General features: G+C 39.5%; 1 long non-coding RNA gene and 1 pseudogene across 1 annotated transcript; one reads left to right on the top strand and one right to left on the bottom strand.

Moving 5' to 3' along the window:
- The first annotated feature begins 34,546 nt into the window (after positions 1-34,546).
- On the top strand, positions 34,547-60,919 carry LOC121014854 (uncharacterized). Its single transcript, XR_005783465.1, has 3 exons — positions 34,547-34,557; positions 42,060-42,067; positions 60,617-60,919. It is a non-coding gene; the product is annotated as an uncharacterized LOC121014854 (long non-coding RNA).
- LOC121014853 (40S ribosomal protein S11-like) lies at positions 47,668-48,173 on the bottom strand (annotated as a pseudogene).
- Positions 60,920-72,089: the final 11,170 nt, after the last annotated feature.

Below are 72,089 nucleotides of genomic sequence, written 5' to 3'. Positions count from 1 at the left end.
TGAAACCTACAGACATCACAATGACTCTAAACCCATATCTTTCTATAATAACACTGAATGTAAATGGACTAACTGCGCCAACCAAAAGACACAGGGCATCAGAATGGATAAAAAAAACAAGACCCATCTATTTGCTGTCTACAAGAGACTCATTTAAGACCTGAGGACACCTTCAGATTCAAAGTGAGGGGATGGAGAACTATTTATCATGCTACTGGAAGTCAAAAGAAACCTGGCGTAGCCATACTTATATCAGACAAACTAGACTTTAAATTAAAGGCTGTAACAAGAGATGAAGAAGGGCATTATATAATAATTACAGGGTCTATCCATCAGGAAGAGCTAACAATTATAAATGTCTATGTGCCGAATACAGGAGCCCCCAAATATATAAAACAATTACTCACAAACATAAGCAACCGTATTGATAAGAATGTGGTAATTGCAGGGGACTTTAATACTCCACTTACAACAGTGGATAGATCATCTAGACACACGGTCAATAAAGAAACAAGGACCCTGAATGATACATTGGATCAGATGGACTTGACAGATATATTTAGAACTCTGCATCCCAAAGCAACAGAATATGTGATCTCCAAGATAGATCACATACTGGGTCACAAAACAGCCCTTCATAAGTATACAAGGATTGAGATCATACCATGCATACTTTCAGACCACAATGCTATGAAGCTTGAAATCAACAATAGGAAAAAGTCTGGAAGACCTCCAAAAGCATGGAGGTTAATGAACACCCTACTAAAGAATGAATGGGTCAACCAGGCAATTAGAGAAGAAATTAAAAAATATATGGAAGCAAATGAAAATGAAAATACAATAATCCAAATGCTTTGGGATGCAGCGAAGGCAGTCCTGAGAGGAAAATACATTGCAGTCCAGGCCTATCTCAAGAAACAAGAAAAATCCCAAATACAAAATCTAACAGCACACCTAAAGGAAATAGAAGCAGAACAGAAAAGACAGCCTAAACCCAGCAGAAGAAGAGAAATAATAAAGATCAGACCAGAAATAAACAATATAGAATCTAAAAAAACTGTAGAGCAGATCAATGAAACCAAGAGTTGGTTTTTTGAAAAACTAAACAGAATTGATAAACCTCTAGCCAGGCTTCTCAAAAAGAAAAGGGAGATGACCCAAATAGATAAAATCATGAATGAAAATGGAATTATTACAACCAATCTCTCAGAGATACAAGCAGTTATCAGGGAACACATGAAAAATTATATGGCAACAAACTGGACAACCTGGAAGAAATGGGCAAATTCCTAAACACCCACACGCTTCCAAAACTCAATCGGGAGGAGATTGAAAGCTTGAACAGACCCATAACCAGTGAAGAAATTGAATCAGTTATCAAAAATTTCCCAACAAATAAGAGTCCAGGACCAGATGGCTTCCCAAGGGAGTTCTACCAGACGTTTAAAGCAGAGATAATACCTATCCTTCTCAAGCTATTCCAAAAAATAGAAAGGGAAGGAAAACTTCCAGACTCATTCTATGAAGCCAGCATTACTTTGATTCCTAAACCAGAGAGAGACCCATTAAAAAAAGAGAACTACAGGCCAATATCCCTGATGAATATGGATGCCAAAATTCTCAATAAGATACTAGCAAATCGAATTCAACAGCATATAAAAAGAATTATTCACCATGATCAAGTGGGATTCATTCCTGGGATGCAGGGCTGGTTCAACATTCACAAATCAATGAACGTGATACATCACATTAATAAAAGAAAAGATAAGAACCATATGATCCTGTCAATCGATGCAGAAAAGGCATTTGACAAAATTCAGCACCCTTTCTTAATAAAAACCCTCAAGAAAGTCGGGATAGAAGGAACATACTTAAAGATCATCAAAGCCATTTATGAAAAGCCCACAGCTAACATCATCCTCAATGGGGAAAAACTGATAGCATTTTCCCTGAGATCAGGAACACGACAGGGATGTCCACTCTCACCGCTGTTGTTTAACGTAGTGTTGGAAGTTCTAGCATCAGCAATCAGACAACAAAAGGAAATCAAAGGCATGAAAATTGGCAAAGATGAAGTTAAGCTTTCACTTTTTGCAGATGACATGATATTATACAAGGAAAATCTGATAGACTCCACCAGAAGTCTGCTAGAACTGATACATGAATTTAGCAAAGTTGCAGGATACAAAATCAATGTACAGAAGAAATCAGTTGCATTCTTATACACTAATAATGAAGCAACAGAAAGACAAATAAAGAAACTGATCCCATTCACAATTGCACCAAGAAGCATACAATACCTAGGAATAAATCTAACCAAAGATGTAAAAGATCTGTATGGGGAAAACTATAGAAAGCTTATGAAGAAAATTGAAGAAGATTTAAAGAAATGGGAAAATATTCTGTGCTCGTGGATTGGAAGAATAAATATTGTCAAAATGTCAATACTACCCAAAGCTATCTACACGTTCAATGCAATCCCAATCAAAATTGCACCAGCATTCCTCTCGAAGCTAGAACAAGCAATCCTAAAATTCATATGGAACCACAAAAGGCCCCGAATAGCCAAAGTAATTTTGAAGAAGACCAAAACAGGAGGCATCATAATCCCAGACTTTAGCCTTTACTACAAAGCTGTCATCATCAAGACAGCATGGTATTGGCACAAAAACAGACACATAGACCAATGGAATAGAATAGAAACCCCAGAACTAGACCCACAAACATATGGCCAATTAATCTTTGACAAAGCAGGAAAGAACATCCAATGGAAAAAAGACAGTTTCTTTAACAAATGGTGCTGGGAGAACTGGACAGCAGCATGCAGAAAGTTGAAACTAGACCACTTTCTCACACCATTCACAAAAATAAACTCAAAATGGATAAAGGACCTGAATGTGAGACAGGAAACCATCAAAACCCTAGAGGAGAAAGCAGGAAAAGACCTCTCTGACCTCAGTCGTAGCAATTTCTTACTTGACACATCTCCAAAGGCAAGGGAATTAAAAGCAAAAATGAATTACTGGGACCTTATGAAGGTAAAAAGCTTCTGCACAGCAAAGGAAACAACCAACAAAAGTAAAAGGCAACCAACGGAATGGGAAAAGATATTTGCAAATGACATATCGGACAAAGGGCTAGTATCCAAAATCTATATAGAGCTCCCCAAACTCCACACCGGAAAAACAAATAACCCAGTGAAGAAATGGGCAGAAAACATGAATAGACACTTCTCTAAAGAAGACATCCGGATGGCCAACAGGCACATGAAAAGGTGCTCAACATCGCTCCTCATCAGGGAAATACAAATCAAAACCACACTCAGATATCACCTCACGCCAGTCAGAGTGGCCAAAATGAACATATCAGGAGACTACAGATGCTGGAGAGGATGTGGAGAAACGGGAATCCTCTTGCACTGTTGGTGGGAATGCAAATTGGTGCAGCCGCTCTGGAAAACAGTGTGGAGGTTCCTCAGAAAATTAAAAATAGACCTACCCTATGACCCAGCAATAGCACTGCTAGGAATTCACCCAAGGGATACAGGAGTACTGATGCATAGGGGCACTTGTACCCCAATATTTATAGCAGCACTCTCAACAATAGCCAAATTGTGGAAAGATCCTAAATGTCCATCAACTGATGAATGGATAAAGAAATTGTGGTTTATATACACAATGGAGTACTACATGGCAATGAGAAAGAATGAAATATGGCCCTTTGTAGCAACGTGAATGGAACTGGAGAGTGTGATGCTAAGTGAAATAAGGCATACAGAGAAAGACAGATACCATATGTTTTCACTCTTATGTGGATCCTGAGAAACTTAACAGAAGACCAGGGGGGAGGGGAAGGAAAAAAAAAAGAGGTTAGAGTGGGAGAGAGCCAAAGCATAAGAGATTCTTAAAAACTGAGAACAAACTGAGGGTGGATGGGGGGTGGGAGGGAGGATAGAGTAGGTGATGGGCATTGAAGAGAGCATCTTTTGGGATGAGCACTGGGTGTTGTATGGAAACCAATTTGACAATAAGTTTCATATATTGAAAAAATAAATAAAAATAATTGCAAAAGAAGGCCAACACCGTAGAGAAAAAAATTCTAATATTTCTATTATGGTATTTTGCCAGTACCATACTGTTTTGATTACTGTAGCTTTGTGGTATATTTTGAAATCTTGGATTGTTATACTTCCAGATCTGTTCCTCTTTCTCAAGAGAGATTTTATATTAGGATATTTTGTTGTTTTTACAAAATTTAGAATGTTTTATTCTAGTTCTGTGAAAAATACTATTGGTATTTTGATAGAGATTGCATTGAACAAGAGTGTCTTCTGTAGTATGGACATTTTAACACTATTAATACTTTCAACCCATGAGCATGGTATATGTTTCCATTTGTTTGTACCTTCAGTTTCTTTCATCAGTGTCTTATAGTTTTGATCTTAGAGGAAAAGCTTTCAGCTTTTCACTATTGATACAATGTTAGCTGTGGTTTTGTGATTTATGGCCTTTATTATATGAGTATGTTTCTTCTATACCCACTTCATTGAGAGTATTTTTTCATAAATGGATGTTGAATTTTGTCAAATGCTTTTTTGTATTTATTGAGATGATCAAATGATTTTTATCCTTCGTTTGTTAATGTGGTATATCACATTGATCTATTTGCATATACTGGACTATTTGTGCATCCCTGGAATAAGTCCCACTTGATTGTGGTAAATGATGCTTTTGATGTATTGTTGAATATTGTTTGCTAATATTTTGTTGAGAATTTTTGCATCTATGTTCAGCAGAGATAATGACCTGTAATTTTCTTTTTTTTGTTGTAGTGTCTTTTCTGATTTTGGGGTCAGGATAATTCTGACCTTGTAGAATGAATTTGGAAGCTTTATTTTTCCTTCTGTTTTGTTTTGGGGGGGGGAATAATTTAAGAAGGATAGCTATTAACTTTTTAAAAAAATGTTTGGTAGAATTCTCCCTGAAGACATCTGGTCCTGGACTTTTGTTAGGATCTTTTGGTTACTGGTTCAGTTTTATTACTGAGTAGTTGGTCTGTTCAGATTTTCTATTTCTCGGTGATTCAGTCTTGGAAGAGTGTATGTTTCTAAGAATTTATCTATTTCTTCTAGGCAGTCCAACTTTTTGACATAATTTATTATACTAGTCTCTCTCTCTCTCTCTCTCTCTCTCTCTCTCTCTTTTTAAAGTTTATTTATTGATTTTGAGAGAGAAAGAGAGAGAGGGCACAAGTGGGGAAGGGGCAGAGATATATGGAAAGAAAGAATCCCAAACAGGCTCCAATGAGGGGCTTGAACTCATGAACCACGGGATCATGACCCGAGCCAAAGTTGGATGCTTAACCAACTGAGCCACACAGACACCCCTATTGTTGACTAGTAATTCTTTGTCTTTCTGTGTTTTCAGTTGTAACTTCTCTTTCTTTTTTTTTTTTTTTTAATTTTTTTTTCAATGTTTGTTTATTTTTGGGACAGAGAGAGACAGAGCATGAACGGGGGAGGGGCAGAGAGAGAGGGAGATACAGAATCGGAAACAGGCTCCAGGCTCTGAGCCATCAGCCCAGAGCCCGACGCGGGGCTCGAACTCACGGACCGCGAGATCGTGACCTGGCTGAAGTCGGACGCTTAACCGACTGCGCCACCCAGGCGCCCCGCAACTTCTCTTTCATTTCTGATTTTATTTATTTCAATTCTCTGCTTAACTTGATGAATCTGACTATATGCTTATAAATTTTGTTTATCTTTTTAAGGAACTAGCTCTTAGCTTTATTGAGCTTTTCTTTTTTTTTAAGTGTCTATTTCATTTATTTCCTCTCCTCTTTATTATCATTTCTTTCTACTTACTTTGGGATTTTTGGGGTTCCTTTTCTAGTTCCTTTAGGTGTGAGGTTAGAATGTTTTTGAGATTTTTCTTGTTTCTTGTGATAGACTTTTATTACTGTAAACTTCCCTTTCCCTCAGGTAAGGACTGATTTTGCTGTGTTCCAAAGAGATTTTGTTGTAGTGTTTCCATTTTTATTTATCTCTAGGTACTTTTTAATTTCTTCCTTCGTTTCCTCACTACTCATTGGTTGTTTAGTAGCATGTTGTTTTGCCTCCACATGTTTGTTGTTTCTTCCAGTTCTTTCCTTGTAATTGATTTCTAGAGTCATACCATTGTGATCAGAAAAGATGCTTGGTTTGAAAAATTTTTAAAGTAGGCTTCATTCCCAGCATAGAGCTCAGTGAGGGGCTTAATTGAACTCATGACCCTGAAATCAAGACCTGAGCTGAGATCAAGGGTCAGATGCTTAACTGACTGAGCCACCCAGGCACCCCTGATTTGATTTTAATCTTAAGTTTATTGAGTCTTGTTATATTGCCTAACATGTTATTTATCCTGGAGAATGTTCCATGTATATTTGGAAAGTATGTGTATTCTGCTGTTATTGGATGGAGTGTTCTGTATATATCTGTTAAGCTTATCTGGTCTAATGTGTCATTCATGGCCACTGTTTTCTTATAATTTTTTGTCTATATTATCTAATCATTGATGTAATTGGGGTATTAAAGTTCTCTACTGTTATTGTATTGCTGTCCATTTCTCCCTTTGCACCTCTTAATACTTGTTTTATATATTTGAGTGCTTTTATGTTGGGTGCACATATATTTCCAATTGTTGTATCCTCTTGTTGGCTTGATCCCTTTATCATTTTGTAATGCTCTTTTCTGCCATCTCTTGTTACAGTCTGTGTTTAAAGTCTCTTTTGTCTGGTATAATTATTGCTACCCCATGTTTTTTTCCCACTCCGATTTACATGGAATATCTTTTTCCATCCCTTCATTTTCAGTTTGTATATGTTTTTAGGTCTGAAGTGAGTTTGTTGTAGCATATCTGGCATATAGATTGGTCTTGTTTGTGTATTTGCTTTTTAAATCTGTTCAGGCACCCTATGTCTTTTGATTGGAGTAATACATCTATTTACATTAAAAGTTTTGTTTTTACACTTATTTATTTTTGAGAGACAGAGACAGTATGAGCAGGGGAGGGGAGAGAGAAAGGGAGACACAGAATCCGAAGCAGGCTCCAGGCCCCGAGCTGTCAGCATAGAGCCCGATGCAGGGCTTGAACCCACGAACTGTGAGATCATGATCTGAGTCGAAGTCGGACGCTCAGCTGACTGAGCCACCCATGCGCCCCATCATCTGTTTACATTGAAAGTAATTATTGGTAGGTATGGATTTCTTGCCAATTTTGTTAATTGTTTTCTGGTTGTTTTTCCAGTTCTGTTTCTTTCTTCTCTTACTGTCTTTCCTAATGGTTTGATGACTTTCTTTAGTGTTATGCCTGGAATCCTTTCTCTTTATTTTTGGTTTATGTTTACCATGAGGTTCATATATAACATCCTATGTACATAGCAGCTTAAATTAAGTTGGTGGTCACTTATGTTGGTGGTCACTAATAGCAGTACATTTTTACTCCCTTCTCCACATTTTATGTATATGTCATATTTTATACCTTTTTATTTTGGTACCCCGTAACTAATTTTTGTAGATATAACTGACTCTACTACTTATGTATTTTTAACCTTCATACTGGACTTTATAAGTGATCATTCTACTACTTTTATGTGTAGTTTGCTTTTTCTGGTGAATTTTTTTCCCTTCATAAGATACTTACTTCTAGTAATGATCTTTTCTTCATACTTACAGAATTCTTTTAACATTTCTTATAAGGCTGGTTAGTGGTGATGAACTCCTTTAACTTTTGCTTGTCTGGGAAACTCTTTATTTCCCCTTCAGTTATGAATGATAATCTTGTTGGATACAGTATTCTTGGTTTTAGGTTTCTTCCTTTTAGTACTTTAATATATCCTGTCACTCCCTTTTGGCCTGCAAAGTTTCTGCTGAAAAATCAGCTGATAGCCTTATGGGGTTCCCCTTGTATGTAACTTTCTTTTCTTCTGCTACTTTTAAGATTCTCTCTTTATCTTTAGTATTTGCCATTTTAATTATTATGTGTCTTGGTGTGGACCTCCTTGAGTTAATTTTTTGGGGGCTTTATGTGTTCCCTGGACTAGATGTCCATTTCCTTTCCCAGAATAGGGAAGTTTTCAGCTATTATACCTTAAAATAAGTTTTTTGCACCTTTTTCTCATTCTTCTCCTTCTTGGACCCCTGAATTGTGAATGTTATACTCTTGATGTTGTTCCTGAGGTCCTTTAACTTATACCCACTTTTTAAAATGTTTTTTTTAACGTTTATTTATTTTTGTGCATGTGAGAGAGACAGAGTGTGAATGGAGAAGGGACAGAAAGAGAGAGGGAGACACAGAATCTGAAGCAGGCTTCAGGCTCTGCTGTCAGGACATAGCCTGATGTGGGGCTTGAACTCATGGACTGTGAGACCATGACCTGAGCTAAAGTAGGATGCTTAACTGACTGAGCCACCCAGGCCCCCCCTTACTCTTTTTTTTTTGAGAGAGAGAATGCAAGCAAGGGAGGGGGAGAGGGAGAGAGCATCTTAAGCAGGCTTCATGTCCAGCTCAGAGCCTAATGCAGGTCTCGATCTCATGATGGTGAGATCATGACCTGAGCTGAAATCAAGAGTCAGATGCTTAACTGACTGAGCCACCCAGGTGCCCCTATCCTCACTTTTTAAAATTATTTTTATTCATTGCTCTTTAGCCTGGGTTCTTTTCCTTGCCCTTTTCTAGCTTGCTGAACCATTTTTCTTCATCCTCTATTTGTTGCTGATTCCCTATAGCATTTTTTAAAATTTCAGTTATTGTATTCTGTAGTTCTGATTTTTTTCATATTTTTCTCTCTCTTTGTTGAAGTGTTCATGGAGTTCATCCACTCTGTCTTCTAGTCTGGTGAGTATCTTTATGACCATTATTTCAAACTTTATCAGGTAGATTGCTTCTTTCTCTTTGGTTTATTTCTTTTTCTGTGATTTTGTCTTATTCTTTTGTTTGGAACATATTCCCCTGTCTTCTCTTTTTGTTCAACTCTATGTTTGTTTTTGTGTACTAGGTAGGTAAGCCATGTCTCCAGGTGTTGAAAGTAGTGGCCTTGTGTAGAAGGAATTACATGGTACCCTGTAGCACAATCCCCCTGGTCACCAGAATCAGGTGCTCCAGGGGTGTCTTCTGTGTGGGCTGTATGTGCCCTTCTGTTTTGACTGGACTGTAACTGTTGCAGATGCACTGGTGGGCAGGCCTCGTTCCTTACATGGCTGCCTGAAATGCCCTGCTGTAGCCACTCTGAACATGCTGGTGGACAGGGCTGGCCCTCAGTCTGCTGTCTGCAATGATTGGCCACACTGCTATAATGTAATGGTGGGAAGGCTCTGCTCCCAGTGCAGCTGGGTAAGAGGCCTGGTTTTGGATACTGTGAGTATACTGCTGTGTAGAGCATTTGCTCCTTTTTGGGTCAGAAGTCTCTTTGGAGGGGCCCTGGTCTCAGCTAGGGTTGCCTGAGTATTATGGTGTGGTAGTTTCTTTGGGGGAACGCTGGTCCTGACTGAGGATGCCTGCTGGGTGTGATGACATGGGAGCCATTTTGGACGGATGTCTGCTGGGGTGGTAGATTGAGTGGAGCGGCTCTGCAGGGGAATGCTAGGGCGGGGAAAACTGTGTTAGCAACGTAGAGTGTCCAACGGAGAGTGTCAGAACCAATTGTCTCGAGCCTCTAGCTATCTGGGCTGAGGAGGGCAAGAAGTATGGTGCCACCAGAACTTCTGTTTCCCCAGAAAACTCTGGTAGATCTGTGCTCTTTTGTCACATGTTCAAAAATTAGTTAATAAATCTCTTTCATGTATAACCCAGGCACTTTTCAAATTGCTACTTCTGTGCTGGGTCTCCTACTGAGCGATGTAGCATGCTGACTCTTTCAGAGCAGAGGCTGGTTTTCTGCAGCTCTCCTGGAGTTAAGCCCTACTGATGATCAAAGCCAGATATTATGTGGTCTCATCCTTCCAGTGCAGGTACCCAGAACCGGGGGTGCCTGGTGTGGGGCTCGATCCCTTTGTTCCCCCATGCTTGTAATGTACTTTTTGTGTGTGGGGAGCCACACAGCTGGTTTGGTTCCTGACCCCATCTCTGCCCCTCCTACTGTTTTTGATGTGGCCATCTCTTTATGACTTTTGCTGTGGCATATCTGTTCTGCCAGTCTCCAGGTTGTCCTCAGAGTGACTTGAAGTACATATAGTTGTTGCCTCGGTGTGTCCATGGGAGGTGGTGAACTCAGGTTCCTCCTACTCTGCTATCTTTCCTCTGTCCTGTAATTACTTTTGATTTCTCTCCTTCCCTCCGTGTCTCTCTCTCTCCCTCCCTCCCTACACACACACACACACACACACACACACACACACACACACACACGACTAAAATATGTATGGATATATCAAAGTGGTCATGTACTTATTTTTTATTATTGTAGAACTTTATTCTCTCGACTACCCTTTTCCTCCTTCTATCAGGACCCCTCATTCCCTGTGTCATCAATTTAATATGTATAGTTTCATATTTTCCCCCACACTCATATCATCCTAAATAGACCTATAAATCAATATAAGTATGTTGTAGTTTTTCTAACCCAAACTGGGAACCTAGAACTTACCAAGAAAATAAATAGAAAAATGGATAAATGATACGAACAGAAAGTGTCATATAAGATCAAACATAAATGGTCAGGAAATATATGATGTTGTGGTTTGCATGCAGTTAGGGAAATGTAAACTGTACCAGCAACAGTGAAGTATCACTTTATACATATCAGACTGGCAAAATTAAAAAGAACCATGTTGCTTGTGGGAACTCAAGGGAACATATTTGCATTCATCATGGTTGGAATTGCAGAGTGCCTTTTTGGAAAGCAAAGTGGCAATAGACATTCAGCGTGGCACTTACTCCCCTGAATATCTATTTCATGGAAATAAAAGCAAATATACAAGGCTATTTATTACTATATTGTTAGTAGCACTCACTACCTGGAAATAAACTGAATGTCCATCAATGGGGAAATGGTTGACAAAATTATGAATATTTGCTATAGAATATGATGCAGCCGGGGCACCTGGGTGGCTCAGTCAGTGCAGCATCTGACTTCGGCTCTGGTCATGATCTCGTGGTCCGTGAGTTCGAGCGCTGCATCGGGCTCTGTGCTGACAGCTCATGAGCCTGGAGCCTGTTTCAGATTCTGTGTCTCCCTCACTCTCTGACCCTCCCCCATTCATGCTCTGTCTCTCTCTGTCTCAAAAATAAATAAACGTTAAAAAAAATACAAAAAAAAAAAAAGAATATGATGCAGCTGTTAAAATGAATGAATTAGAAATTTACCAGATGACACGGAAGGTTTCCACGAAGGAACTATTGATTGAGAAATACATGCATTAAAGCATAATCATTTTGTGTTTATAAAACAAAAAGTGCCAAGCACCTTGAAGCTGCTTTCTGTATCAGTTTCATTCTCCCGTGTCCCTAGGTATCGTCTACCTTGTCCAATCTGGTGTGTAGCTCCAGCACTCCATGAAGACTGTTTCCGGCAGTCTCCCGTGATCTCAAGGTGTGCCAACTCTACTTGTCACATTTTAGTTTTTAGGTCTTTGCACCCAACCTTGGGTTCTCTTCTCTCCAACACGTTCTCTATGGGTAACATAATCCTTCCCTAAACAGTTTCCATATGCTAAGACTACCGAGTTTCAGATTTACACCCTATAGCTTTAATCTCCAAGATCATATGCTAACTGTCTCCTAACATCACCACTTTGTTGTCTCACTTTTCTCCCCAGATCTTTTTTCTTCCCTATTTAAGTAAAATCCACCCAAACCTCAGCTCATGCCAGAGACTTGAGAATTGTTCATGAGACCTTCCTTTGCTGCCTTTTCATGTAACCTGTAACCAAACTCCGTAGATTCTATACCTAAAATATAATCCAAAAATTTTTTTTCTCCACCTCTGTAATTGCCTCCCTACTTGCGGCAGCTTCCTGGCTGGTACCCTCTGTTTAGGTCTCTCCACTCCAGACTATTCTTCATATGATCCCACAGAGCAATCTTCTGTATATATAAATCTGATCACAGTACTCCCATGTTTAAAATTCCAGAAGTTTGCGATTGTGGTGAGAAATGGTAAATATTTGTAGCTAAATGCTACCTACAAGCATCTACCTGATATTCCCTACCCATGTCTCTAACTCAGGCTCCAGCCACACCACCCTTCTTCCAAAGTCTTGGATGTACCAACCTCCTTCTACTGCAGTACCTTCAAATTCATGATTTCTTCTGTTAGAAAAGCTGTTTTCCTTTTTTTTAAAAAAATCTGATAAATGCCTGCTTACCCATCAAGTCTCAGTTTGTTTGTTTGTTTATTTATATCAAGTCTCAGTTTAAATGTCACTTCCTTGGAGCAAGTTTTCCTGATTTTTTTTTTTATATCTGTTTTTTGTTTGTTTGTTTGTTTGTTTGTTATTCTTTCTCACAAATCCCTCTTTCTTCCTCTCCCTTCTTCATAAGGCACTTAACATCATCACTAACTATACATTTGTATGTTTACTTTATCAAACTCAAAGCTCATGAGAATAGAGACCTATGTCTGTGTTAAGGTCTGTCCTGAGCATAGTGACTCAGTAGAACTGTGTGTTGGTTAGATCAGTGCCAACGCAGTAGAACTTCGTTTTTTTGCTCATGTGAAGTTCAAGATAGATGTCTGTGATGAATAGATGGGTGGGTGTAGGATTCTGTTCCATGCAGTCCCCAAGGACCACTGCCGTATTCAACACGTGGCTTCTATTGTATCCCTAGCTGTAGATGTGCTGTTGGCGAATAGTAAAAAGAGAATGCACAGCATTATGGGAGGTTTTTGTGGGCCAGGTCTGGAAGTAGCTTACATTATTTTCTCCCACATTTTATTGGCTAGAACTTGGGCTCCGTGGCATTGTCTAACTGCAGGGGAGGCTGTGAAAACCTACCCGGGCTGTGTGTTCAGGATTAAGAATGAAAAGTATATTGGAGAACAGAGGGCAGTCTCTGCCATGGTACTCACTACACTTTTGTTGAGTAAATTAGTAATAAGAAATTCACACATAAACAAGGAATTTCTTTTCTTTTTCTGGTTTTTAAATGAGTTTGAGAACCTACAGTTGGAGGTCGTAGCCTTTCAGCTTCAGTGATCCTCAGTGTAGACATAACTTATGATTCCCTTGGAAATATCTTTACTCTAATGCTTGCCCTAAATCAGTAGGACAAACTGAACACTAATTCAGTGAAATGCATAGTACAACTTATAAATATTCTGTCAAAGCCAATTATAAAGTCTCTTGGTACTTGAATAATTAACTCTCAATTATCAGTAGGACTGTTTTCTGAAGTGAATCATACCCTGAAGGTTTTAAATAAGATATGAATTGTAAAAAAAAAATCTAGGCATGCTAATCTTTAGGAGGCTTTATTTAAATTCAGCAAGCTATACAACTAATTTCCGGTTGACACAGGGTGTTATAAGGTCCCTAAGGTCAGTGTTGATGATGGTAACATATTTTGGTTTCTTTAAAATTTTTGAAAAATAGAGTATACATAACACTGTAGGAAAAAGTAAATGTGCAGTTTAAAAAAAGTAACAAGGGGCGCCTGGGTGGCTCAGTCGGTTAAGCGGCCGACTTCGGCTCAGGTCACGATCTCGCGGTCCGTGAGTTCGAGCCCCGCGTCGGGCTCTGGGCTGATGGCTCAGAGCCTGGAGCCTGCTTCCGATTCTGTGTCTCCCTCTCTCTGACCCTCCCCTGTTCATGCTCTGTCTCTCTCTGTCTCAAAAATAAATAAACATTAAAAAAAAAATTAAAAAAAAAAAAAGTAACAAATACCCATATATTCACCCCAAAGGCCAATATGTATAGAGCATAACCCTATCTCAGGAGTTTTCTGTGTTGCTCCCTAATCTCAGAGTTGTCCTCCATCGGAAGTTTGCTTGAATTTCTTTACTTTATGTTTTTTAAATCAATTTTTTGCTTCTTTTTATTTTTGTTTGTGAACTTTACATATATAGACTCAAAGTGTATGTATTCACCTTTGACCTAGTTCTTGTACTCAACTTTGTGTCTTTGCAATTCAAACGTGCTAATGCATAAACTGCATTGTGAATACAGTTAACTGTCGTATTTACATGTCATTGAATGAATATACGATATATAACTGTCTCTTTTAAAGAATTTTCTTTATTACATGGAGAATTCCAACCATATACAGATACAGAATAGTATAATAAATCTCCATGTACCCATTTTGTAAGTTTCGTAATTACCAATTCTTGTTTCATCCATGTTCCCATTGAATTCATTCTTGCCATTCTTTTTTTTTTTTTTTTAATTTTTTTTTTTCAACGTTTATTTATTTTGGGGACAGAGAGAGACAGAGCATGAACGGGGGAGGGGCAGAGAGAGAGGGAGACACAGAATCGGAAACAGGCTCCAGGCTCCGAGCCATCCGCCCAGAGCCCGACGCGGGGCTCGAACTCCCGGACCGCGAGATCGTGACCTGGCTGAAGTCGGACGCTCAACCGACTGCGCCACCCAGGCGCCCCCATTCTTGCCATTCTTGAGGCAAATCGCATCTCATTTCACTGCATCTCTAAATACATAAAATACTGTATTTCTAAACTTCTCTCAAGAAGTTTTTAAAAAACATAACCACAATACTGTTATTATACCAAGGATATTAGCAATAAGTCTTAATATCACCAGTTCTTCAGTGTTTGAATTCCCAGTGACTTCCAATTTCCCTTTTACCTTAAATTTATTGAAGAAAACCTTTGTCTTATGGAAATGCCCGGTTTGGATCTTGTCGACTCCATTCCCTAGGCATACTTTGACATATTATTCTGTGTTCTTTTTCTGTTTCCTATAAATTCATACTTGGAGATAGAGGTTTGGACAGACTCAGGTTTGATTTATTTTTTTAATTTTTGGCAAGTATAACAGTGTTCTGTTCTTTGCTGAGGCAAAATGGGGTTGTCTTTCTTTTGGAGATGTTAGAAGCTGTGGATGCTTTATGCCCAGATCTATTAATTCTTTAGGTGTTACTATTCCTCCGTTCAAATGTTGATGGGCATTTGGAATGGTTCCAGGGCTTTGCTGTTACACACACTGTTGCTATACACATTTGCCTGCTGTCTTCTGGTTAATAACTTTAACAATTTCTCCATAAATGAAATGGCCGAGTTCAGGGTATATTTAGGTTTAAGTACACTAGTCAATGCCACACTGTCTTCCAAAACAATTGTCCGAAGTGACATCTCTACCAGCAGTGGGTGAGAACTCTTACAGCTTCATTTTCTTGTCCAAGTTAAGTTTTGTTCATTTGACAGATGTGTGATGGTATTTCATTGTGGTTTTCATTTTCAAAGTGATAGGGCTAAAAGGAAGCTTAGTGTAGAGGTTTTACGTGACCAAGGACGTTTTTCACCATCCAATCTGAGTTGCCTCAGAGGATTTATGGAAAAAAGAACTAAATCCAGATGTTTGCTGCTCCTTGTAACCTCATTTTACAAGACTTAATAGTGGTGTTCCTCCCCCATCCCCCACTTGGAGTATTTATATCTTTTTCATTTTACATATGCTTTCTAGAATTTCTAATTGGAATTCCATTTCAGCTATTCCTGAACGGACTTCCAAACACCACAGTTGGATAACAGTAGTATAATCTCCTTCACTTCGGTTAAAGTGAGTAAGCCTACAGTAGAGTATCTTTCACTTTGTAGCATAGAGGAGATATTATAGCAGGAATGCCAACATAATGAAAAGCTATCATTTTCATGGAAAGGGAAAAATAGCTAGGATTAAGGTAGCAAACCAAGAGGAACTATCTTTGTTCATGCATTTACTCCCAATGGCAAAATTGCAAGTCTTGTAATGTAGAAAGGTTAGTTCATTATGCCTTTGGTGAAATGTGTTAAAAGGTTGGTTAATGACATGACAAGCACAAAACATAAGAGACCTTTGTTAACTCTGGAGTGCCCTCCATCAGAAGAAGTCTGGCAGTATGCTCATTAACTGTGTAGAAAGATGTTGTGGGGACAGAGCACAAGCCAGTCCTTTAAGACTTTTTGGGCACTCACTTGTCAATAAATGTCTTCATTTATTGACTGGTTGATTTTGAGATGATTTGCAATTTGTTCTTATTAAGGGACACTTATGGGATTGTTTAAAGTGTTGCCACGTTGGCAGGATATGTGCTTTTAAAGTTATGTGAATCTTTAAGTAAATGAACAAAGCTAAGTTGTAATTTCAAGTGCCAGGGATCACAGCTGGTTTTCTGTTTGGAACCCTTCATCATCCTGGCTGAGTGAGGCTAATGAGAAAATACCTTTTCCTTCCATGGCCTCTGCCTTCTTGGGAGGAAATCTGGGGCAGAAGGTGGAGCTTTATCTCTAGGTCAACAGCTACCAAGGTTGACCCCAAACAACTTCGTAATCCAGGACTTTAAGGAGCAGTGGTGTTTGGAAATGCATAGGGGCATTTTTGGATTTTAAATTGAACCCCCCTCCCCCACCCCCCCCCGGCTCCGGGTGGTGGTAGTGGTTGGTAATCATTGGCATTTAGTCCTTGGGGAGCGGGGGGAGGGACGCAAAGTGTCTTACAGCTCCAACCAGCAAATAATAGTCCTTCCTCTAATGCCAGTATTTCTTTTGAGAAACACTGCAGACTTACTAGAGGCACTTTGATCTTTGGGTTTTATAGAAAACCCAAAGGGTTTTTAGGCAGAAAGTAATTTTTATTTTAGCCTCTAGCTTATAATGAGAGCAGAGTCTGGTGTTCAAAGCCCAACTCCATTCTCTAGCAGTGATGTAACCTTGGCCTGGTTACTTAGCCTTTCTGTTCTTTAAATTTCCCATCAGTTAAGTGAGCATAACTGCTTAGTACCTACTTCATGTATTTATAAAGATTAAATTAATGCATTTGAAGCATGTAGAAAGTTCTCTGCCATGTAATAAGTACTCAAACGTTAGCTATGATTACTTTCCTCTTGGGAAAACTTGGCTATTGCCTGGCAGTTATGGCACAAACTTCACTCTGACTTGGGGAATCCCCAAGAATCTGACATTATTTACAGTGAGACAAATTCCTATGATGCCGAGTCACTTCACAAAGACAGAAGGGATCATTAGAAGACATGGGAGCATCATGATCCGATATAAATGACTTCTCGACATTTTCCAGGGATGGGAGAATGCCCAGTCCTTAGACAAAATCCTGTTTTGTAAATAAAGTTGTATTAGTACACACATTTGTGTCCATACTGGCTGTGGCTGTTTTTGTACAGAGGTTTGAGCAGCTGCAGTGAGACTGTATGGCCTGCAAAGCCTAAAATGTTTACTGTCTAGTCCTTTACAGAAAAAGTTTGTTGACTTCTGGTTTAGCGTATAATTTACCTTATGATGTGGCTACTTATCACTGTAACCCAGTGGACATTTATTAACATAGCTCAAAAAGATAAAGGGTTTCTTTAATTTTTTAAAATGTTTTATTTATCTTTGAGAGAGAGAGTGAGAGACAGAGTGTGAGTGGGGGAAGGGCAGAGAGAGAGGGGGACACAGAATCTGAAGCAGGCTCCAGGCTCTGAGTTGTCAGCACAGCGCCTGACGTGGAGCTCTAACTCATGAGCTGTGAGATCATGACCTGAGCCGAAGTCGATGCTTAACTGACTGAGCCACCCAGGTGCCCCAAAGATAAAGGGTTTCTATATTAATTATGATACTGGTTATAATACCTAGAATGTGTTTGCCTACCATGATGAGACATGGTTCTAAGTATGTTAGAGGTATTAACCCTTTTAAATGAGCACTTATGACAGTGTCTGGTATCTTAGTATGTTCCTCAAGTTTATTCAGTTAGTAATTGGCAAAAACCAGCTTATAAACACAGGCAATAGCTGGATGTTGAGGAGAAGCTTTTAAATGTGATAAATTGATGGTAAGAAAAACGTAGGAAGCCGTATTTAGGCAAAGGGGAATTTAGTTATCTTAGAATTTGGTTTAAGATGTAAAAGAAATTCATTATACTAAAATAACTTTATAAATGGAATAAAAAATTAAGTGGGAGTTTCAAAAGTGAAATTTAAGGTGATTTTAAATTAAATTTGTGATGGTAAGTATGTAAGAATGGACAAGAAAACGTGTTTGAAATAGAACAATTGCCTTGCAAGGTATCAAAACAGTTGTTGGTAGAAGACTAAACAGCTCAATAGATAATAACGGGGAGTACTCAAAGATGTCTATGGCAAAATGATACACGACAAAGATAAAATCTTAAGTCAGTGGGGAAAGGATACATTATCCAGTCAGTAAGCAGTATTGAGTCAGTTGGTTATCCATTTGAAAAAATCAATAAAATTACAGCCCTGCCTCACACCATATATTAAATAAAATCCTAATTGATTAGATCAGAACATCCTAACCACGTCTCTGCACACTGGTAGAATGTAAGTGGATAACAAGTGGCTTGAGTTACTGATTCCTTCAACAGTTAGGGAAGCTAGGCCTAACTGATACTGTTAGGAGTCCTAGGTTTGTTGCTATCTTCTGCAGCCATTCATGAGTGCAGTTGCTCATGTACCCTAGTTTTCTGTACAAATATTTTAATTTTCTATGTGTTTTCACAACTCTAAAGCGGTTAGGCTTGCATAAAAAAATAAATACAAATGAACTATAAATATTAAAACTTCCCATCAGTGTCACCAATAAGAAAATGACTTCTCTTGCATTCCTTAGGCCCTCCATAATCAGGCTAAATATTTTTAATCCTAGGTAGATTTGGATATGAGAATATCAAAGATTCTCTCTCTCTCTCTCTCTGACACACACACACACACACACACACACACACACACACACCACATGATTAAGAAAAATGGTGGGGCGCCTGGGTGGCTCAGTCGGTTAAGCGTCCGACTTCAGCCAGGTCACGATCTCGCGGTCCGTGAGTTCGAGCCCCGCGTCAGGGCTGATGGCTCAGAGCCTGGAGCCTGTTTCCGATTCTGTGTCTCCCTCTCTCTCTGCCCCTCCCCCGTTCATGCTCTGTCTCTCTCTGTCCCCAAAATAAATAAAAGTTGAAAAAAAAAATTAAAAAAAAAAAAAAGAAAAATGTTGAACATTCCACTTTGGGCCAAGATGGAGTAGCAGGGACTGGATTTACCTACTTGCCTGAAATAACTAAAAAACAACAAAATAAATGAAATAACAGCTCTCAAGTCATTGAGCATCACATAAGAAAGGACAGTGATCTCCAAGAGACAGGAAACAAATGAGCTGAACATTAGCATGGTGTCAGCTGATTCAAGTTGTTAGAAGGGGAACCAAGGCAGACTCTGGCAATTTCCTTGAGTTGAGCTGATGGAACCAGGAGTCCAGAGAATCTAAGGCAACTAGAGTTCACAGGACAGTGCAACAGAAAGGTGGGGACAATTCAGAGAGAGAACCAAGACCTGTAGGGGGCCCCACTCCAGTGTTTGCACATGCATAGGAGGAAACTGCCCATGGCTGGTGGAGAAACTACCAGAAAGGACTAGAGAGACGAGTGCCCAGAGCTCACAAAGGGCCAGAGATTGTGCCTGTTTCCAACAGCCAGAGTATAAAACCTCTTCTTCCACAGGCAGTGGCTGTAGTACAAAGAAGGATCTTGCCTCAGTAGTGCAGAAAAACTGAACATTTTTCTGGTCTTTTCTATCAGAGCTCAAAGCAAGATCTGAAGGGAGCAAGCAGTTTTGAAGTAACTTTATGACATCACAGAAAAAAGCCCAAAAATAGTTTTAGAGGTACAAACGTATCCAGTAACCAAAAAGAAAATTTGCCATATCTGACATCCATTCAAAAGACTACCAGGCAGGTGCTGGGAAAACTGGACAGTGACATGCAGAAGAGTGAACCTGGACCACTTTCTTACACCATACACAAAAACAAACTCAAAATTGATGAAAGATCTCAATGTGAGACAGAAAGCCATCAAAATCCTTGAGGAGAAAGCAGGCAAAAACCTCTTTGATTTTGCTCATAGCAATTTCTTACTCAATACGTCTCTGGAGGCAAGGGAAACAAAAGCAGAATGAACTACTGGGACCTCATCAAAATAATAAGCTTCTGCACAGTGAAGGAAACAATCAGCAAAACTAAAAGGCATCCGACAGAATGGGAGAAGATATTTGCAAATGATATATCAGATAAAGGGTTAGTATCCAAAATCTACAAAGAACTTATCAAACTCAACACCCAAAAAACAAATAATCCAGTGAAGAAATGGGCAGAAGACACAAATAGACACTTCTCTAAAGAAGACATCCAGATGGCCAACCAACACATGAAAAAATGCTCAACATCACTCATCATCAGGGAAATACAAATCAAAACCACAATGAGATACCACCTTATACCTGTCAGAATGGCTAACATTAACAACTCAGGCAACAACAAATGTTGGTGAGGATGCAGAGAAAGAGGATCTCTTTTGCGTTGTTGGTGGGAATGCAAGCTGGTGCAGCCACAAAAAAAAATTTTTGTGGAGGTTCCACAAAAAATTAAAAATAGAACTACCCTATGGCCCAGCAATTACACTACTAGGCATTTATCCAAGGGATACAAGTGTGCTGTTTTGAAGGGACATATGCACCCCCATGTTTATAGCAGCACTATCAACAATAGCCATAGTATGGAAAGAGCCCAAATGTCCATCGATGGATGAATGGATAAAGAAGATGTGGTATATATATACAATGGAGTGTTACTCGGCAATCAAAAGGAATGAAGTCCTGCCATTTGCAACTACGTGGATGGAATTGGAGGGTATTATGCTAAGTGAAATTAGTCAGAGACAAAGACAAAAATCATATGACTTCACTCCTATGAGGACTTTAAGAGACAAAACAGATGAACATAAGGGAAGGGAAACAAAAATAATATAAAAACAGGGAGGGGGACAAAACAGAAGAGACTCATAAATATGGAGAACAAACAGGGTTGCTGGAGGTGTTGTGTGTGTAGGGATGGGCTAAATGGGTAAGGGGCATTAAGGAATCTACTGAAATCACTGTTGCACTATATGCTAACTAATTTGGATGTAAATTTTAAAAAATAAAAAAGTTAAATCAGGAAATAAAAAAATAAAAAATAAAAGAAAAAAATTGCAGTCTAAAAAAGATTTATTACAAACTGTGCCTTAAAGGTAAAAGATTTCAGATGCCATTACCAATCCCCGAAGTCATTTAGTCACCAGTATGAGCTGTAATGGATTATTGGTCTCATAGACTATAAAGGCTCTCAAAGATCTATCATAGGCTATTGGGGTAATATGGAGACTGAACATGCATACTTATTTGTCTATTGTCTGCCTTCATTCTCATGTATAATTCCTCCTTCTGGAGTTAATGGGAGTTAGTGCCTGCTTCCAAGGGGAAAGAAATACTTTTTTAGGTTTCATGCTCCAAATCCCAATGAAATAATAGCTCAGAGAATAAAGCCTCTGAATGTTTAAAAAAAAAAAAAAAAAGACTACCAGGCAGAAGATAACACAAAGAAATGGAAAGGCATTCCAAGCCCATGGACTAGATGAGACAGTATTGTTAATATGTCTATACTACTCAAAGCAGTCTACACATTCAATGCAATCCCTATCAAAATACCAACAGTATTTTTCACAGGACTAGAATAAACAATCCCCAAATTTGCATGGAACCACAAAAGACCCCAAATAGCCAAAGTAACTTTGAAAGAAAAAAGCAGAGCTAGAGGCATCACATTTCTGGACCTCAAGTTATATTACAAAGCTGTAGTGATCAAAACAGTATGATACTGGTACAAAAACAGATACATAAATAATAGAACAGAAAACACAGAAATGAACACACAATTTTTTTGTCAATTAATTTTCAACAAAGGAGAAAAGAATATCCAATGGGAAAAAGATAGTCTCTTCAACAAATGGTGTTGGGAAAACTGCACAGCAACATGAAAAGCATGAAGTTGGACCACTTTCTTACACCACACACAAAAATAAACCCCAAATGGATTAAAGATCTAAATTTGAGGACTGAAACCATAAAAATCCTAGAGGTGAATAGGCAGTAACCTCTTTGACGTCAGCCACAGCAACTTGTTTCTAGATATGTCTTCTGAAGCAAGGGAAACAAAAGCAAAAATTAACTATTGGGATTTCATCAAGGTAAAAAACTTCTGCACAGCAAAGGAAATAATCAACAAAACTAAAAGAAAACCTATGAAAGGAGAGAATATATTTGAACTGATGTACCTGATAAAGAGCATCCAAAATATATTAAGAACTTATAAAACTCAACACCCCAAAATGAATAATCCAATTAAAAAATGTGCAGTAGTCATGAATAGACTTTTTTTTTTTCCAAAAAAGACATACAGATGGCCAGCAGACACATGAAAAGATGCTCAATATCATGGATCATCAGAGAAATAAAAATCAAAACCACAATGAGATATCACCTTATACCTGTCAGAATGTCCAGAGAAATACAAATCAAAACCACAATGAGATGTCATCTCATACCTGTCAGAATATCTAAAATCAACAACACAAGAAACAAGTGTTGGCAAGGATGTGGAAAAAGGGGAACCTTCTTGCACCGTTGGTGGGAATGCAAACTGGTGTAACCACTCCAGAAAACAGTATGGCAGTATGGAGGTTCCTCAAAAAAATTAAAAATAGAACTACCTAATGATCCAGCAATTGCAGTACTAGGCATTTACCTAAAGAATACAAAAAAATATTAATATAAGGGGATACATGCACCCCTATGTTTATAACAGCATTATCTACAATTACAAATTATGGAAACAGCCTGTGTCCATCGACTGGTATATACACACAATGGAATATTACTCAGCCATAAAAAATGAAATCTTGTCATTTGTAATGACATGGATGGATGTAGAAAGTATTGTGCTAAGTAAAATAAGACTCTTAACTATGAGAATAAACTGCTGGTCACCAGAGGGGAGGTAGGTGGGGGAATGGGTGAAATGGGTGATGGGGATTAAGGAAGGTACCAGTCGATGAGCCCCAGTTGATGTATGGAAGTGTTCAGTCACTATATTATACACCTGAAACCAGTCTTACACTGTATGTTAACTAACTAGAATTCAAATAAAAACTTTATTTTATTTTATTTTTTATTTTTTAAAATTTGCATCCAAATTAGCTAGCATCTAGTGCAACAGTGATTTCAGGAGTAGATTCCTTGGTGCCCCTGACCCATGTAGCCCATCCCCCTTCCACACCCCCTCCAGTAACCCTCAGTTTGTTCTCCATATTTATGAGTCTCTTCTGTTTTGTCCCCCTCCCTGTTTTTATATTATTTTTGTTTCCCTTCCCTTATGTTCATCTATTTTGTCTCTTAAAGTCCTCATAGGAGTGAAGTCATATGATTTTTGTCTTTGTCTCTGACTGACTACTTTCACTTAGCATAATACCCTCCAGTTCCATCCACGTAGTTGCAAATGGCAGGATTTCATTCTTTTTGATTGCCGAGTAACACTCCATTGTATATATATACCACATCTTCTTTATCCCTTCATCCATCGATGGACATTTGGGCTCTTTCCATACTTTGGCTATTGTTGATAGTGCTGCTATAAACATGGGGGTGCATGTGTCTCTTTGAAACAGCACACCTGTATCCCTTGGATAAATGCCTAGTAGTGCAATTGCTGGGTCATAGGGTAGTTCTATTTTTAGTTTTTTGAGAAACCTCCATACTGTTTTCCAGAGTGGCTGCACCAGCTTGCATTCTCACAAATAAAAACTTCTTAAAAAGACTGCCAGACATGAAAGGACATTGTAAAATAAATCCCCTAATAAAGGAGGTGAAAAATCAATTAATCAGAACTTACCCAGAAATGGCACAAATAATAAAGTTAATAGTCAAGGGCATTGAATGTGTTATTATAACTGTATTTATAAGTTCAAAAAGCAGCAGAAATATTGAGCATGTTAGTATTGACCTGGACGGTATTTAAAAAAACAACCTTCTAGAGGTGAAGACTGCAGTGTCTGAGATCAACGAGGCACTGATTAGATACTGCAGAAGAAAAGATTTGTAAACCTGAAGGTGTAGAAGTAGGAAACATCCAAGATAAAACCCAGAGAGAACAGTGACTCTCATCCCCCCACGAAAACAACAGAACATTGATGAGCTGTGGGAAAAACCTCAGATGGTCAAATATATATGCAGTTGCAGTTCCCAGAGGGAGGAAGAGAAAGGAAAAATATTTAAAGAAATAATGACCCCTAATTTTCCAAATATGATAAAAACTTTAAACCAGCAGATCCAATAAAGTCAGTGAGTCCCAAACACAAGAAACATGAAGAAAACTACATCAGGCATATCATAATCTAAAAACAGTAACAAAGAGAAAATTAACTTAAACCCAAAGGGGAAAAATACACACACATACATACATGAATATGTACACACACAAAATTGGGAAATCTTGGCTCATTGACAAACTCCAGCTTAAGAACTCCCTAGTTTAGATCAGGAGGGTGAAGGCATGAAGACAAACTCATGGTTGGGGAGAGGTAACGATCATACTGAAACCCAGTGGTTAAAGTTTGGTTACCACCATCCACAAAATTCCATTTATGTTGAGAATCCAGAGAGCGTATATTTCCATGTGTGGTTCTGGGATTGGTGGGCTCAGTGTATGGATGGAGCTCCATTGTTGGCAATCTTCCCCCCCCCCCCCCAAGTTTTTATTTAAATTCCAGTTAGTTAATATATAGTGTAATGTTAGTTTCAGGAATAGATATTAGTGATTCATCACTTAAAACACCTAGTGCTCATCACAAGTGCGATCATTAATATTCATCACCCATTTACCCATCTCCCCACCCCCCTCCACTCTGGTGACCAGAAGTTTGTTCTCTATAGTTCAGAGTCTGTTTTATAGTGGGTCTCTCTCTTTCCCCCTCCCCCCCCATATTCATTTGTTTTGTTTCTTAAATTCCACATGAGTGAAATCATGGTATTTTGGCTTTCTCTGACCTATTCACTAAGCATAATATTCTCTCCATCCATGTCGTTGCAGTTGGTCAGATTTCATTCTTCTTTTAGGGCTGAGTAGTATTCCATTGTGTATATCTCTGCCACATCTTCTTTATCCATTCATCAGCCGAGGGATACCTGGGCTGTTTCCATTATTTGGCTATTGTAGATAATGCTTCAATGAACATGAAGGTGCAAGTATCCCTTTGAGTTAGTATTTTTATTTTCTTTGGGTAAATACTGAGTAGTGCAATTGCTGGATCACAGGGGAGTTCTGTTTTTAACTTTTTTTGAGGAACTGCCATACTGTTCTCCAGAGTGGGGCAGTTGGCTCTAATGGTTTTTTTGCCTTCTGAAAAAGGGTTGGGCCAGTACCTCCTCAGGGAGTCAAATATTCACAGTGACAAAGCAGTTAGGATTCTTCTTATGGTTGAGCAGGCATAATGAGTGCAAAATACAAAAGCACAGGCTTTTGTGCTGACAGGCTGACAGCAGCGAGCCCTGCGTGGGGCTCGAACTCGTTAACCGCGAGATCATGACCTGAGCCAAAGTCGGATGCTCAACTGACTGATCCACCCAGGTGTCCCCAAAAGACTATTATTTTTATTTCACTCTGAAATTCAGCCATTTTAGGACCAAACTTGGCTAGTAGGATCAACTTTCCTCTCGATAAATTCTTCATCACAAATACTAATGGTGTAATTTATTCTTGGAGGAAATACAATTTTAGGACACTAGAGGTCTCTGCCTTACCATATCACAAAGACCTCTAAGAGGAAAACCTTAAAAGCACAATTTCCATGGCAACAATGAGTGGGTGTCTTGTGGGAGAGGTTAAAGGGGAGGGGATCGAAGAGAGAGAAATCTTTGTGACCAAGAGGGACCGTTCAAAATGGGTAGTTTCTAGTTTCTCTTGGGTGGATGTCATCTGTTGGTGTTTTGAAATACTGACTGAAATTTGAGTAGGCTTCGTTGGACTTAGATTTTCCACTTGTTTTTCAGATTTCTATCTTTGGTTGGACACCCAGAGCTTCTTAAAGCCTGAAGCACTGGAAAAAAACAATAACCACATGGTCATTACAATAAGTGTTGCAGAGAAATACTCTTTCCCTTTAGATTTAAGCTGACTTCTTCTAAATAACAACATCTTTGTTGTAAAATCAATTCCATGCTGCCATTTGCATTTTAAAGTACCACCTGTGAATTCAGAGGACTTTTGCATTTGTTAAAAAGAAAGGAAAAGATCGTATCTAAAATATGTGAGGCAGACTCGGTCTTTGAGTATGAACAATTTTTTTTTAAAAAATTTTTTTCAACGTTTATTTATTTTTGGGACAGAGAGAGACAGAGCATGAACGGGGGAGGGGCAGAGAGAGAGGGAGACAGAATCGGAAACAGGCTCCAGGCTCTGAGCCATCAGCCCAGAGCCCGACGCGGGGCTCGAACTCACGGACCGCGAGATCGTGACCTGGCTGAAGTCGGACGCTTAACCGACTGCGCCACCCAGGCGCCCCTGAGTATGAACAATTTTTTGATTGGTGAGATTTCTTGGTATTTGTGTCTTGCCAGAGGACACTGATGAACTAAGAACCCACAGGAATGCTTAGAACACGGTCTGGTGTAAATCCCCACGTACTCCTTCCTGGGAGAGTCCAGTGTGGGCCCCTTCTGACTTCCCCAAAGACACAGGAAGCAAAGCGAAGCCTGGTTCCTTCTTGTTGTCATCCCTGCCCTTTCTCTCCAGCTGTGGTGGGCTGCTGCAGTACGGGGGGCAGGAAACCTGTCTGCTGTTCCCTTCAGGACTCTTCCCAGCCCTCTCCCCACTGTGGGCACTCAATTCAGGAGCTGTCAGTGCCCCTCCCAATCTAAACTCTGATGGCTGCTTACAAAATTATAGAGGTTAGAGGGGGACTTGATTGATTCCATTATAACCAGAATCTAATGCTTGAAAACCCTGTAAATGCTTCTGACAATGTGGTTATATATTCTATGTTTGATTAGTCACAGCTCCAGGGAACTTTCTCTTTCCCAGGGAGTCAGTATGTATGTCTTATCTATTTGTCTATCATCTGTCAGTATCTGTATCTATATCTAATCTATCAATCCAACCATCCATCCATCAGCTATCTATCTATCATCTATCAATCCAACTATCTATGTATCTATCATCCATCCATCCATCCGCTGTCTTCTATCACATGTTTATTGCCTTTCTGCCTGCCTGCCTGCCTGTCTGTCTATCTGTCTGTCTGTCTGTCTATCTGAATACCTACCCACCTATCTATCATCACCTGTCTCTCCCTTTACCTATGTAGATGTGTGTGTTCAAAGTAGTGAGTGCACATAATTTAAACACTCTTTAGCTGTTTCTCCTTAATATATCTCAAGTAGATTTGTGTATTGCCCTTCTGTGATTTGTAAATGTTGAGATTATCTTTTGTTGTCCTGATAATAAAGATGAGAATTTATTTCACCTACTCCTCCTATGCTTGCCCTTCACTTTTCCACTAATCTCCCATTTTGGTTATAACTCTCAGTTTGATTAACTTTGAATTTACATAGTTATTGGCATGTGACTGTTATTCACAGTGGATCTATTTAATGTATTGTCATTATAAATTATTTTATGCAGAATTAATAACTACTTCGTATTAATAAGTTTGGTTTTTCTATGTATCTATCACTCATTTACCTTTAAATCTCTGAGAGAACTGAAGTCTCTTTTTCATGCACTTACACCCACCATATTCTCTTCTCTGTGTTGAGTTGATTTCCCCTCAGGGTGAGCCTTCTTGTAACCTCTGTTGCTTGCTATAGTCTGAACTGGTTTCCCTCTAGGGCCGTACCACAGTGTAGCGACTGTGTCACATTTCATAACTGGGAATTCAGGCCCTTAGTTATAGTTGATCTCATTTTCACTTGTGCCAGTGTTCTGTCTTCTCTAAATGAAATAAGTGTAGTCTCTCCTTCACATACCCGTGGCCTTCAAGTATTTGTCCATGGGACCATAGCTTCTCTTTTCCTTCTATCTTCTCTTCTCTAAGCCCACCACCTCCAGGTCTTTCGACTGTTCTGGTGTGACATAATTCGGTTTCCCTTTGTCTTCTGGATAATCCCCCTCCATGAGCTGTGTTCTTTGAGGTCCCTTTTAGAATGTGTCACCTCAACTCTTGACATGGCCTGATAATTTCAGAACATGGCACCGTTGTTTCTGGATTCTCTACTTTTAACCCGCTACCGGGTCTGTTCTGGGGGAGTGGAGGCCTTGGCATCCAAGGTTGGAACAGAATAAATCTTCCCGACAGAAAGAACACAGTATACTGTAGTAGAGTATTCATCAAATTGGGACATTATCAGTTATCTGAAGGATCTCACTACACATTTGAAACTTGTGTGGGGCGCCTGGGTGGCGCAGTCAGTTAAGGGACTTCAGCCAGGTCACGATCTCGCGGTCTGTGAGTTTGAGCCCCGTGTCAGGCTCTGGGCTGATAGCTCAGAGCCTGGAGCCTGTTTCCGATTCTGTGTCTCCCTCTCTCTCTGCTCCTCCCCCGTTCATGCTCTGTCTCTCTCTGTCCCAAAAATAAATAAACGTTGAAAAAAAAATTAAAAAAAAAAAAAAAAGAAACTTGTGTATATACACACATGTATGTATGTTATTTTGGTTTCATATATGTATACACACATACATTTTTTATTAATGTACATTATGGACCATACAAGTGACTGCCTTATAACCAGGTTCCCTCATGAGGTTTCAGGTCTGTGCTGTCAGTATGGTAGCTACTAGACGCATATGACTGTTTAAAATTAAGTTGTTAAACTTGGAGAGCCTGGGTGGCTCAGGTGGTTAAATGTTCCACTTTGGCTCACTCAGGTCATGATCTCACAGCTCATGGGCTCAAGCCCTGCGTTGGACTCGGAGCCTGGAGTCTGCTTTGGATTGTGTGTCTCCCCCTTTCTCTGCCCCTCCCCCGTTCTCTCTCTCTCTCTCTCACATGCACACATACACACACACCCTTTCTCTCAAAAAGAAACATTAAAATGTTTTTAGATAAAATAAAATCAGATTATTGAAAATTTAAAAATTTAATTCATTGACTTGGTCTAAGCCACATTACAAGCAATAGCCACGTGTGGCTGTTGGTTACCATTTTGTGCAGCACAGACCTAGTACCTTTCTGTCATTGCAGAAAATTCTATCAGATAGTGTTGGAACCCAGAGCTGGTGGTGCATCACAACTGTGTTGGCACCAATGGAATTACTTTGTCACGTGCTGTAAGAAAAGAGCTGAGGTGCGCTTTAGCGTTTGCGACAACAGAAGATCAAATACCAAGACAAGTAGCTGATTCTTCTTTGATAGTTCAACAGAGCAAAGCAGTGGATGGACTGAGTCATCACACAGTGCATGGTCCTCTAGGCCAAAGCCAAACGAATTTATACGGTGGTAGGACACATTTATACTGAGAGCGGTGGTCTGGGTTCGGCTTCCGATGCCATCAGCACGTTAAATTAGTATTTGTTCATTTCAGTGTTGTTACTTTTGTAGTTCTATTTGTCTCAACTTCTGCAAACTGTAGCCTTATGCTGCTTATATAGCTGCGTAAGAGCAATAAGGTAGAGTTTACATATATATATATATACATATACACACACATACGCATACACATACACATACATAATTTTATTTATTTATTTATTTATTTATTTCCTATTAAAGTTTGATCCCCTCCTTTGGTGGTCAGATAGAATTGTTTTTCCTCTCAAAGGGATCTCTGAATCATTTGTTAGGATATGTCAGTGTAATAACAATGCAGACATATTAGCGGGTACTTCTACCTCAGGAGATCTTCTAAGTGCTTTGCATGCATCACTTCTCACGATGTCCCTGGATGTCCCTGTGGGGTCGGCATTGTTATTGCCCTCCTTCCAGAAAGGAAGGGACTGAGGCACATAGTGTTTAAGTGACTTGTCCACGGTTCCACATCAGGCGGTAGTAAAGCTGGGACGTGAATCAGGCAGCCTGACTACAGAACTGCTTGCTCAGCCACGATGCCGTCGTGTATCCCCTTACAGTGGTGGGAGACACAGGCATCGTAATCAAGCTTTTAAAAAATTTGTTTTTAATGGAGACTCTGAGTGAGATACCTAACCTTCCCAAATCTCAGTGTCCTTACTTATAAAATGGGGGCGGGGCGCCTGGGTGGCGCAGTCGGTTAAGCGCCCGACTTCAGCCAGGTCACGATCTCGCGGTCCGTGAGTTCGAGCCCCGCGTCGGGCTCTGGGCTGATGGCTCAGAGCCTGGAGCCTGTTTCCGATTCTGTGTCTCCCTCTCTCTCTGCCCCTCCCCCGTTCATGCTCTGTCTCTCTCTGTCCCAAAAATAAAATAAACGTTGAAAAAAAAACTTAAAAAAAAAAAAAAAAAACTTAAAAAAAAAAAATAAAATGGGGGCAATTCTGCTGTCCTCATCGGGTCATTTCGAAGAATAAGTGAAATACATAAAGCCTCTAGCACGGTGCCTGGTACTTCGCAAGAGTTCTTCCCATCTAGAAATCTTTTACTCCCCACTTGCCGTCTAGAGGCCGACCCAATACCCTCTTTATTAATGAAGGGAGTGCGTTCTAGTTAGCAGCAAAGTGATACAGAAGGCAGGTTCCTTTCCTGTCTCCCTGGTGGGATATCTCTCGATCTCCCAGAGGAAGCCCCCTGGGTGTGAGGTGCTCCCACCCTTCCAGGGGCTTCCTGACGGTGAGTCGAGAGCTACACAAAAACCACCTGCTCCATTCCCCAAATATCTTTGGACTCTTGTTTGGGCCTGCTTTCGTGTACTGTCATTTTGTGTTTTTATTTATTTGTTTGTTTGTTTATTTAAATGTTTGTTTATTTTTGAGAGAGAGAGAGAGAGGCAGAGCATGAGTGGGGGAGAGGCAGAGAGAGAGAGAGGGAGACACAGAATCTGAAGCAGGCTCCAGGCTCTGAGCCATCAGCACAGAGCCCGACGCGGGGCTTGAACTCACCGACTGTGAGATCATGACCTGAGTCGAAGTGGGACGCTTAACCGACTGAGCCACCCAGGCGCCCCTCACGTACTGTCATTTTAAAAGACAAAATGAAGGGGAGAACATCCCTGACCGGTGTCCACTGACATGGTCAGCAGAGGCCTCATGCAGGAGGTTGGAGCTTCAGCGGGGCCTTGGGTAGTAAGTTGGTTTTGGGGTTGTTTACAAGATATGGGAGGAACTTTTGGGCTGGTAGGAGGAAATGAGTCAAAGTTCTGGGACAGGAATACACATCAGGTACGTAGGGAACAATGAGTCAACCAGTTTGATACTAATAACTGTGTGGTGTATTTTGCAATCATTAATCAGAGTCACTCTCAGGACTCTTTGGGCTCCAGGCCTCTGAGGAGTCATAGAGAAACAAGGCAGTCAGGACCCCACTCGTTCCTAGCCTTCATGGAAACTGCACGGGCAGTGCTGAGAGAATGAATGCATCCAGAGACTTGGGTTTCCTCGCTTGCCTTCTGATTGGAGGGTCCTCCCGCATTTGCCAGGAGGGTTCCCTGACTGGGAGTAAACTCAGTGAGTTAGAGAGCCAGCACAGGACTGACTTGAGGGTTGCCTACAAAACTCCCCAGCGACCTGGTGGACCCCTCAGTAACTCCAGGATGTGAGAGCAACTCTAGGTGCCCCAGAATTGGTTGGTTCTTGGTCACTATTCTAGTGGTTCCCCATTACGGTGACAGACTATACTCTTTATCACCTTCGATAATTGCTTTCTACTCCTGGCTTTTGCTGTTCATCCCTTTTGATGCCTGGTAGCTTCTGTTTTGATGCCTTCTTTCTTGCTGAGCTGGTTTCTGCCTTTCCTAGAATCCCCCAAGAGAGAGAATCTAACACCAAAATTCTTACAAAGCGCTTACCGCCAGGCCTCATTAAGTAGCCCCATACATTGATAGATGATCATAGTTAGGTGCTCACCTGCAGTCTCATTTATTCATTCATTCATTCACTCATTCATTCACTCACTCATTCATTCAACGTATTGAGCATTTGCCAGGGTCATAGGATTGGTGACAAAAGGGCAGGTGACCTGTATATCCAAAATCTCTCATGAATGCTGTGGCTCCAAGAACAACATAATCTTGGATCTAGTACACGTTTGTGTGTAAGCAAACAGAACTCTTAGGGTAAAACAAAACAAAACAAAACAATTTATTATTTTTGCCTACCATCCATTCAAATCCATTCTGTGATGTTAATTATTCAGCCTTTGAAATCTTGAAGGCCCCCTGGCATTTCTGGTTATTTTCTTTTAGGTGGTTGCAAGTGTCACTCATTCACTTCTGGCCCTCCCTCAAGTCTCATCTCAGTATTTAAATGTGCAGTGCTATGGAAAAATCCACGGTTTATTTAATGTGGGTCTTCTCCCCTCCTGTAGTTCCAGTGGGCTGCATGCTGGGAGGGAGGGGGGGAAGAGACATGCAACTTCCTTAGGATTTTTCTTCCCCCCACGCATCAGTCTTGTCCTTTTCTGGCTCAACAACCCATGGTTTCTGCCCTCCTGCCCTTTCCCAGGTGGGGAGAGGGGACATAAAGAGGAAGGGGAGGAAGGAGAAGTCTTCCTTGATTTGGACTGTTGTGAATGGATTCTGGTATTTTCTGGGCCTGGTAGGTGATTAAAACCGACGGTTTCTCTCAGGGGCTTCTTGGTGAGTCTGTGCAAGACAGATGCTCTGAATACCAACATGTCCGCCTGCATGTTTTGGACACATGCAAAGGCATCTTTCCTCTGGCTGCTGGCGTCTGACTTCTTCCTTCACACTTAAGCGTTGGTGGGAAAAGCCCAGCAGAGTCGCTGCCCCAGGTGTTCTTGCTAACAGGTTCTGAGAAAAACCTGGGCAGGTGCTGTCTCTATGGCCTGCGTCTTCTATGCAGGAAGTACTCATGCCTCCTTATTTGTCAGCATGTGCAGTAAAGGTTCCATTAGAACAGCCAAACTCTCAGTCTGTACCTTCCCTAAAGAAACAATGACCTCCCTTTTTTCAATACCCTTGACTAAGGGGCTCCTGGGTGGCTTGGGATTGATTCTCTCTCCCTATCTCTCTGCCCTTCTCCTGCTCTCTCTCTCTCTCTCTCTCTCTCTCTCTCAAAATAAATCAATAAATTAAAAAAAAAATAAAGTCTTTAAAAATACCTTTGACTGGGCTCCAAGGAAAAGTTCCCATTTTTTTTTGGCAAGATTGAGTTCTAGGCAGAAGTATGATGTGGGAGAGCATTGGGGGAGGTGGTGAGGGCTAGGCTTCCATGAAACTCTCTCCTTGTGCTGATTTCCCTAGAAATGGAACAGGGAAAGCCAGGTGTGAACCTGAATCAGGTGAGTCAATTTAAGGCTCCATGTAGTAAGTTACAAGGATACAACATGATGGATAGATGCGGGAGTAAAGGAGGATCTGATGTTAAGAGATCTGGGTTCAAGTCCCCGCTCGGCAACTTTGTACATCTCTGAGTCTCAGCTTCCTCACCTATTAAATAGGTGTGTTAATAAGCAATTTCAGAGGGCTCCTGTAAGAATAGAATGAGATGTGTAAACACTTTGTATACTCTGAAATATGAAGTAAATATTGTCATTCATCCAACAAATTCATATCGGCAACATTTATTAAAAGCGAATTATGGATTAAACATTATTTTGGGGTACTGTGGAGGGGATACCAATCTGAACGTGATTATTTCTAGGAGCCAACTCTTTGTAATGTCTCCAGCTGGGGTCTGGGTGGGGGTCTCTGGGCAGGGGGTGTGTAGGGACCCAGACCAAGGGAGAGGTATACTGAGAGGGAAAGAGGGGCTGAGGCTTCCCTCAGGTCTGCAAAACACAGAATTAGTGAGTTTCTGTATGTGTGGAAAGTATTGTTCATCGACCTTTGCAGACCTCAGCCTTTTGATTCAGATTAGAACCAGGAAATGTTCAAGCTAGAGGGGATCATAGATATCATCTTCGCTGACCCCTTATTTTGAGGCCCCGGGAGATTAAATGACTTGTTCAAGGTTTCACAGTGAGTGAGAAGCAGAGCTGTTTCAGAACAAATGACCCAGACGTTTCGGAACCTCAGTCCATGGCCTTTCACTCCTCACTTCCCTTGTCCACTTTCTTCCTCCTGCGAGTAGGAACGTTTGGTAAACATCTGTGAGCATTTTCTTCTGGAGCAAAGGAAAGAGAAGTATTGATTTTCTGTATAAATAAGAGAATTGTGGTATTCTGTGATATTAATAGCACTTTTGGAACAAAGGACCCAAACACTGGGTGCTTCTGAAGATAGCTACCTGTTTTCACCTCATTAGATGGAGTTCTCAGGCTTCATTTCAGCAGAATGTCTATTTTTTTAAAATGCGATAATAGCCTCAATATAGTCATGATAATTTCACAGCTCACCTGTCAGACTATCAGCTTGCTTTTATTATCACCTCCGGTAACATGGATTCCGTAGCCCTTTGGCCTACACGATGGTTTATTTTCCTCAACAGGCTTTTTACATCTGGAACAATTCCGTTTCATGTGCATTTATAGATTTCTCTTTGCATAGGTCATCGTGGTACCAAAAATGGAAAAAAAGGCAAGCAAACAGAGCAGCTCCAAAATGGGTTTAGCTTTATTCTTGTGTTTAATTTGAAGCTTGAGATGCCAACTCCACCTGATTGTTCTTTCCCTGTAATCACCTTTAAAATTTTTTTAAATGTTTATTTATTTTTGAGAGAGAGAAAGAGAGACAGACAGACAGATGGAATTGGATGCAGGCCCCAGGCTCTGAGCTGTCAACACAGAGCCCAATGCAGGGATCAAACTCATAAGCAGTGAGATCGTGACCGGAGCTGAACTTGGACACTTTACTCACTGAGCCACCCGGCGCCCCACCTTGTAATCACCTTTTTAGGTGATTTATCCACCCCCACTCCGCCCCATCCACCCACCCCCACCAGCAAACATCTGGCAAGCACTGATATCTATATTGTTTCCATAGTTTTGCCTTTTCCAGAATGTCATATAGTTGGAGCTGTGTATCCTTTTCAGATTAGTGTCTTTCCCTTAGTAATATGCTTTTAAGGTTCCTCATGCCTTTCCATGGCTTGAGAGCTTCTTCATTTATAGTACTGGATAATTGTCTTTGTCTAGATGGACCATAGTTTATTTATCCATTCGCCTACTGAAGGACATCTTGGCCAAGTTTTGGCAATTGTGAACAGAACTACGATAAACATCTCTGTGTAGGTGTTTGTGTGGATAGGAGTTCTGTGCTCCTTTAGGTAAATATCAAGGAGTACAATTGCTGGATTGTATGGTAAGAGTATATTTAATTTTGTAAGGAAATACCTAACGTCTTCCACAGTGGCTGCACCATTTTGCATTCCCGCCAGCGACAAGTGAGAGTTCCTCTTGCTCTACATGCTCATCAGCATTTGGTGTTGTCTCTGTTATAGATTTTGGTTAGTCTAATAGGGATGTAGTGACATTGCATTATTGTTTTCATTCGAACTCTCCTGATGACATATGATGTGGAAAATCTTTTTGTATACTTATTTGCCATCCATAGATCTTCTTTGGTGAGGTCTCTATTAAGGTCTTTGGACAAGTTTTTAATTGGGTGTTTTTTTTTTTATTTTTAAATTTAATTTAAATCCAAGTTAGTTAACATATAGTGTAATCATGATTTCAGGAGTAGAATTTAGTGATTCATCACTGACACATAGCACCCAGTACTCATCCCAACAAGTGCCTTCCTTAATGTCCATTGTCCATTGAGCCCATCTCCCCACCCAACAACCCTCCAGTAACCCTCTGTTTGTTCTCTGTATTTAAGAGTCTCATATGGTTTGTCTCCCTCTCTGTTTTTATCTTATTTTTCCTTCCTTTCCCGTGTTCATCTGTTTTGTTTCTTAAATTCCACATATGAGTAATATCATATGATATTTTTCTCTGACTTACTTCAGTTAGTGTAATACACTCTAGTTCCATCCATGTTGTTCCAAATGGCAAGATTTCATTCTTTTTCGTTGCTGAGTAATATTCCATTGTCTGTATATACCACAGTTTCTTAATCCAGTCAGTGAACATCTGGGCTCTTTCCATACTTTGGCTATTGTTGATAGTGCTGCTATACACGTTGGGATGCATGTGCCCCTTCAAATCAGCATTTTTGTATCCTTTGGATAAATACCTAGTAGTACAATTTCTGGGTCATAGGGTAGTTCTATTTTTAATTTTTGAGGAACCTGCCTACAGTTTTCTGGAGTGGCTGTGCCACTTTGCACCAGGAGTGCAGGAGTTCCCCTTTCTCTGCATCCTCACCAATGTCTGTTGCTTCCTGAATTGTTAATTTTAGCCATTCTGACAGGTGTGAAGTTGTGGTTTTGATCTGTATTTCCCTGATGATGAGTTATGTTGAGTATCCTTTCATGTGTCTGTTAGCAATCTGGATGTCTTCTTTTGAAAAGTGTCTGTTCATGTCTTTTGCCCATTTCTTCACTGGATTATTTGTTGTTTGGGTGTTGAGTTTGATAAGTTATTTATAGATTGTGGATACTAACCCTTTATCTGATATGTCATTTGCAAATATCTTCTTCCATTCTGTCGGTTGCTTTTTAGTTTTGTTGATCATTTCTTTCACTGTGCAGAAGCTTTTTATCTTGATGAGGTCCCAATAGTCATTTTTGCTTTTGCCTCCTTTGCTTTGAGAGACATTTCTAGTAAAAAGTTGCTGTAGCCAAGATCAAAGAGGTTGTTGCCAGTTTTGTCCTCTAGGATTTTGATGGTTTCCTGTCTGACATTTAGGTCTTTCATCTATTTGAGTTTATTTTTGTGTATAAGAAAGTGGTCGAGGTTCATTCTTTTGCATGTCGCTGTCCAGTTTTTCCAACACCATTTCCTGAAGAGACTGTCCTTTTTTCCCATTGGCTATTCTTTCCTGCTTTGTCAAAGATTAGTTGGCCATACATTTGTGGGTCAATTTCTGGGTTGTCTATCCTATTCCATTGATCTGTGTGTCTGTTTTGTGCTCATACATACTGTCTTGATGATTATAGCTTTGTAATACAGCTTGAAGACTGGAACTGTAAGGCCCTGAGCTTTGGTTTTCTTTTTTAACATTACTTTGGCTATTTGGAATCATTTCTGTTCCATACAAATTTTAGAATTGTTTGTCCTAGCTCTGTGAAGAATGCTGGTATTATTTGATTGGGATTGCATTGACTATGTAGTTTGCTTTGGATAGTATCGACATTTTAACAATATTTGTTCTTCCAATCCATGAGCATGGAATGTTTTTCCATTTCTTTGTGTCTTCTTCAGTTCCTTTCATAAGTTTTCTATAGTTTTCAGCATATAGATTTTTTACCTCTTTGGTTAAGTTTATTCCTAGGTATTTTATGGGTTTTGGTGCAATTATAAATGAGATTGATTCCTTGATATCTTTTTCTGCTGCGTCATTATTGGTGTACAGAAATGCCACAGATTTCTCTACATTGATTTTATATCCTGCGGTTTTGCTGAATTCATGTATCAGTTCTAGCAGTTTTTTGGTGGAATCTTTTGGGTTTTCCATGTAGAATATCATATCATCTGTGAAGAGTGAAAGTTTGACTTCTCCCTTGCCAGTTTGAATGCCTTTTATTTCTTTTTGTTGTCTGATTGCTGAGGCTGGGACTCCCAACACTATGTTGAATAACAGTGGTGAGAATGGACATCCCTGTCATCTTCCTGACCTTAGAGGGAAAGCCCTAAGTTTTTCCCCATTGAGGGTGATATTAGTGGTGGGTCTTTTGAATATGGCCTTTATGATCTTGAGGTATGATCCTTCTATCCCCACTTTCTTGATGATTTTTATCAAAAAACGATGCTGTATTTTTTCAAATGCTGTTTCTGCATCTATTGAGAGGGTCATGTGGTTCTTATCTTTATTAATGTGCTGTATCACATTGATTGATTTGTGGATATTGAACCAGCCCTGCATCCCAGGAATAAGTCCCACTTGGTCATAGTGAATAATTCTTTTAATGTATTGTTGGATCTGGTTTGCTTAGTATCTTGTTGAGAATTTTTGCATCCATGTTCATCAGAGCTCTTTGGTTTTGAAATCAAGGTAATGCTGGTGTTGTAGAATGAGTTTGAAAGTTTTCCTTCCATTTCTATTTTTTTTTTTTTTGGAACAGCTTCAAAAGAATAGGTGTTACCTCTTCTTTAAATATTTGGCAAAATTCCCCTGGAAAGCCATCAAGCCTTAGACTCTAGTTTGTTGGGAAATTTTTGATTTCTGATTCAATTTCCATAATGGTTATGGGTCTGTTTAAATTTTCTATTTCTTTAAAAAAAATTTTTTTTAACGTTTATTTATTTTTGAGACAGAGAGAGACAGAGCATGAACGGGGAGGGGCAGAGAGAGAGGGAGACACAGAATCGGAAGCAGGCTCCAGGCTCTGGGCCATCAGCCCAGAGCTTGACGCGGGGCTCAAACTCACAGACCGCGAGATCGTGACCTGAGCTGAAGTCAGACGCTTAACCGACTGAGCCACCCAGGCGCCCCTCAAATTTTCTGTTTCTTTTGTTTCAGTTTTGGTAGTTTATGTGTTTCTAGAAATTTGTCCATTTATTCCAGCTTGCCCAATTTGTTAGCATATAATTGCTTGTAATATTCTCTTATTATTTGTATTTCTGTGGTGTTGGTTGTGATCTATCCTCTTTAATTTGTTATTTATTTATTTATTTGTCCTTTCCTTTTCCTTTTTGATAAATCTGGCTAAAGGTTTATCAATTGTGTTAATTTTTTCAAAGAACCAGCTCCTGGTTTCATTGATCTGTTGTGTTTTTTTATTTCAATATTATTGATCTCTTCATTTATAAGTCTTTATTATTTCCCTTCTTCTGCTGGTTTTGGGCTTTAGTTGCTGTCCCCTTTCCAGCGCCTTTAGGTGTAAGGTTAGGTTTTGTATTTGAAACACTTCTTCCTTCTTTAGGAAGCCAGGTTCACTATCTACTTCCCTCTTATGACCACTTTTGCTGCATCCCAGAGGTTGTGATTGTCATGTTTACACTTTCTTTGGCTTCCATGTACTTTTTAATTTCCTCTTTAATTTCTTGGTTAACCCGTTCATTCTTTAGTAGAATGTTCTTTAATCTCCAAGTGTTCCTGGTCTTTCCAAATTTTTTCTTGTGGTTGATTTCATGTTTCATAGTGTTGTGGTCTGAAAATATGCATGGTATGATCTCAGTCTTTTTGTACTTGTTGAGGGCAGATTTGTAACCCAGTATATAATCTATTCTGGAGAATGTTCCATGTGCACTCAAGAAGAATCTGTATTATGCTGCTTTAGGATGAAATGTTCTGAATATATCTGTTAAATCCATCTGGTCCAGTGTGTCATTCAAAGCTATTATTTCCTTGTTGATTTTCTGCTTATATGATCTGTCCATTGTTGTAAGTGAGGTATTGAAGTCCCCTACTGTTATGGTATTATTATCAATTATTTCTTTATGTTTGTGATTAATTGATTTATATATCTGTGTGCTTCAATTTGGGGGCATAAATTTTTACAGTTGTTAGATATTCTTCATGGATAGCTTCCTTAATTATAATATAATGCCCTTCTTCATCTCTTGTTATAGTCTTTGTTTTATTTATTTTTATTTATTAAAAAAAATTTTTAATGCTTATTTATTTTTGACAGAGAGAGAGAGAGAGAGAGAGAGAGCGCGAGCGCGTGTGAGCATGAGTGGGGGAGGGGCAGAGAGAGAGGGAGACCCAGAATTCAAAGCAGGTTCCAGGCTCTGAGCTGTCAGCACAGAGCCCGATGAGGGGCCCAAACTCACGGACTGCGAGATCATGACCTGAGCCGAAGTCAGACGTTCAACCAACTGAGCCACCCAGTGGCCTCTACAATCTTTGTTTTAAGATCTAGTTTGTCTGGGGCACTAGGGTGGCTCAGTCAGTTAAGCATCCAACTTCGGCTCAGGTCATGATCTCATGGCTTATGAGTTCAAGCCCTGTGTTGGGCTTTGTACTGACAGCTCAGAGTCTGGAGCTTGCTTCAGATTTCAGATTCTGGGTCTCCCTCTCTCTCTGCCCCTCTCCCGACTCATGCACATGTGCACATGCTCTCTCTCTCTGTCTCTGTCTCAAAAAGAAATAAACATTAAAAAAATAAAATCTAGTTTGATATAAGCATGGCTACTCAGGCTTTCTTTTGATTGCCATTAGCATGATAGATGGTTTCCATTCCTCTACTTTCAATCTGTCGGTGTCTCTAGGTCTAAAATGAGTCTCTTGTAAGCAGCATATAGATGGGTCTTGTTTTTTTTTTAAATCCATTCTGATACCCTATGTCTTTTGATTGGCGTATTTAGCCCATTTATATTCCGAGCGATTTTTGAAAGATATGAATTTAGTGCCATTGTGTTACCTGGAGAGTTGATGTTTCTGGTGATGCTCTCTGGTTCTTTCTAGTCTTTTGTTGCTTTTGGTCTTTTTTTTTTTTTCCTCCATTCAAAGAGCCTCCTTTAAAATTTCTTGTAGGGTTGGTTAAGTGGTCACAAATTCCTTTAATTTTTGTTTGTCTGGGAAACTCTTCATATTTACTTCTATTTTGAATGGTAGCCTTGCTGGATAAGAGTATTATTATCGGCATATTTTTCCCATTCAGCATGTTGAATATATCCTTCCACTCGTTTCTGGCCTGCCAAGTTTTTGTGGACAGATCTGCTGTGAACCTGGTCTGTCTTCCCTTGTAGGTTAAGGGCTTTTTTCTCCCTTGCTGCTTTCAAGATGCTTTCCTTGTCTGTGTATTTCGTGTATTTGACTATGATATGTCTTGGCGATGGACAGCTTTTGTTGAATTTAATGGGAGTTCTCTGTGCTTCTTGCATTTTGATGTCTGTGTCCTTCCCCAGATTGGGGGAATTTTAGCTGTAATTTGCTCACATATACCTTCTGCCCCCTTTTCTCACTCTTCATCTTCTGGGACTCCTGTGATATTATGAATGTTATTATGTTATAATAATTTGCTGAGTTCCCTAAGTATGCCTTCATGATCTCTAACCTTTATTTCCCTCTTATTTTCAGCCTACTCATTTTCCATAATTTTATCTTCTATATCGCTACTTTGCTCCTCTGCCTTGTCCATCCTCATTTTTATGGCCTCCATTTGGGTTTGCATCTCAGTTATAGCATTTTTACTTTCAGCCTGATTAGATTTTAGTTCTGTGTCTGCAGAATGGGATTCTCTGTTGTCTTCTATGCTTTTTTCAAGCCCAGCTAGTACCCTTATAATCATTGTTTTAAATACTAGTTCAGACATCTTACTTATATCTGCGTTGACTAAATACCTGGCCATCATTTCTACCTGTTCTTTCTTATGAGGTGAATACCTCTGCCTTGTCATTTTGGAGAAAGAAAAAACAATAATAGTAATAAAATGAAATAAAAATTTAAAAATTAAAAAAGTCAAGTAAAGGAAGCTCTATCCTATGTGTGTTTTGATTTGCTTGTTAAGAGAAGTTTGATAGAAAAAAGAGGAGAGAAAAAAATTTAAAAAAATATTAAAAATTTCTAAAAATTAAAAAATAAATAAATAAACTCTGCTCTTTCTGTATCCAAAAAACAAAAGATAAACAACAACAGCAAAAACCAAAACAGAAGCAACAACAACAGAAAAACGAACAAATGAACAAACAAAAACCCCCAAATGAAGCTAAATCCAGTTTCCCCTAGGCCTTAAAACTGCAGCAGTTTGGGTTCAGTAGGCTAAACCCATGGGAGGGATTTGTGCTGGTCTCGTAGGGGAAGAGCCTGCTGTTCTGATTCTCAGGCCTACTTCCCCTAGTGGAGATGTGCCAGAGGGCGCCAGGGTGTGGGGCTTGGTGTAACGGCTCTGTTCTCCACTTGATGGCACTGTTTACCTCACTGGGGTTAATCACTGTTGGTGGCCTAATGGTGAAAATGGGCCATCTTCAGGCCACTCTCTAGTCTTCCGAGTAGGAAGTTTTTGCCCTCTCAGACTCGGGATCAGTCATCCCTCCTATGTCCCCCACTTCCATTAGCTTCCTGCTTTTCCCCATCTGAGTCTGAGCTGTCTGTCTACCACGTGGCGCCTCTCTCCGGAGTTTTGTCCCAGGCCCCACTGTGTTTCAAAACCCCATACTCACGAGACACTGCCGTTGGGACCCACAGTGATCTTCTCGGGGAGGGTCTGGCAGTGCTGTGGCCAGGGCTGGCTTGTCTCAGGAAACAGTCATGGTACTCTGTGGTGCAGCAGCTCAGAGTTTATGGTAAACTGCAACACACAGCAAGCGTCTTTGTTCCTCTGTGGGTGAATGTGGCAACTTGATGACACCTGCTATCTTTTTCTTTTAGCATCTTGAGGGTATAATCCTACTGTCTTCTTGCTTTATTTCTGAGGAAATCAGCTATCTATCTAATTGTTGCTCTTTTGAATATGTGTGTGTGTATATATATGTATACACACACATACACACACACACATATACATATATACACACACACATCTTTTCTTTGATCAAGATTTCTTTGTCATCTTTATAAGATATGCCTGGATCTTTTCTTTCTAGTCTTTGAATTTCAAAGGTCAGGAATTTATAGCTTGAAGTCTTTCATTATTTATAAAATTTATCATCTGTTATCTTTTCAAATATTGCTTTTGCCCATTTTTTCTCTTTTTTTTACCAATAACATACTTTATTTTCTAGACCCTATATCTTTTACTGTCTCTTCTGTATTTTCTACACTCTTGTCTTTTCATACTTCAATATAGATGGTTCCTTCGGATTTATCGTCAAGTTCATCAATTTCTCTTCTTATTACCCACTGGGGTCTTATTTTGATTTTACAAAATTTTTATACCTTTATAGCCAACAGTTCTCTCCTGAAATCTTATTTGTGTCTTTGAAAATAATGGGGCGCCTGGGTGGCGCAGTCGGTTAAGCGTCCGACTTCAGCCAGGTCACGATCTCGCAGTCTGTGAGTTCGAGCCCCGCGTCGGGCTCTGGGCTGATGGCTCAGAGCCTGGAGCCTGTTTCCGATTCTGTGTCTCCCTCTCTCTCTGCCCCTCCCCCGTTCATGCTCTGTCTCTCTCTGTCCCAAAAATAAATAAACGTTGAAAAAAAAATTAAAAAAAAAAAAGAAAATATTTAGCATAATTATTGAAGGTGTATATGATGACACCTGTTGTCTGAGTGTCCTGTCAGTCTTTGATTTTCTTTTATTTTTATAGTGGTTTCTATTTTTGTTATTTTATATTCCCACATGCCTTTTTTTTTAATGGAGCACTGGACATTGTACCTGAAAAACTGCAGAAATAATTTCAACCCTACCCATGATACTGTCTTTCTCTAGAGAAGATTTAAGTTTGCTTCTGGCAGTCCTGTAGCAGTGGTAGTAATCTAGGATTATCTTCATTCAATTCCAGTGACTTAGATTATTGATAGCTGGGCTTTTTTCTTCTTCTTCTAAAACCAGTCTAAATTCACTCTCATTCTGAGGATGTGCTTTCATCTTGGGGTTGCAGCTACAAGTGTTTATGAATTTCCAGTCTTAGCAAATACCAAATTCCCATTTCTAGTCCCTAGCATGATGAGATTATAAAAAACATTGCTCAGGCTCTGAGCCACTTGTTACAGAATCAGCAGTTACCTCCAGGAAGAAAAAGTGGTACAGCACACCGGTTCCCTCGTCTTCCTACTTGTAGTCTTGTAATTAATTCCTCACTGGTCTTTTAGCCCATCAGTCTTCATGCAGTTTGCTTTTATAGGTAAAAACTATGGTAGGCATCCTCAGGAAGCTTGTCCTGAATTTTTAAGTCTTCATTTTACTTCTGAAATCTATCAATAGGGTGGTTTATTTTATTTTATTTTATTTTATTTTTATTTTGTTATTTATTTATTTATCTATTGAGAGAGAGAGAGAGAGAGAGAGAGAGAGAGAGAGAGAGAAAGGAGAGAACAGGAGAGGGGCAGAGAGAGAGAATCTTAAGTGGGCTCCATGCTGGGCACGGAGCATGACATGGGGCTCAATCTCACAACCATGACCTAAGCTGAAATTAAGATCTTGTCAGATGCTTAACCAGCTGAACCCCCAGGTGCCCAAGGATGGCTCATTTTAGATGGTTTAAGTGAATTAAATAAGTAAGGCTGGTATAATCTTTTCTTTTTTATGGGTGTGCTCTGCCTGTAGATTTAGGTATTAGGATTTTGTTCATTTCATGGAATTAAGTTTGGAAGCTTTCTATATTTCTTCACTCAAAGAATTTTTATAACGTATGTTATATGCTTTTTAAAGATTTCACAAAATTTATTTATAAAAACATTAGGGCTAGGTAATTTCTTGTAATTGGCTGGGAACTCTGTTTCCCTTCTCTATTTTTCTTTCAGTTTTTTTTTTTAATATTAGGATTTAAAAATTTTTTAATTGTGGTAAAAACACATAACAAAGTTTACCATCTTAACCATTTTTATTTTTTTGAAATTTATTTATTTATTTTGAGAGAAAGAGAGTATCTGTGTGTTATCATGAGCACGGGAGGGGCAGAGAGAGAGGGAGAGAGAGAATCCCAAGTGATTCCCCATGCACTGTCAGTACAGAACCCAACGTGCGGCTGGACCTCACAAACCATGAGATCATGACCTGAGCTGAAATTAAGAGTTGGACTCTTAACTGATTGAGCCACCCAGGCACCCCTACCACCTTAACCTTTTTAAAGTACACAGTTCAGTGATAGTCACATTCTTGTGAAACTGTCACCACCATCCATCTCTGGAACTCTTTTTCATCTTGCCGTTTTGAAACTCTATACTCATTGAATAAGAACTTCCTATTCTTCCCTATGCTTAGGCCATGGCAACCACTCTTCCACTTTCTGTCTGTATGAATTTGATTATTGTAAGTAGCTCATGTTTGTTAATCATACTGTATTTGTCTTTTTTGTAATCAGCTTGTTTCACTTAGAGCATAATCCTCTAGGTTCATCTATGTTGTAGCATGTATTAGATTGTCCTTCCTTTTTAAGGCTGAATAATATTCCATTGTATGTTTATAATATATTTTGTTTATTCATCTATCAGTGGAACTTGGCTATTGTGAAAAATGCTGCTACAAACATGGGTATACAAACATCTCTTAGAGACCTTGTTTTTTATTTTTTTGGATATATACCTAGAACTGGGATTTCTGGTTCATATGATTATTTCATTTTGAACGTTTTAAAATCATTCTACACTTAAGTTTACCAATGCTTACATTTTAATGACAATGTTACTTGAAAGGTTTATTTGTACGCAGTGTAGTTTCAGGAGGTAAGCTTAAGGCACTTTGTACATGCGTCTACAAAAAAAAGGTTACATACATATTTCTTTTAATGAAAGAAGATGTTACTTCAGGGAAGGTTTATACACAGTATTGTTTCCATGAGTTAAGCACACGGCTATTCTAATATGCTTCTACAAATACTTTCAAAAATACTTCTATGTTAATGATAGAAGATGCTACTTGTGAAAACGCTTAAATGCAGGGTAGTTTCAATTAGTTAAGCATATGGCTCTTCCCTTATATTTATTCCCTTATTTTTATAAGTTTGTAAACTTATGTTTACAAACACTTGTGTCTTAATGAAAGAAGATATTACTTGAAGGAAGCCTCATAAACAGTGTAGCTCCAATCAGTTAAGCATACGGCGATTCCCATAGACAGTAAACCTTGGATTGTGAGTAACTTGTTCTGCAAATGTTCTGCAAGATAAGCGAATGTTCCTAATAAATTTTAACTTGATAAATGAGTGACGTCTTGCAATATGAGTAGTTTGTGATGCTGAATGTCACATGATCACAACTGAGCCAATGGTTCTTCACTCTCTCTCTCTCTCTCATTGCAGGATTGTAGGTGATGATGGTCTCCCATGCTCAGATGCTCGATCTCAGGCCGCAGTGTTTGGCAGGAATCAGTGATATTTCAGAACGCTGGAAGGTGCGTACAACTGGCAATAGTGTATTTTTTGTCACTTCAAAGCACCTATGGATGGTCCTCTGCTTTTCCACCCAAGAATGAGTTTAGGAATGTTTGCCTCATCCTAGGTCAGGCTGCCTGCAGATATAGACCCTTTCCTCTGCTGCCTTATTACCAAGTTACATTAAATACAGTATATGACACAGTCACAGTATATGTACTGCAGTCAACATCCCTGCGAGCGTGTACGATGGCCCTCCTGTGGAAAGCGGTTGAAAGAACGGCGGTAAGAAGGAGATGATGACTGTGGAAGTTAAGAAGGAAATCAGTGAGGGGGCGCCTGGGTGGCGCAGTCGGTTAAGCGTCCGACTTCAGCCAGGTCACGATCTCGCGGTCCGTGAGTTCGAGCCCCGCGTCGGGCTCTGGGCTGATGGCTCAGAGCCTGGAGCCTGTTTCGGATTCTGTGTCTCCCTCTCTCTCTGCCCCTCCCCCGTTCATGCTCTGTCTCTCTCTGTCCCCCAAAAAATAAATAAATGTTGAAAAAAAATTTAAAAAAAAAAAGAAGGAAATCAGTGAGAAGTATAAACGAGGTATGCACCGAAATTGCAAAATTTTATAAGAAGTTTACACCTGCATCTCGTCTGCAGAGGAGGAGGAGGAGAAAAAAGTGGAGGAATCCTTCACTTCAAATGAGATTAGGGAGATGTGTAAAATGTGGGAAACAGTGCAAAGTTTTGTAGAAAAGCACCACCTGAATAAGGCTGTAACAGTGCAAGCAATGAATCTGTTTAATGACAACGCAATGTCCGTTTCTGTGAAATCGTCAAAAGAAGGTGAAAGCAAGTGCCACTGGATAGGTTCCTTGTTAAACTTGCAGGAAAAGAAAAAGAGTCCATTGAGCCAATAGATAGCAGTGATCCTGTTAGTGAAAGTCGTCCTACACAACGGCCCTCCTCTCTCTTGCCACCCTCACACCAGCCACAAAGGGTCTTAAAGGTAAGTGCAGGTCAATTTATTCATTTTTCTTTATATTTTGTATTTTCTTTATTGTTTTGTATTATATCACAGAATTTTAATCCTTTTTATATGGATATTTTTGGGTTGTGGAATGAATCTTTTAAAGTTCCCGTGATTTCTTATGGAGAAATTCGCTTTGATACACAAGTGCTTTGGATTACAAGCATGTCTCTGGAACAATTTATGCTCACAACCCGAGGCTTTACTATACTTCAACACATCAGTTTTTTTTTAAGTTTTTATTTTAATTCCAGCAGTTAGCATACAGCGTAATGTTGGTTGCAGGTGTACAATATAGAGATTCAACACTTGCGTACATCACCCAGTGCTCATCACAAGCGCCTCCTTCATCCCCCATCACCTAGTCCCCCCATCTCCCCACCCTCCCCTTGGGTAACCAGCAGCGTGTTCTCTGTAGTTATGAGCCTGTTTCTTGCCTTACCTCTCTCTCTCTCTCTCTTTCCCTCTTTGCTCTTTTGTTTCTTAAATTCCACATATGAGTGAACTATGGTGTTTGGTTTTCTCTGACTGACTTACTTTGCTTAGCATAATACTCTCTAGCTCTGTCCATGTCATTGCAAATAGCAAGGTTCCATTTTTTGTTTGACTGGGAAAATAACTTTGTTTTCTTCTGGGGTGTGGGCAGATGACTAGTCTCAGAACTTCTGGAATTGCCTCTTGGTGTCAGTGACCTTTGCGACTTTGAGCCTGTTGCAGTGCACAGCCTTTTTCAAGAGCCAACACCCACTGTGACAGTGTTGCCAGTCTGGACATCCCCAAAGCAGACAGGTGCACGGACATGTTCTTGTGGCATTTCTCAAAGCAGTTGTACTTTTGGATGCAGTGGAAGTAGTCTCAGCAGATGACAGTGGTTCTCTGTGTCTTCATCTTGGACACCACACCAGGCAGAATCTGCCCTTGGATGGACACATCACCAGTAAAGGGACATTTCTTGTCAGTGGGCTCCTTGGGCTTCTTGAAGCCTAGAGCAATGTTTCTGCAGTATCATAGCAGCTTCTTTTTGCCAGTTTCTCTAAGCAGGACCCTCTCTTGACTTTGAAAGTTGGTTGTCTGTTTTAGATGGGCATGGTGAGTCTAAAAGTCTGCCATCTTCCCAGCCACCTGAAGAAAGGACAAGATTTTATTCTTTCTTATAGCTGAGTAATATTTCATAGTTTATATATATATATATATATATATATATATATATATATATATGTATATATATACCACGTCTTCTTTATCCATTCATTGTCAATGGATACTTGGGCTATGTCTGTAATTGCGCTATGTAGATTGTAGATAATGCTGCTGTAAACATCAGGGTGCAGGTATACCTTTGAATTAGTATTTTTTGGATAAATACCTAGTAGTGTGATTGCTGGATTGTATGGTAGTTCAATTTTTAACTTTCGGAAGAATCTCCATATTGTTTTCCAGAGTGGCTGTACAATTTGCATTTCCACCAAGAGTGCAAGAGGGTTCCCCTTACTCCATATCCTTACCAACACCTGTTGTTTCCTGTGTTGTTGAGTTTTGCAATTCTGATAGGTGTGAGGTGATATCTCTTTGTACTTTTGATTTGTATTTCCCTGATGATGATGAGTCATCTTGTCATGTGTCTGTTGGCCATCTGTAGGTCTTCTTTGGAAAAATGTCTGTTCATATCTTCTGCCATTTTCAATTGGATTATCCATTTTGGGGGTGTTGAGTTTTATAAACTCTTTATCTTTTTTGGATACTAATCCTTTATCTGATGTGTCATTTGCAAATATCTTCTCTCATTCTGTAGGTTGTGTTGTGTTTTGCTGATGTTTCCTTTGATGTGCAGAAGCTTTTTATTTTGATTAAGTCCCAATAGTTTATTTTGCTTTTGTTTCCCTTGCTCTGGAGACATATCTAGAAAGAAGTTGCACTGCCCAATGTCCACAGGAAAGCAATGCCTGTGTTCTCCTGTAGGATTTTTTATTTTTATTTTTACTTTTTTTTTTAAAGTAAGCTTTGCTCGCAGCACCAAGCCCAATGTGGGGCTTGAACTCATGGCCCTTAGATCAAGATCTGAGGTGAGATCAAGAGTCAGATACTTAACTGACTGAGCCACCCAGGCACCCCTCCTCTGAGATTTTTTTTGTTTTCAGGTCTCACATTTAGGTCTTTCAACCATTTTGAATTTATTTTTGTGTATGGTGTAAGAAAATGGTCCAGTTTCATTCTTTTGCATATTGCTTTCCAGTTTTGCCAACATCATTTGTTGAAGAGACTGTCTTTTTCCTACTGGATATTATTTCCTGCTGTGTCAAAGATTAATTGACCATATAGTTGTGGGTTTATTTCTGGGTACTCTATTCTGTTGCATTGACCTGTGTGTCTGTTTTTATGCCAGTACCATACTATTTTGATCACTACAGCTTTGTAACATAACTTGAAGCCCAGAATTGTGATGCCTCCAGCTTTGCTTTTCTTTTTCAAGATTGCTTTGTCGATTTGGGGTCTTTTGTGGTTCCATGCAAATTTTAGGATTGTTTGTTCTAGCTCTGTGAAAAATGCCTTTGGTATTTTGATAGGGATTGCATTAAATGTGCATTGCTTTGGGTAGTATAGACATTTTAACAGTATTTGCTGTTCCAATCCATGGACATGGGATGTCTTTCCATTTCTTTGGGTCATCTTCACTTTCTTACATTAGTGTTTTATGGTTTTCAGAACACAGGTCTTTCACCTCTTTGATTAGGTTTATCCCTAGGTATCTTATTGTTTTTGCTGCAAATGTAAATGAGATTGATTCCTTAATTTCTCTTTCTGCTGCTTCATGTTGGTAAATAGAAATGCAACAGATTTCTGTACGTTGGTTTTGTGCCCTGTGACTTTACCAAATTCGTGTATCAGTTCTAGCAGTTTTTTGGTGGAATCTTTCAGATTTTTTACACATAGTATCATGTCACCTGCAAATAGTGAATGTTTTACTTCTTCCTTACGAATTTGGATGCCTTTGCTTTCTTTTTGCTGTCTGATTACTATGGCTAGGACTTCTAGTACTATGTTAAGTAAGAGTGGTGAGAGTGGACATCCCTATCTGTTCCTGACCATAGAGGAAAAGCTCTCAATGTTTCCCCACTTAGGATGATGTTAGCTGTGAGTTTTTCAAATATGGCCTTTATTATGTGGAGGTATGTTCCCTCTAAACCTACTTTGTTGTCAGTTTTTATCATGAATGGATATTGTACTTTGTCAAATGCTTTTTCTGCATCTATTGAAAGGATCGTATGGTTCCTCTCCTTTCTTTTATTAATGTGGTGTATCATGTTGATTAATTTGCAAATATTGAACCATCCTTGCAGCCCAGGAATAAATCCCACTTGATTGTGGTGAATGATTCTTTTAGCATATTACTGGATTTTGTTTGCTAGTATTTTACTGAGCATTTTTTGCATCAGTGTTTGTCACAGATATTGGCCTGTAGTTCTCTTTTTGAATGGTGTCTTTGTCTGATTTTGGTTTCAGGGTAATTCTGGCCACACACATTGAATTCAGATAGTTTCCTTGCTTTTCTAATTTTTGGAATTGTTTGAGAAGCATAGGTATTAACTCTTCTTCAAATGTTTTGTAGAATTCACCTGTGAAGCCATCTGGCCCTGGACTTTTTTTTGTTGGGAGCTTCCGATTATTGATTCAGTTTATTTGCTGGTTATTGGTCTGTTCAAGTTTTCTATTTCTTCCTGTTTCTGTTTTGGTATTTTATATGTTGTTAAGAATTCATCCATTTCTTCCAGGTTGTCCAGCTGGTTGGCATATGTTTTTTCATAATATTCTCTTAAAACTGTGTTTCTGTGGTGTTGGTGGTTATTTCTCCTCTCTCATTTGTTATCTTAGTCATTTGGGTCGTTTCTTTTTTCTTTTTGATAAGTCTGGCTATAGGTTTATCAATTTTATTAATTTTTTCAAAGAACCAGCTCCTGGTTTCATTGGTCTTTTCTATGGGTTTTTAGTTTCTATATCATATATTTTTGTTCTAATCTTTATTATTTACTTCATTTGGCTGCCCTGAGGCATTGTCTGTTACTCTTTTTCTGTCTCCTTTAGGTGTGATGTTAGTTGTTTGAGATTTTTCTTACTTCTTGACTTAGGCCTATATTGCTATGTACTTCCCTCTTATTTATTTATTTATTTTGAGAGAGAGAGAGAGAGCACAAGCTCAGGAGGAACAGAGAGGGAGAGGGAGAGAGAGAAAATTGCAAGCAGGCTCCACGCTGTCAGTGCAGAGTTCGACGTGGGGCCTAAAGCCATGAACTGTGAGATCATGACCTGAGTCGAAATCAAGAGTCAGACGTTTAACTGACTGAGGCACCCAAGCACCCCTGATCCTCTGTTGATTTTTTTGTAATGTTTTATTTTATTTTTGAGACAGAGAAAGACAGAGCATGAGCAGGGGAGGGGCAGAGAGAGAGGGAGACACAGAATCCGAAGCAGGCTCCAGGCTCTGAGCTGTCAGCACAGAGCCCGACACGGGGATCGAACTCAGAAACCGCGAGATCATGACCTAAGCCAAAGTCAGATGCTTAACCAACTGAGCCACCCAGGCACCCCTCCTCTCTTGATTTTTTTAAAAAAATTTTTAACTTTTATTTATTTTTGAGACAGAGACAGAGCATGAATGGGGGAGGGTCAGAGAGAGAGGGAGACACAGAATCCGAAACAGGCTCCAGGCTCTGAGCTGTCAGCACAGAGCCCAATGCGGAGCTTGAACTCACGGACTGTGAGATCATGACCTGAGCCGAAGTCGGATGCTTAACCAACTGAGCCACCCAGGTGCCCCTCCTCTGTTGATTTTTTAATCAGATTATTTTTTATGTTGAGTGTTAGGGTTTTTTACATATATTTTATGTTATTTCCTTATCAGGTGTATCATTTGTGAATATCTTCTCCCATTGAATAGGTTGCCTTTTCATTTTGTTGATGGTTTCATTTTCTGGTCAGAAGCTTTTTTAGTTTGATGTAATATCATTTGTTTATTTTTGCTTTTGTTGTCCTTGTCTCTACCAAATAGGAAAAAACAATATCACTATGAGTGATGTCCAAGAGTTTACTGGCTATGTTTTCTCTTAGGAGTTTTATGGTTTCGGGTCATATTTTAAATTTTAATCCATTTTGAGTTTATATTTGTATATAGTGTAAGATAGTCGTCTGATTTCATTCTTTTACATGTAGCTGTCCAGTTTCCCCAATATCATTTATTGAAAATATCGTCTTTCCCTCATTCTATATTTTTGCCAGTTCTTCATAGATTAATTTGCCATATAAATATGGGTTTATGTCTGGGCTCTCTGTTCTATTACATTAATCTGTGTGGTTTTTTTTTTTTAATTTTTTTTTTCAACATTTATTTATTTTTGGGACAGAGAGAGACAGAGCATGAACGGGGGAGGGGCAGAGAGAGGGAGACACAGAATCGGAAACAGGCTCCAGGCTCCGAGCCATCAGCCCAGAGCCTGACGCGGGGCTCGAACTCACGGACCGTGAGATCGTGACCTGGCTGAAGTTGGACGCTTAACCGACTGCGCCACCCACGCGCCCCAATCTGTGTGTTTTTGTGCCAGTACCATACTCTTTGGTTACTGTCACTTTGTAGTGTAGTCAGAAATCCTGGAGCATGATAATTCCAGCTCTGTCCTCTCTCAAGATTGCTTTGGAAATTTAGGGAATTTTATGGTTTCATACAAATTTTGTGATTTTTGTCTTAGTTTGGTAAAAAATGCTGTTAGGTGTTTTCATAGGGATCTCATTGACTCTACAGATTTCTTTCAGTATGGAGATTTTAACAGTATTAATTCTTGCAATCCATAAGCCTGGTGTATTTTGCCATTTACTTGTGTTATCTTCAGTTCCTTTCATCAGTGTCTTGTAGTTTTCTGAGTACAGTTCTTTCATGTCTTTGGTTCAATTTTTCCTAGACATTTTATTCTTTTTGATGACATTGTAAATGAAATTGTTTTTAAATTTATTTTTCTCAAGTTTATTATTAGTGTAAAGGATTTTTGTGTATTGATTTTGTGTCCTGAAACTTTATTTACTTGTTCTAATAGTTTTTGGATGGAGTCTTTAGGGTTTTCTTTATAGAGTATTATGTCTTCTGCAACAGGTGGCAGTTTTACCTCTTCCTTTCCAAGTTTGATGCATTTTATTTCTCTTTCTTGTGTAATTGCCATGGCTAGGTATTCCAATTCTAGTCTGAGTAAAAGTGGGGATAGTGGACACCCTTGTCTCATTCCTTATCTTAGAGGGAAAGCTTTCAATTTTTCACCACTGAGTATGATATTATCTGTGGGCTTGTTCTACATTGCCTTCATCATGTTGAGGTATGTTCCCTCTACACCAACTTTGTTGAGAATTTTTATCATGAATGGATATTGAATTTTGTTAAATGCCATTTCTTCATCTAATGATATGATATGATTTTTATCTTACTATATTTTAATGTGGTATATTACATTGATCAATTTATGAGTGTTGAACAAACTTTGTATCCTACAACAAATCCCACTTGATCATGGAATATGAATTTTTCCTTTGTGTTCAGGAACAAGACAGGGATGTTGACTTTCACCATTGCTATTTAAGATAGTAGTGGAAGTCTTAGGCCCAGCAATCAGACAACAAAAAGAAATAAAAAGCATCCGGATTGGCCAGGAAGAAGTCAAACTGCCACTATTTGCAGATGACACAATACTCTATGTAGAAAACCTGAAAGACTCCATCAAAAAATTGCTAGAACTAATATATGAATTTAGCAAAGTCACAGGATGTAAAATCAACATACAGAAATCTGTTGCATTTCTATACACCAATAATGAAAAAGCAGAAAAAGAAATCAAGGAATCAGTCCCATTTGCAATTGCACCCAAACAATAAGCTAGCTAGGAATAAACATAACTAAACAGGTTTAAAAGATCTGTACTCTGAAAACTATAGAACACTCATGAAAGAAATATGAGAGGACACACAGATATTAAAAAACATTCCATGCTCATGGATTGGAAGAACATTGTTAAAATGTCTATACTACCCAAAGCAACATACAAATTTAATGTAATCTCTACCAAAGTACCACCAGAATTTTTCACAGAGCTAGAACAAATAATCCTAAAATTTGCATGGAACCATAAAAGACCCTGAATAGCTAAAGCAATCCTGAAAAAGCAAAGCAAAGCTGGAGGCATCATGATTCTGGACTGCAAGCTATATTACGAAGCTGTAGGCATCAAGACAGTATGGTACTGGCACAAAAACAGACACATAGATCAATGGAACAGAATAGAAAACCCACAAATGGACCCACAGATATATGGTCAACTCATCTTTGACAAAGCAAGGAAGAATATGCAATGGAAAAAGACAATCTCTTCAACAAATGGTGCTGGGAAAACTGGAGAGTTACATGCAAAAGAATGAAACTGGACCACTTTCTTACACCATACACAATGATGTAAGTATTGTTATTTTTTAAAAAATTTTTAATGTTTATTTATTTTTGAGAGAGAGAGAGAGGTGAGAGAGAGCGAGGGAGGGGCAAAGAGAGAGAGAGAGGGAGACACAGAATCCGAAGCAGGCTCCAGGCTCCGAGCCGTCAGGACAGACCCACGAACCATGAGATCATGACCTGAGCCGAAGTCGGACGCTTAAAAGACTGAGCCACTCAGGTGTGCCCTGATGTGAGTATTGTCCCTCTTGCTTTCTTTTTATTTCCGCCTAAATGGGTTATCTTGTTCTGTCCCTTCACTTTTAGGCTGTGTGTGTCTTTAGATCTAGTCTCTTACAGGCAGCATACCGATGAGTTTTTTAAATTCATTTGGCCACCTTATGTCTTTTGGTTGGAGCTTTATTCCGTTTACATTTTAAATAATTACTGATAGGTTGGTATTTATTGCCACTTTGCTGATTGTTTTCTGGGTGCATTTGTAGGTCTTCTTTGTTCTTTTGCTTTCTTGTGATTGATGATTTTCTTTCGTATCATGTTTCTCTCTCTCTCTCTTTTTTTAAATGTATCTATCAAAGGTTTTTGGTTTGTGGTTACCGTGAGGTTCATATATCACAACTGATATATATGGCAGTCTGTTTTAGGTTGGTGGTCATTTCACTGTGGGTGGGAATGCAAACGGGGTGCAGCCACTCTGGAAAAGAGTATGGAGGTTCCCCACAAGTTAAAAAGAGAATAAAAGTTAAAAAATACCCTAAGATTCAGCAGTTGCACTACTAGGTATTTACTTGGAGGATACAAAAATATCAATTCTATGGGATACATGCACCCTGATGACTATAGCAGCATTATAAACAATAGCCAAACTATGGAAAGAGCCCAAATGTCCATTGACTGATGAACAGATGCAAAAGATGTGGTGTATATATACAATGAAATATTAGTCAGCCATCAAAAAGAATGAAATCTTGCCATTTGCAATGATGTGGAGGGAGCTAGAGTGTATTATGCTAAGTGGAATAAGTTGATCAGAGAAGGAAAAATACCATAGGATTTTACTCATATTTAAAATGGATGCACACAGATGGGGGGAAAGAGAGGCAAACCATAAAACAGACTCTGAACTGTAGAGAACAAACCCAGGGGAGGTGGGCAGGGGGATGTGTTAAATGGGTGATGGGAAATATGAAGGGCACTTGTTGCGATGAGCAGTGGGTGTTGTATGTAAGTGATGAATCACTGGGTTTTACTCTTGAAACTAATGTTACACTATGTTAACTAACTGGAATTTAAATAAAACATGGAAGGGGTGCCTGGGTGGCGCAGTCAGTTAAGCATCCGACTTCAGCCAGGTCACGATCTCGCGGTCTGGGAGTTCGAGCCCCGCGTCAGGCTCTGGGCTGATGGCTCAGGGCCTGGAGCTTGTTTCCGATTCTGTGTCTCCCTCTCTCTCTGCCCCTCCCCCGTTCATGCTGTGTCTCTCTCTGTCCCAAAAATAAATAAACATTGAAAAAAAATTAAAAAATAAATAAATAAATAAATAAAACATGGAAAAAATTATTTGGTGGTCATTTAAGTTCAAATGCATTCTGAAAGCACTACATTTTACCCCCCTGCTTATGTTCATATTTTTGATGCCATATTTTATATCTTTTTCCTTAGTTTACTCATTAAGTCACTATTGTAGATTTAGTTGATTTTTACCACTCTTGTCTTTTAATTCTCTTACTCACTTTCTAAGTGGTTGATTGATCCACTGCCCTATTTTTATGTTTGCCTTTATTTATGAAATTTTTTTCTTTCCTATGTTTTTTTTTTTTTTTTTTTTTACTTCTAGTTATGACCTTTTCTGCTTGAGGAAGTCCCTTATTATTTCTTGTAAAGCCTGTTTGCCTGTTTAGTGATAATAAACTCCTTTAGCTTTTGCTTGTTTGGGATATATTTACCTACCCTTCAATTCTGAATGATAACCTTGCTGGATAGAGTGTTTCTGGTTATAGGTTTTTTCCCTGCCAGTACTATGAATATATTTTACCACTCCATTCTGGTCTGTTAATTTTTTATTGAAAAATTAGATGAGAGTCTCATGGGGGGTTTCACTATGCATAATTAATTGCTTTTCCCTTGCTGTTTTTATAATTTTCTCTTTCTCTTTAATTTTTGACATTTTATTTCTGATGGATCTTGGTGTGTATCTCTTTGGATTCATCTTGTTGTGAACTGTTGCTTCCTGGACCCGGATTTCTGTTTCCTTCTCCAGGTTAGGAAAGTTTTCACTATTAGTCTTAAAGAACTTTCCTGCCTCTTTCTCTTTTTTCCTCTGGGGTGCTATAATAAGGATATGAGGATGCTTGATGTCTCAGAGGCCCATTAAACCACCCTCCTTTCTTTTAATCTGCTTTTCTTTCTTCCATCTTGAGCCTTCCTCTTCATTATAGTTTTGATTTGCATTTCACTAATGATTAATTATGCTGATCATCTTTTCATATACTTGCCAGCCATTTCTGTATATTATTTGGTGAAATGTCTATTCAAGTCCTTTGCCCATTTTAAGTCAAGTTACTTGGTTTTTGTTTTTGCTATTGAGTTAGGAGTTCTTTATTATTCTGGATATTAATTCCTTATGGGATGTATGATTTACAGATATTTTCTCCTATTATGTAGGTTGCCTTTTCACTCTGTTGATTGTGTCCTTTGATGCACAGAAGTTTTTCATCTCATTTTAATCCAATATCTGTTTTTACTTCTGTTACCTGTTCCTTTGGTTTCATATCCAAGGTATCACTGTCAGACTTAATGTGATGCAGATTTCTCCCTGTGTTTTCTTCTAAGAATTTTATTGTTTTAGGTCTTATATTTAAGTCTTTGATCCATTGAAATTTTTGTATGTAGTGTAACATAAGGGTCTAATTTTATTCTTTTGCATGTGGATATCCAGGTTTCCAAGACCATTTGTTGAATTGACTGTCCTCTCTCCATTAAAGATTGTTAGCCCCTTTTCTGAACAAAACAAAACAAAACAAAACAAAACAAAACAAAACAAAACAAAACATTAAACCATAGATGTGAGGGCTTATTTCAGGGCTCTTTATTCGATTCCATTGGCTTATATGTCTGTTTAGGCTAGTACCACACTCTTCTGATTACTGTAGCATTTTGTCTTATCTTGTTTCGTTTTGTTTTTTGTTTTGTTTTGTTTTGTTTTTCGAGAGAGAGAGCAGGGGAGGGGCAGAGGGACAGGGAGAGAGAGAATTTAAAGCAGGCTCCAAGTGTGGAGCCTGATGTGGGGCTTGATCTCACAACCATGAGACCATAACCTGAGCCAAAATCAAGAGTTGGATGCTTAACCAACTGAGCCATCCAGGCGCCCCTGGTTACTGTAGCTTTTAAATAAGTTTTGCAACCATGATATATCTAAGTTCTTTAACTTTGTTTTTATTTAAGATTTTTTTTTTAACTATTCAGGGTCCCTTGATATTCCATATTAATGTTGTTGGATAATTTTTTTTTCTACTTCTGCAAAAATTGTTCTTGGGATTCTAATAGGGGTTGCAGTAAATCTGTAGGTAATTTTGGGAATGTTAACATCTGAACAATATTAAGCCTTCCAACTTATAAACATGAGATTTTTAAAAAGTAGGGCCTGTACCCATTGTGGAGCTTGAACTCACAACCCTGGGATCAAGAGTCAGATGCCCAGGTGCCCCTAAACATGAGATGTTTAATTCATTTATGTATTTAATTTCTTTCAGCAGTATCTTGTAGTTTTCAGTGCACATACCTTTCATCTCATTAGTTAAATTTATGCCTAAGTATTTTATTCTCCTTGATACTACTGTAAGTAGAATTGTTTTTTAAATTTCCTTTTTGAATTGTTCATTGTTAGTATATAGAAATGCAGTGGATTTTGTGTGTATTGGCTTTGTATACTGTAATTTTGCTGTATTTGTATTTAGTAGTTATAATAGTTTGTGTGTGTGTTCGGTGGGGGAGTTCTACATATAAGATGACGTTATCTGCAAACAGAGATAATTTTACTTCTTTTCCAATTTTGATGCCTTTTATTTCTTTTCTTGCCTGATTGCTCTGGCTAGTATTTCTAGTTCTATGTTGAATAGAAGTGGTGAAAGCAGGCATCCTTGTCTTGTTCCTGATCTTAGAGGAAAAGCTTTCAGTCTTTTCCTATTGAATATGATATTAGCTTTGGGCTTTTCATATATGGCTTTTATATCTTGAGATAGTTTTCTTCTATATGTAGTTTGTTGAGTATTTTTTATGATAAAAGGGTATTGAATTTTGTCAGATGATTGTCCTATATTATTGGGATGATCATGTGTTTTTCCCCCTTCATTCTGTTAATATGGTATAATAAATTAATTGAGTTTTATGTATTGAACCATTCTTACATAAATAAATACAACCTGGTCAGGATTATTAGATTTTTTAAGAAACCCATTTCTTGAAGTCAGTTTTAATGACTTATGCTTTTTTTCTAGGAAATGATCTATTTCATCCAGATTTCCAAATTTATTGAGATATAATTACACATGATAGATTTTTATAATTTTTAACATCTATAATTGCCTTTTGTTTTTGTAATTATAACAAATGACATCTCAATTATTAACAAGTAGTCAAATAGTTGTTTACTTAAAAAATCAAATTTTGGATTTACTGATGAAGTATACTACATAATTTTTCTTAATTTTTGTTTTTTATCATTACAATTTTCTTTTTTCCAATTTTTAAGGTTTCTTTGCTATTATTTTTGTGACTTGTTTTTGGTTAGTTCATTTTTAAATACTTTTTTTTACACATGAAACTAAAATACTTTTAATACGGAAAGTTTCACATACATGGAAGCAGAGAAGATTGCTACAAAAACAATCCCTGGGCATCAATCACCTAGTTTCAACAGACATCAAGTTTCTTCTGAATGTGTTTCATCTTCTTTCCTCTACATTTAAACTTGTCTTTCTGGAGTATTTTAAAGCAAGTCCCAGATGTCATATTTTTCAATTGAATACTTGAGTTTGTATTTCTAGCAGATAAGGACTTTTTTTTTTTTTTGCTGGTTTGTTTAATAAAACCACGGGTTTCCCTTATTTATCTTCTTTGTTTTATAACATATAAACTTAAGTTACACATTTTTCTTTGAGTACTTTTATGGCCTATCCCAGAGGTATTAACCTCTATATTCTTATTGTCATTCATTTCTAAATAATTTATAAATTTCATTTTGATTTTCTGTTTAATCTAGAGGTCTTTGTAAGTCTGTTCTAAATTCCCCATGTAGATAGAATATTATTGCTATCTTCCTACTGCTACTTTCTAATTGTGGTCAGTGGCTACAGCCTTTTCACTTTTTTCCTTGTAGAATTTGTTGACACTTTCAGTGGCGGGTTTTTAGAACAACAATGGCATATGCCTATTGAGTATTTACTATGTGCCACACACTAAGTATTTTCCATATGTTAACTCATTTCATTCTCATACCAACTCTGTGAGGCAGGGTACATTTTTCCTTGGAAAGAGTGTATTATCAGTGTTTATGGACTTTAAAGTTCTCTTTTTATTTATTAGGTCAAACTTCTTAATTCTGTTAGTGAAATATTCTTTGTCTTTACTTATTCTTGTTTACTAATGATGAAGGAGCATGAGGCAGGCTGAGGGGCAAAGCATAAGCTAGCACCCCTGCCCCACCCCAGGTGGGATCTGTGTGATGCTCCTTGGACACTCCCAGCTCCCCAAGAACAAAGGCAAGGGGTTTAAGTGCTTGCCATGGTAATGTGGGAAACTAAGGCAAATGAAAAATTAGGGGTGCCTGGGTGGCTTAGTTGGTTAAGCCTCCGACTTCAGCTCAGGTCGTGATCTCGTGGTCTGTGAGTTTGAGCCCCGCATCGGGCTCTGTGCTGATGGCTCAGAGCCTGGAGCCTGTTTCAGATTCTGTGTCTCCCTCTCTCTGCCCCTCCCCCGTTCATGCTCTGTCTCTCTCTGTCTCAAAAATAAATAAAGGTTAAAAAAAAAAGAAAAATTCCCCTACTGCCTACAGCCCATTGAGAAGTCCTTGAAACCTGCAGAGTGACCTCTCTCTAGGAGCTCAGCGGCCTCAAGGATGGCACTTTGCTGGGGGCAAAAGAGAACCTTAGCTTAACGTTACCCCAACCTCGAGGATCCTGTAAGTCAACTTCCTCTATCTCAGCTGCCCCAAGATATGTGCTGGCAATCATCTTCCAAGCTTATGCCCCCCCCCCCGCCCTGATATACTTCTAAAGGGTCTCAGAACTGAGGTTTTATTAAATGGTAGTAAATGGTGTTTATTTAGCAACCGCTAGCGCCTCAAGGTCCTGGAAACCTTGCTTCTAAAATTCCTTAGAGACTTACTCTATCCCTGACCCCCTCCCAACCCGAGGGTATATAATGAGTTACCTGGCAGGACCCCAGTGCAGCTCTTCCTGCCCCTGGGTCCTGTCCCCATGCTTTGATAAAGTCACCTTTTTGCACCAAAGACGTCTTCAAGAATTCTTTCTTGGCCGTCAGCTCCGGACCCCACAAACCCCCATTACCCCAAAACTTCATCACTAACACATGGGTATTTTAATGCTTTCCATTTGACAATGAATGTATCTTTCTTCTTTTTCTATCAGTTTTGTTTTTTATAGTCTTAAAATCTTTATTTTTACATGTATTTTCATGTTTTTCTTCAATCTGGAATGTATTTGTTTCAATTCTGTTTTATCTGGCATCAGTATTACTATACCTGATGTTTCTTTCCTTCTCCCTTACATTTGTTTCCACCTTTTTTTTTCTTCCTTCCTTTACCTTTCTTTCCTTTTACATTTGACTAGTATGTCTTTTCTTATTTTTTTCTCCAAACTTTCTTGTCATTTGTTATGGGTCTACCCCTCTTAAAAAGCATTTGACAGGCTTTTTTTTGCCTTACGAATCTGGGACTCTATCTTTTATTATAAAGATTTAACTCATTGGCATATATTATGATTACTGTCATGCTTGAATTTATTTCTCCCTTTTACTATTCCTTTTTGTAATTGTTTCCTTAAACTTTATTTGTTCTATTTTTCCCTTCTAATTGTTTGTAAGTAAAACAGCCTATTTCTAATCCTCTAGTGTCTACCCTTATATTAAAAGAAAACATTTAAACCTTGTGTGCTTTTTGCCTCTAATTTTTTTATAGATTTAGGCAAATGATTATCTCTTTTTTTCAAGTTTACTTATTGTTTCCTACTCTTTGGCCATTTTACTATTTCCATCAAGATCATCTTTATGAGGGATGAACAGGCTGCTGATTTCCTTCACAAAAGCTAATTGTTCCCATGAGTAAACAAGTATTTGGATTTACAGTCCAATGACATTTTAAGTGCCTTGGAATTTCAGGGCAGAGATTCCGACTTGGGTAGACCTATGTTGACCTTTTTAATATGGTCAGTGGGTGTTAAGACAACAACTTATCCTTCTGAATTTACAATGTAGTTTCTTTTAGGGACCATCTTTGTTAGAGTATGTGCAGAGGATTAGGAGTTGCAGTATTGATGACATTTTCCCCATGCTCTGCAAAAATGCTTGAAGGGCAAAGATATTGAGCCAAATGGCTAAGAGGGAATTTTTTGGATCATATCAGCATTCTAGTTATATTGTTCTTCCTGTCTTTATGTCATCATTGATTATTGGCAGTTGTCCTTTTGGGAGAACAGGAAGAGGAATGAGGTCTTAATAATGATGCCTCTCCTTCATATTTCATTTGTGCATTCACCACATATTGAGTACCTGTGATGTGCTAGGTATGTTTCCAAGGGCTGGAGGTGTGCTCATTGTCCCATCCTCAGAAGTTCAGTCTGGTGGCAGAAAGTCCAGCATAAGAAGAGCCAGGGGAGAGGTGTGCAAGGGTGCTGTGGAACCATAGAGGAAGGCCCTTAATTTGGCCAGATTGAGTCAGGAAATGTTTCCCAGACAAGGCAATTTTGGATGAAAAATTGCAGGATCGTTGGGAATTGGCCAAGCCAAGAAGTGGCAACACTATTCCAGGCATGGTCAACTGGATGTTTAAAGCCAAGAAGTGAGCAACAGGAGGGTTCCATGGACTGTAAGTGGCTGAGATTAGGAAGTGGGTGGAGGGAAGGAGGAAAATGAGAATGGAGAGGGAGGCAGGACCCAGACGTGAAGGAAAATGAGGAACCATAAAACCTGGGTTCTTAATTTAGGCTCAACGGAGAGAATTTAGGGAGCCCCTTTGACAAATTGCATTCAGAAAAGGTCCGAATCATTGCTTTAAAGGAACCTAAGAAGTAGAAGTAGGAATGACACAATCACTAACCTGTTCGAATGATCTTGAGCTGCCCTGAGGATGCATCAGAGGGGTTGTTACTGTGGCTGGGAGACCCTTAGGACACTCTTGCTCTGGTGCAGCCAGGAGGAGATGAGAACTGGACCAAAGTTTATAGCAATGGAGGTGGAGGGAAGAGGACAGAGGGGAGAGACAGACAAGATAAGACTTGGGGTCTGATAAATAGGGGGAGAGGGGGTGACATTTCAGGATGAGGCCAAGGTTTCTACCTTGAACTTCAGGTGGAGGGGTTGTGCTGACCTTCCCTGAAGTTTATATGACACTGTAGATTTTATGTAGTATCTTTAATTTTAAAATCCTTGCTTCTGAAGTGTGTCTCATTCTCTGAACATTATAAATGTACAAACCATGTTATAAAGACCTTAAATGGCCTTTCCAAAGTCAAAACCATGATTTCTGACATCAAGTCTGGTGTTCTTTCCACCACGCCATGGCTACACCATGTCAAGGCAGCATTTGGGGCAAAATAAAAAGGACTCATTGCAACTATTACTAATGATCTATGATTCTGTATAATAGGCAGGATGTTGGGGCGCCTGGGTGGCGCAGTCGGTTAAGCGTCCGACTTCAGCCAGGTCACAATCTCACGGTCCGTGAGTTCGAGCCCCGCGTCAGGCTCTGGGCTGATGGCTCGGAGCCTGGAGCCTGTTTCCGATTCTGTGTCTCCCTCTCTTTCTGCCCCTCCCCCGTTCATGCTCTGTCTCTCTCTGTCCCCAAAATAAATAAAAAACGTTGAAAAAAAATAGGCAGGATGCTTTTTATTAAAAAAAATTTTTGTATGGAAATAATTTCAAATTTATAAAAAAATGCAAAAACAAAAATAGTGCAAAGAATACCCAAACACCCATTACTGAAATCGCCTATTTTTAAACTTTTTGTCCCCTCTGCTTTATTATTTGTTCTCACAGTATTTTTTCCAAGCCATTTGAAAGTAAGTGACATACATTATGGCTCTTTATCTGTGAATACCTCAGTGTATATTTTCTAAGAATGAAGATAATCTCTTATGAAATTCTAGTTCACTGATAAGCTCTAAAAATTTACAGTGATACAATATTTTAGCTAATATACCTTCCATGTTCCAATTTGCCAACCGACACAGTATTGGTGTATTTTCTCTGCAGTGTGGGATCCAGGCTGGAGGCAGGCATGTCATGAGTCATTAGCCTCCTTTAATATGAACATTTCCAGAGTTCCTTCACCTTTTATGACATTGATTTTTTTTGAACAATATTCTCCTCTCTTTCTCAACTCTTCTTTTTATTTTTTAAATAGAACATTTCACATCTTGTACTCAAGTGATGTTTTCTCCTCAGGATTATATTGAGGTTAGGCATTCATGGCTGGGCTACCACATAGGTGATGTGTCCTTCTTAGCGTAGATGGTTTGGAGAATCACAATATCCTCCTGTCCCTCGTTGGTGATGTTACCCTTGGTTACCTGGTTGATGTATTGCCTAGTTTCTATACCACTTAGTCACTGTTTTTTTTTTTTTTCCTTTCCTTGCTAAGGAAGTGTCTTCATGGAAAGACATTTTAAGGCAGTGTAAATATTCTGCTCCTCATTACAATTTCCCCCTAGATTTAACATCCATAGATGATTCCTGCCTACTCCAAATGACTTTCCAATTCTACCAATATCTCCATATTTACCATTCACCCCCAGCTTTCTACTGGAGGCAGACTCCATTCTTTCTCACTTATTTACCTATTTATTATTGGTACGACTCACAGGTTCCTTGTGTTCAGTGATTTAGAATTCATTACTATACTGAATTATTTTGATGCTCAAACTGTCCCTGATGTGATCATTGGTAGCCCCTTCCATCTGGTGCCTTTTGACATGCTGCCATCATTTTTTTGAGCATTTCATTACTTTGTGGTATGACAAGATGTTTTGGCTCATGTCACACCAGCCCTTGAATAAGCCATTTCTATAAGGGATTCTGGTTCCTCTAATGAGGAATAGTATTGGAGACTAAGACGAGGTGCTCATTGCCAATGGAGCGTCCTTGGCCTTTTCAGCAGAAAGAGTTGGGAATATATGCACATGAGAGACATACTCATGTATATGTGCGTATACACAGACATATGCACACACACACATATATATGCACATATGTAGATATATCATCACAGAAATGTGCTTATACCCAAACGTGTACATAGGTTAGAAATCGTAAGCCCATACTGATTCCTGCAATTCCAGATTACCACCCAGGTTCTTTCTCATCTCTCCTGCATGTCCCTTCTTCCACAGTGATAACCTTGGCTTCCAACATCAACACATTCAATCATTTGTTCAACCCTGTATCACATCTAAAGCACTGTCACAATTGCTTTGCTGATACTACTATAGTTAAAACAAAATTTTGGAAAGGAGTTCAGGACTTGTTTGCAATTCTTCCATCCACTCTTCCTGGACTCAGGATATTTGTTTAAAGACTGTGTTCATGTTCATGAGTTACTGGGATTAGTTTTCTTTCTTTCCCCCCTCTGTTTTCTTCTCCTTACCAAGGTTATGTTGCTCATTTGCAATACAACTGGATTGCTTTGTTTTAGTTGGCTGACAGAGATCTTTATCCCCCTTCCTATTTTTCTCTACTCTGATTTTGTTTTTGAATATGTAGAATATCAGCATACTTTTCAAAGTCAAAACTATACAAGAAGTGTTCTCAGAGAATGCCACTCTCTCCCAAATATCTTCTGTCACCCTGGCTTATCCTTCCTGTCGTCCTTCCTGCAACGATAAGCAAACATGTAAAGCTTTTCCCTTTATTTAAAAAAATACTGCATAGGATACACAGTTGACCCTTGGACAACACTGGTTTGAACTGCACAGCTCCACATATATGCAGATTTTTTACAGTACATGCTGTAAATGTATTTTTTCTACCTTACGATTTTCTTAATAACATTCTCTTTTCTCTAGCTTACTTTAAGAATACAGTATATAATACATACAAAGTATGTGTTAATCAACTGTTAATGTCATTGGTAAGGCTTCCAGTCAACAGTAGGCTGTTGTGACATTTCTGGGGAATCAAAAGTTGTATGCGGGTTTTCTGCTGCAGAGGAGGTGGTTGGTGCCCCAACCATGATGTTGTTAAAGGGTCATTTGGATCTTCTTGCACTTTTTTGTCTCATCTACTGTTGTCTCCTAGAAAGCGCTCCCTATCAGTCTTAGAGATCTTTCTTTTTTTAGAGTAGGAAAATGCTTTTTGAATAAGTTTTTAGTATTAGCTTGACTTCGATTGTGAACTTCATTTACATAATTATTTACATAATTCATTTACATAAGCCACAGATAATAGTGAAATAAAATAATTATACTGGAGAATTTGGTGAGGCACAATACCAGGCACCCAGAGAGCACCCTTTGCCTTCTTCTCAGGACCTCTCCCAGCTCCACCTTCCCCAACTTGAAATCTGATCGTGTTGGTTTCCTGCTGCATACTTCCTATTTTCTGTAGGATCAAGTTCAGCCTCCTGGGCTGTGACACGTTGGCAGCCTTGCCTAATGCCTCCTTCCTTTTCACTTCAGATTTTCTGGACGTTCTTCAGTTCCCCACACCCACCACATTCTCCCTCACCTTCGAGTCTTTGGAACTTTCTTCCCTTTTTGCATCATTCACATGTCTTTTCTCCAGGAAGGCCTCCCTTGACCCACTATTTCATTTACTCCCCACCGTGTGCGCCTGCAGCACACCCTGTGTTTCATACTTTATATTTGTTATGATGTCAATGGTGTGTTTGTTGCACACTCCATGAAGGTATAAATTGTGAGTCATCCTTGGTGATTCATTCCCTCATATCTAGCATCATGTTTGGCCTATGTTCAGCACCCAGGGAACGCTGTGGGACTGAGCTCCAAAACTGAGAATGTGCTCCAGGTTTTCTGAATGAATGAGTGCATGAATGAATGCGTGAAATGATGCCAGGCACTCATTTAGGGTGATGGGGTGTAGGATGTTATACTTATTAATCAACAAGTAATAATTTGCTGTCATTCCCCATGGCCCCATTGGAAGGGAAGCCTATGGGGATTATGGCAGGAGTTGTCATAACCCGTGGATATCATTATGATGCCTGGAGCCTCATGACAAGCCTCCTGTGGAAGTCTAACTTTGAGGTCGGGTATTTGGAGGTACCAGTTTGCTAAGACAGCATTTCCTGCCCCCTCCTTTGGTCCTCGGGCTCTGTTGTTAACCTAGCGCTGGTAAGGGTTTTCTCCACACATTCCAAGCTAGAAGTACACAAAGGAAAAGGACAGCCAGTCCGTGGTATTCTGTTTTGCCTCCAGTTTCCATAGGAGAAAGAAAAGGGTGGATGTCTGTCTCTTCTTTCCACACACTGCTATGGGTGAAAATACTTCATAAAAGCCGGAAGATCTGGTACTTTTAAAGATCTGCAAAATTGTGATGTCTAAAAAGGTCTCCCCCCCCTTTGCCTCTTTTATGCCTTCTTCCTCCCTTTCAGTGATCATGGGTTATCAGATGTTTCTGGTCACAGAAGAAGACAGGCTGGTTCCTTCCAAGTTCTTAGCAACTGTAACCAGGCACCAGTCCATGGGACCTTATTTTTGATAGGAGTGTTTTGTACCGTAAGGAGGGATTTCAGGGTCATACTCCATGGGTAATAACCTACACTCAGGGCAGCCTTGCCTAGGCAGCCTTTCCAGCCCAAGTACCAGTAGCCTGTGAGGGCTCTTGTCTCATCCTTTGGTCTTGGAAGGGAGGGAAGGCATGGCAGTCCGGATTTTTTCTCACAGCCCCATCCTCTGTAAATAGACCGACTTGTCAAGATCATGGGTCAAGAAGCTCGGAGGGAGGATCGAGAGTAACACTGCAGCCCTACACACTCACCTGCCCACCCCTGCTTTTGTTACTGGGCAGTGATGAAAAATAAAGGAAGGTGCTGGAGAGAGAGAGCTTCCTGGACTATAAGTCCCCTGAGGGCAGTGACAGTGGCTTTTCCATGCCAACAAGGTGGGATGTAGGTTCAAAAAAGGAATGGTGTGGTGTAACGTGGAGGGAATGGCCCCCACATGGAAAAAACAGCTGGTTCTGACTACAGTTTAGTTTGAAAATGGAGAGAATTAGGAAAAGCATGTTGTCAGAATAAAAGTTGGAGCTTTGAAATTAGAGAGACCTGGGTCCAAATTCTGCCTTGGCTAATTGGTTGTAAAATGGGGCAGTGAAATGGGTATGTAATACGCGACTCTCTTCCTGATACTTCCTGGATCTACTCTCTTCCTGATACGTCAGATGCTTAATCAATATTGTTTCTTCACCCAACTTCCCTTCTCTAAGCGAAAGCTGTGGTGTGGAAACGTTGTAATCTTTATCTTCCACACCATTGTTGAGGAAGCAATGGATTGGGTCGTAAAGACCCAAAAGAATTTTAGGAATGGCATCTACCGTCCGTCACCCTCCCACCGTGACTTTATGGATGCCACCTGTCAGCTGGAAGTTTTTGTTTCCTTAAATGCAGATGGAAGGGGTTGGCTAGCCACGTACCCTCCAGTTCTGAAATGTAATGAGGTACCTCTGTATTAGGAGGCCATAGCCATCTCCCTTCGTGCCCCCTTTCTGGGAAGATGATAGAAGGTCCAAGGAGAGAGTGAAACTCGGTGATCAAGGCTAGAAGTTTGATCTCTAGAAATCAGAATCTGTATTAAATTAACAGAATGCTTTCATCCCATTTTCAAAAATCAGACTGTCACCCGCTGCTATAAATAGACTATATAAGTATATATAAATGTCTCCAGTGTGCTTTTGTCACAGAAGCTGTGACATGAAATGAACAAAGAAACCAAAGTGGATACAGATTTATTCTCAGAGTTCCCACACACATCTGGAGGGAATGTGTGTAAGATTTACAGTGATATAAGGCGACGATGTCCGGAAAAAGGAGAGCTTACTTTGAAAGAAATGGTGGGCTTGTGACCCAAAGACCAGGAGTTTGTGAGCGTGAGATTAGAGGTCTTCTTACTTTCCTGCATTGGAAGGAACCTCAGTTCTTCTGAAAAGGCCAGGAAAATTGCATTGACCAAAAATAAAGCTGGTGTCAAGTTCATTCTAAAAATCAACATCACAAATGCACTAAAATCCCGAGAACTAGTTGGAGGGCCTGTCAGGCTGATTGGTCAGCCCGGGAAGACCCACCTGGGTGCAGCCAAGGGACCCATCAGCTTTGGTCTGACGGAAGAAATGAGCACTTGCTCATCTCCTTGTCCCCACAGTGCAAGTGGGGGCCTCTTCTGGGGCCGAGATAGATCTCTGTGTTCTCTGCATGCAGGTGGCCTTCTCACCAAGCAATCGCGGAGAGCTCTTTGCAAACAGTTCACCAGAACCACAGGGCCTCCTCCACGGGGACGGGAAGGCCAAGGGACAGGGGGCCAAGTGCTTGAACTGTGATTCTGGCTCAGCTACTCTGTCCCTCTATCTTCTGGTCAATGCATTTTTTCTCTTACCGTCTTCCTTCTGTAAAAACTGAACCCACTTTTCTGGCACTGATGCCTCAGGCACCTATCGGTGCAAAGGGCTGAGGAGACGCACACGCTCCCTCCTTCATTCAGTAGAAGCTCACATGAAATAAACAGCCGTGCAAAACATGTGTAAGGCCAGCTTAATAAAGAGAGATTATTTACCTCCTTGTGTTTATGTTGGAGGTTCTTTTAAAAATTATTTTATTATTTTTTAAATGTTTATTTTTGAGAGAGAGAGAGAGACGGAGACAGAGACAGAGAGTGAGCGGGTGAGGGGCAGAGAGAGAGGGGACATAGAATCTGAGGCAGGCTCCAGGCTCTGAGCTGTCAGCACAGAGGACGACATGGGGTTTGAACTCACGGACCGCGAGATCATGACCTGAGCTGAAGTCGGACGCTTTACAGACTGGGCCACCTAGGCGCCCCGAGGTTCTTTTTTAAAATTAAAATTTTAAAATTTCTTTAATTTTCCCCCAGCTATACTTAAGTGCATAATTGACAAGACTTAAATATGTAAAGTGTACAACTTGATGTTTTGATATATATATACATTGTGAAATTTTTCCCACAAGATAATTAACATATACATTTCCTCACATGCTTACCTTTTTGTGTGTGTGCGCGTGTGTAATGAAAACACTTAAGATCTATTCGTTTGGCAGATTTCAAGTATACAAGACAGTACTGTTAGCTATAATCACATTGCTCTAGATTAGAACTCTGGAATTTACTCATTTTGTGTAACTGCAACTTTGTATCTCTTGACAGGAATCTCCCCATTTCCTCCTTGTCCCAGCCGGGCAGCCATCATTCTACTCACTGCTTCTATGGGGTCATATAGTATTCATCTTTCTCTGGCTTATTTCACTTAGTAATGACGTCCTCCAGATTCATCCATGTTGTTGCAAATGGCAGAATTTTCTTTTTTAAGGCTGAATAACACTCGTTGTATATACACACCATTCTAGCTTCATCCGTTCATCCATTTGTGGGCATTTAGGTTGTCTCTGTACCCAGACCAGTGTGAATAATGCTGCAGTGAACATAGGATTGCAGGTCTCTCCAAGATACTGGTTTCATTTTCTTTGGACGTGTACCCACAAGGGGAATTGCTGGGTTATAGGGTGGTTCTATTTTTAATTTTTTGAGGAACCTCCCTACTGTTTTCCATAGTGGCTGCACCAGTTTGCATTCCCACCAACAGTGCACGAGGGTTCCCCTTTCTCCACATCCTCTCCAGCATCTGTAGTCTCCTGATTTGTTCATTTTGGCCACTCTGACTGGTGTGAGGTGGTATCTCAGTGTGGTTTTGATTTGTCTTTCCCTGATGATGTAGTGACTCTGAGAACCTTCCATGTCCCTTTTGGCCATCTGGATGTCTGCTTTGGAGAAATGTCTATCTAAGTCCTTTGACCATTTCCAGTTTTTATTTTTCTGCTATGGAGTGGTACGAGTTCCTCGTATAGCTTGGGTATGAGCCCCTTAACCCCTTAGTGTCTGCAGCAGCGGAAGGGCTGCTGGGGTCCTTGGTGTGCAGGCTGCTGGAGTCTCCTGCTCCTCTCCTCTTCAGGGAGAAGCCATGTCAGGTGTTTCAAGAGGATCCCTTGCTGCTGAGGGCTGCCAGCGCGAGGAGGCGTGATGGGGATAAAACGCACCGGTACAGCTGACCCTCAAGCAACATGGGTTTGGACTGCACAGGTCCACAGATATTCAGAGTTTTGTTTTGTTTTGCTTTGCTTACAAATACAGTACTGTACACGTGTTTTCTCCTCTTCATGATTTTCTGAACACTTTTTTTTCTCCAGCATACTTTATTATAAGAATACAGCATACAACACGTTGAACGTACAGAATAGGTGTTAATCAACTGTTTATGTGATTGGTAAGGCTTCTGGTCAACTGTAGGCTATTCATAGGTAAGTTTTGGGGGAGTCAAAAGTTATTCATGGATTTTTGACAGCTCAGGATTTGGTGCCCCTAACTCCCCATGTTGTTGAAGGGTCAACTCCATCTTTCTATGTGGCCATTGTTGTTTTTTTGTCCTCCACTGGGTTGTTGGAGCTTCTCAGTGCACTCTGGACCTCTCCCAGAACTACTTGCCTCCATAAGTATTTGTTCAGTCATTGTTTTTGTGGGGGTGTGAGGGCCGGGACCTCTTACTCTCCCATCTGGCTGATGTCCTCTAACTCAGGTGATATGATCTGATATGTAGGAAATTCTGAGTGGGCCTTCCCTTCAGAAACTTCACCTCCAGTTTTCCAGAGAAAACTCTTTTTTGGTTTTAATTAATTTTTTTTTCACTTATGCTTCTGGTGCTTGTGCTTTGAGAGTTTCATTGTGCTCTGTTGGCATAATTTCAGTGGCTCCACCTTGCTCATGGAAGGACATTCAAACTCTTTATCCAAATTTTTGTAGCACTGGAAATCTGGCTAGAATATACTTTTCTGTCCTTAATCTTCTGTTACTCTACGGGCTTCAGCTCATCTGTTGGTTTGCTTACTGTCCCCTCAAGCCCAAGCCCCATGGGTGCAGTTTTTGCAATAGTGTGGAGGTTGTCACCAGGAAAAGGCCAGCTGGTTCTGAGAACAAACAAAACCACCACCTTGACTTGAATATAGTGGAAGTTCATCTGCTTTCCTCACAACTCAGAGCAAAGGGAACTCTCTGCGAGGAAGCAGCAACACTAGCCCTGAAGACAGCTTC

Source organism: Herpailurus yagouaroundi, unplaced genomic scaffold, assembly GCF_014898765.1.
Source record: "Herpailurus yagouaroundi ecotype Mexico unplaced genomic scaffold, PumYag 203, whole genome shotgun sequence".
NCBI classification, from domain to species: Eukaryota; Metazoa; Chordata; class Mammalia; order Carnivora; family Felidae; genus Herpailurus; species Herpailurus yagouaroundi.
Note: the sequence above shows the minus strand (reverse complement) of the source record. Positions and strands in the feature narration are given on the sequence as shown.